This window comes from Lethenteron reissneri, chromosome 2, assembly GCF_015708825.2.
Source record: "Lethenteron reissneri isolate LAM-NWPU_2019-01 chromosome 2, ASM1570882v1, whole genome shotgun sequence".
Taxonomy (NCBI): domain Eukaryota; kingdom Metazoa; phylum Chordata; class Hyperoartia; order Petromyzontiformes; family Petromyzontidae; genus Lethenteron; species Lethenteron reissneri.
In genome coordinates, this window is record NC_083780.1 from 7,936,542 (window position 1) to 8,004,154 (window position 67,613).

The window sequence follows — 67,613 nt, forward strand, 5'->3', positions numbered from 1 at the left end:
CTCCCCTCTCTCCCCCATCACCCCTCCCCCCTCTCCCCCATCACCCCTCCCCTCTATCCCAACACCCCTCCCCTCTATCCCCCATCACCCCTCCCCTCTCTCCCCCAACACCCCTCCCCTCTCTCCCAACACCCCTCCCCTCTATCCCCCATCACCCCTCCCCTCTCTCCCCCAACACCCCTCCCCTCTCTCCCCCATCACCCCTCCCCTCTATCCCCCATCACCCCTCCCCTCTCTCCCCCATCACCCCTCCCCTCTATCCCAACACCCCTCCCCTCTCTCCCCCATCACCCCTCCCCTCTCTCCCCCAACACCCCTCCCCTCTATCCCCCATCACCCCTCCCCCCTCTCCCCCATCACCCCTCCCCTCTATCCCCCATCACCCCTCCCCCCTCTCCCCCATCACCCCTCCCCTCTCTCCCCCAACACCCCTCCCCTCTCTCCCCTCTCCCCCATCACCCCTCCCATCTCTCCCCCAACACCCCTCCCCTCTCTCTCCCATCACCCCTCCCCTCTATCCCCCAACACCCCTCCCATCTATCCCCCATCACCCCTCCCCCCTCTCCCCCATCACCCCTCCCCTCTCTCCCCCAACACCCCTCCCCTCTATCCCCCAACACCCCTCCCCTCTCTCCCCCATCACCCCCCCCTCTCCCCCATCACCCCTCCCCTCTATCCCCCATCACCCCTCCCCTCTATCCCCCAACACCCCTCCCATCTATCCCCCATCACCCCTCCCCCCTCTCCCCCATCACCCCTCCCCTCTATCCCCCATCACCCCTCCCCTCTCTCCCCCAACACCCCCCCCCCCTCTCCCCCATCACCCTTCCCCTCTCTCCCCCATCACCCCTCCCCTCTATCCCCCATCACCCCCACCCCCTTCAACTCAGACTCATTTGAATAATTTCTGGAACTATTTCCGGGTCATCGCAGCATTGGGGGGGGGGGGGCAGCGGCAGCGGCGGTTGTGGGAGGAGTCAGCTCCGAACCGGAAGTGGCTGCTGGGTTCACTTCCGGTGTAAATAGACTGCAAGAGAAGGCGGCGCCGCGGTGATTTCGCGCCCGCTTCGCGCGCCTCAGTTAACAACAACACGCACTTAATAAAACAACAACATCAACAACATCGTTATCGATTAGCAGCAGCAGCGAAGACAACAATGCAAGCTTCGGAGCTTGATGCGGTGGTGGAGGTGGTTAAAGGCGGCGATCAGAACGCGGTGCTCAAGGCGCTGCAGGGATTCAATTGCGTGGTGAGGCAGCAGCAGCAGCAGCAGCGACTTTCCCTCTCCACACTCATTCATCCCTCCCTCACTGAGCGTCCACCGTTGTCTCTATCTATCCCAGTGGTTCTTCTCATCCTGGGGGGGGGGTGTGTGTGCACGCTTACTCCCTGTGCGTGCGAGACGTGGCCGGGTTTTTGTTGTTGCTTGCTGCTAGAAGGTAAATGATCGAAACGCACAAATTTGGCAAGGGCGAGGTAAGTTACAACTTCGTTTCGTCAAACCCCCCCTGTGTGTTTCGTTGGAACCTCATTTGCCAGTAAAAAAAATACGATGATTGTTTTTTTACCCTTCTATCTGGCAACAAAACTGACACCTTTTTAATGTTTACATAGACTACAGTCATAATGCATTATGACTGCAGGTATTGTGGTCTATGTAAACATGACTCCTTGTAAAAAAAGGTGTCAGTTTTGTTGCCAGATAGAAGAGTAAAAACCAATTATTATATTTTTACTGGCTAAATGAGGTTCCAATGGTGTAAATGCTTACCCCGAGCTCTCATACTCTGATGGTGCATTGTCTTTGAGTTGTGCGCCTTTTGGCGTCATCTGGTCCAACACCATGTGAGACTAGGCTCTAAGGAAAGCTGTCTCGGGTGTGGACCAATCAACTTCAAGGACAGTGCATACATTATCAGAGTTATGTTTTTTGTTTGCATTATGACTGCAGGTATTGTGGTCTATGTAAACATGACTCCTTGTAGAAAAGGTGTCAGTTTTGTTGCCAGATAGAAGGGTAAAAAAACAATTATCCCCTATGTGTTAGTTAACAGTACGAGGCTGCAGTAAAGGTTAATGAGCTGGATTGAAGGCTACCCACGCCCTCTGCGCCCACCCCGACGTTCGCCGTTGCGTGATGTGTGGCGATTGTGCTCGGTCGGGTGGCGGAGAGTCTTACGACACACGTGGTTCGGTGCTCTGTCCTCTGAGCCACCGACAACATAGACAAATATAACTTGTAAATGCACATTATAAATAACAGCACGCTATATACAAACGCATACAAATGCTAGATGCAAAATACAATACCCACCTATATTATTGTGCAGCAATACGAATACTATGCAAGTAACATGCATACAAAAGTTCTAAAAATGATATAAGAACTATGTTACGTAACCGGGTTATCGTAACATACTTTGATTAAACCCTTCCTATGAAGCCAGATACAATGATTGGCAAATCAATCTTAAAATAACTGGTTTTGCCACGTGGGAGATAGTAACCTGAGCACCAGAGAAACCACACGGAAGACCATTTGGGTCCATGTGCACTTTCTTTACTGCCACTACTGGCCACTAAGTGACCCAGCCTGTGTGTAGGCGTTTTGCATATGTCCTTAGTGATTAATCAACCGATTGCCTCCTAAGAGCTGTGTTACAGGTGTGTGCCTCGGCAAACCAAATAGTTGCAATTGTATTTGAAACGTGGTCTTGATAACATTATTCACTACTTGGTGCTTTAATAGCGCAATTATGGTGATACAGTAATGATTGGGGCAGTTAAACTATGTATAATGCAAATGCAGATTGTGATAGTTTGAGATTAATTCTGTTGAATGTCTTGTGTCTAGCATGCCTCAATAGTAAGATGTTAAAATGAATGTATTGTGCATTGTTATAATATTGCAATACATTTCGATGTAAAGCTTTCGTGACTGCAGGGATTCATATGGTTTTCACACCTGATGATGATTGCTTGTGTTGCAGTCGAAAAGTCGTTAAAAAGTAATTGTTTTATTTTTATTATTGTATTATTTCCCTTCTACGTGTCTTTACCGAAAGAACCAAGGATATTGCAATACATGTTCAGGATTCATTTCTGTGTTGGATAGCCAAATATAATAGCTCGGCAATAAAAAATACCACAAGCATGATTAATAAAAAATGGTATGAAATAAACTGAAAAGTGCACAATGAACTACATCGAGAGACCAAAAAGAGGAGGACTTGGTTTTGAGATCATTGGGCAGTAAGGGTGTTAGAAGGAATGATTGAAGGCATGAGTATAGGGGGGAGAGGACTATCACCCAAGAGGAGATGGAACGATGAAATCTCCTGTGCAGGTATGAGGTTGATAAGGGTTTTATTGTGAGAGAAATTGGTGACGGCTTGGGGAGGCCTTCATCCAGCGGTGGAGTGATTGTCTTATGATGAATGAATAACTAGCTGTTACTATTGTATAATGGTTAACATCTTCTGCATGCATTGTTCCAGGCTGTGCTGTGGGCATAATATTGCAGTTAAATTCAGGGATATATTTAGATGGCCACACTGCAAGCCGCATGGGGCGGCTTATTAATGCTTGTGTTTAACTGCTAAGGGGATTGTACAGTGCCACCTGTGTAATGTCAAGTACTCTAGAGAAAGACAATCCCCATGTTCCTTCACTCAGTGACCTCGATGCTAGAGCTGCAGAGAAAATTCTGCTCTGGGCATTACTGCTGCTGCTTCTGCCGCCAATCACAGTAGGTTTTGGAGCCCATAGGGCCTGGTATTGTGTGCATTAATGGGCGCGCCATAGCTATGCATGGGCAACAAAGGGTTCATGGTAGGGTTTGGGCTACCAATTGATTGTAACGATGTTTTTCGGCGCAGCTTTGTTTTGCACTTAATGTGCCTCGGCACAACGACTCAAAATTTGCTGGTGTCTTAAACGGTAGGGCCTTGCCGCTTGCAAGACAATTATTTTAACAGCTGCCAACAGCCGTGTGCTGCCATGTTTTGTGCAGTCTTGTGGCTTGCGTAAGGGCTTTCTGGGTGGCAGCACAGGCTCTGGGTGTGGCTTGGGTCATGCAGCTGGGTGCCATGCTGTTGCAGGGAGCATCCCTTCCTGGAGTGGATCTGCAAATAGTGTGCAGGGCACATGGATTGCACCATGTTCACAGCCGGTGATTAAAAATATATATTTAATGAGACAAAGTTGCATGCAATAAAATTGTACCGTTTGTCTTGTGCTTCATGCTACAGGAGCACGAGAATGTCACGTGGTACATTTAAATGCCACGTTTGTCTGAGAAAGCTGTGGTTAATAATGATGTTTTTTTTTATGAATGTTAAACAACTCTGCACAAATCAAAGTTATTCACCATGTTCATCTTTAACATCACCTTACAATATAACAAAATGTCAAGAATAATGAAATATATGGAAACCATTTTTTTTCTTTCTAAAATGGAACTGCTACACTGGGATTTTATGAAGAATGTAATGAATATACATTTTTTAAAGGGAATTGGACAAAGACACCGAGGGGTTATTGACAGTGACATGGTATGATATTTTCTGAATATTGTCATAGGTAAATGTGTGTGTATATATAAATGGAGAAAAAATTTACATCTTTGATTTGTTGATGTATGTATTATAGCATGCAATGCGAATGTTCTAAACTAGATGATTGAACAACTTAATTCAGAAGGTTGCATAGTGGGGGCTCAAGATAAATAGGTACAAAATAAAAAATATTGTACAACAAGTTAGCTAACCAATTGATGTTTTTTGGAGGGACAGAACTGGAATACACCTATAACCTGGAATTCATAGGGCAGTCATTGAAGCAGGACTGGGATCAAACTGATGAAATGAATAGGTTGAAGAGAGCAGTGGTGTGTTCAAAGAAGAGCATTTGAAATCGATGTATATTACCTGCTGCGATATATGCGTCACGTTCATGGCCGTTAACACAAAATGGACTAAAATCTGACAAGTGCGCAAAGAAGTTCGGGCGAGTGCAATTGTTGGAATAACACCGAGAGACTGAGAGGAACACATGGATTGGAGCACAAACGTGAGTTAGAGACCCTCGCCTTGAATTTCAAGGAAAGCAAGTGGGCTTGGGCACAGGAAAATTTGCACGAGAGTATCATGGTCAGCGGTCAAGACAGAATCAGAATATGTATTTATACTTATACTGGAGGAATATAATAAGCTATAAAGCTCTTTTTCACAGATGTCCAGTAGAGACCGATGGCACAGTGGCAGTAAATTGAGGGAACGCCCAAGAACACATCCACCGTGGCGGTGGAGCAAGGGAAATCAACTTTACTCATGAACGTCACAACAGCTCATTTATTGACTTTGGTTTTTTTCTCTCCTTCCAGCATTCACAGACGTTCATGTTTTCTGAAAGTGACAAAGATTTGCGGGAGGTGAGGATACACTAAAACAATGTACACGTTTACATAATGCCAATAATTTGTTGCAGTTGTGAGTGCTTTGCATACTTACAATTTACATTTCACACTTAAAGGTGATATTCTTTTAAATTCCAAATTTGAAAAAAAGCCAAAAAAATATTATTTGACACAGGTCTCGAACAACAAGTAATGAATGTTAATATATTCCAGCCTAGTTAAATATGGTGCTGTAATTTTTTACATTAATGTTTTTGTAGTACAGTATAGCATTACTATCACTACAAAAGGTGACTGCTCGTGGTTTTTTGCCACATGACCCCGTGCGCCTTGCTGGCCTTAATACGTCCTCTCTCGCAGACCTTGCCCCAAGAGTCTGTATGGCTATAACAGGTGGGGGATTCTTTGTTGTGTGCGTGAGTAGACGTTGTGTGAGGCGGTGCTCTGCTTCCTACGCCGAGACGTTCAGCCGGCTTGCCAAGCAAGCGCCCTCGAGAGCCTGCGCGTGCTGTCGCGCGACAAGACGGCGCTGGGGTCGCTCGCCACCGAGCAAGGCCTTGGTGTGCTGGCGCGCCACGCGGGCCTCACGTACTCTCCCACCGCGTCCGTGTGCGAGGTGGTGACTCCCTCCGCCTCGCACGACACTCCCTAAAAATGTAACGAAGAAAAGAACGGTTTCACACGTAGGCTTTCGCGACCAATATTATTCATTGTAAAGGTTTTTGGCCTAGATCGCGTAAGTTTAAATGTGTCGTAACCCTCCACCACCCGACAGCCAAACAGTAAGGGATTTGTCACGTAAGCAAAACGCCAATTAGTTACTGCTTCAGCCCACCCGTGTGTTGGAGAATAAATCCACAACATTTACAATTTGAGTACGACGTTTCGCTGGTTATTACATCCAGCATCATCGGGCGATGCCCAAATTTGAAAAAAAAGCCAAAAAAATATGATTAGACACAGGTCTCAAACAATGCCCGATGATGGTGACTGATGATGTCTTATCGCAGTGATGACGACGATGATGATGACGACGATGGTTACTTTCGGATCCGGGCAACTTCTGTCTCCCATCCTTGGTTTCAGCTACCAGACACAGAGACCATGACGGAGGCGCTGAAGTGCCTGTGTAACGTGGTGTTCAACAGCCCCGCTGCACAGCGCTACTCAGAGGAGCTGCGTCTCGAGTCCGGAATTGTCAGCCGGCTGAAGATGTCTGCTGCGCTCACGCATGACGTCCGGTAAGAACGCACGCACGCACTGGAGCTTGCACTCTGAACATCTGTGAAAAAATGTACCCGTAAAAACTAAGTTTTTCACTATAAATCCTTTATATGGGTGGCATCGGTTTTATTTTATTATTCATTTCTGTTTTTCTTGAGTAAGAGTTTCATTTTTATCACATTGGTATTTTAAATAAAATATGAATTTTTTTTTCATAAAAATGGAAAATTTAGGAAAAAAATTTTCACGAAAATAAATTGTCACACACAACAAGTCTGTGTGCAAAATGTCAGCTCGATTGGATCACGGGAAGTGGGTTAAAAAACGACCGAAAGATTTGCACGGTCGTAAGCGCGCAAGCAAGCAAGCAAGTGAACTTAATATAAAAGATTTAAAAAGAGCTTCATGGCTCATCGGATTCTGATTCTGAACATATCTTGCTGCTCTACAGTAAGCTAGTAAGTGAGGAAGTTACAGGCTGACGTTGACAATAGGCAGGTAACGGTTTCCCGGTTAACGACTACTGTTATAATAACCAAATATTGCCTGTATGAGATGACGTGCTACATGAAAGTTATTGATAACAATAAATGAAAGTTATATTTTTTTAATCCTAAAATTACATCGACGGCAATAGAGTGAACGAGACCAAACGTAAGACGGAGAAAAAAAAAACTAAAAGATAATCGATTACTTGACCGAATCTTGACAGTTTGTTGTATCATCGGTTCATGCCTTCTTGTTACATCCCAGTTTGCTATCTGACTGGATACAGGGGTGAAGCAAGATGCATGGGTAACATGACACCATATCCCGAAATATGACGCCACAAAAACAACTTCCACTCTCTCGTCAAATGTTTCTCATAATCAGCCTTCATGTGGTCCTTTATGCACACTAAATGTTTACTTCACGTAATATATGCAAGCTTTGTTTATTCGCACAAATGCTGAGGACCTCTCTGTCAATAGTTCGGCCCTCTGCGTTTGTGGGGGTTGGTGGTGGGGGGAGATAGAAGAAAACGATAGAATGACAAGAAGTAGCGAATAAAAATATTGTCAACTGGTGTTACAGAAGTATCTCTGCTTGCCAGTGCAATCTACAGATGAGTTCAAGGCAGAGTTGCCATTGCATTATTGAAACTCAACTCCCTCTACATTTGTATTTTATTTTACCAGGTAACGTCCACTACTGAGGTATATAGTAGCTCTTTTTTTCAGAAGCTACCTGGCCATCACTAATGAACGTTCAATGAAGCGGCTTATCACGTGGAAATGTAGAGCAGTCATACATTCTAAAATGCATGATAACAAATGTGGAGGGAAAAAACCACGTGACCAAGGGGGGAGAGAGAGATGCAAAACTCCAAATTTTCAGCAGGCGTCGTCAGTCGGGATCGAACCCACGACCTCCTGTATACCATGCGAGGTAGTTAACATCTCCGAGGCACCGTGGTGCCCCATAGAAGGACAGTCGAGGTGGGGTGGCTTTATAGAGAAGGTGTCTCTGTACGGCCTCGTGAGAACGTATGGCGATTATAAGTACTGCCAAGCCATACATTTTTTTTTAGTATATGGTGCCTTTTTTTTTCAGCTAACATTGCACAACACATTGGCACGCGTGCAGGGATATGGTCACGTCAAGGCTGCAACTGATAAAAGTTCCACAATGCTAACAATGACGACGTCGGTGTATTTTTTTTTAACCAAACACAGTAAAAAAATTGCAAATATGTGCATGTACGTGACTCCCTGGTTTTATGATTTGTCATTTGTTTTATATTACCACAGAACATAAACTACTGTACAATAAATTTTGAATTTCACCAAATTTATTAATATTGAGGACTCCCTTTACCAGGCGGTGGTGGCACTCATCCGTAATTCAGCACTAGACGCAGCAAGGGTTGGTGGTTTACACACATGCATTCATCTACGTCTATTCCATCATAGAGATTTTTTTTGGGATAGATCGCATAAATATAAATGTGTCGTTAAACCCCCCGCCACCACCCGACAGCCAATTAGTAAGGTTTGTCACGTAAACAGAACATGCTAATGCGTTACTAGTAGAGCACACCGGTGTGTCGGAGAGTAAATCCACAACATTTACAGTCTTGAGTACGACATTTCGCCAGTAATTACAACGAGTTTCATCAGGCGACAGCCAGATTTGTGAAGGCCTCCGTGTTAAACTACATCTGTTCCACCTGTATGTTTTCCCCGGGTGCTCTGGTTTCCTCTCACATGTACTAATGCATTGGTTGAAAACACATTTTGTTGAGAGATTTGGCCTGGAATGGGTATATGAAACACCTCAGCCTCATTAATGCTCAAGTGCATAGAAGCATGCTGCTTTAGCACTAATGCAGTTCACAAGAGCTTATCAACCCTATTCTTGGATCTTTCGGTAAAGTCACGTAGAAGGGAAGTAATAAAATAATACAAATAAACTATTCTCACGACGTTTCGGCCGCAACACAAGCAGCCATCTTCAGGTGAAGAACAGAGCTGTCGGAAAGACGTGACTTTACCGAAAGATCCAAGAATAGGAATCCCTGCAGTCACGAAAGCTTTAAATCTTATCAACTCTGTGTTACTGTTAGACCTTGCTTTTTCAAGCTTACAAGTCTCGCCTTGTGGAAAGTGTCACAGGTGTATTTGCTTATGAGTGGTGTCGACAGATCTTCGGTTGAAAATATTTGGCTCTGAAAAAGAGGGAGTACAATGTTTTAGACAGCGAGGACATCGTCACAGCTGCTAATTTACCTACGCTGAGAATAAAATGAAAACAAAACATTGACACAAATTTGTAACGGAAAAGTGGGAATGCAGTTAGAAATGGTGCGAACGTTTGCCCAAGCACTGGGGCCCCCGTGTTGGGATGTCGTTTGGCCAGTTCCCTTAACGAGTGTGTATACATATGAGAGAAAACCAGAGTACCCAGAGATGGGGGGTAACACTCCATACCCGTACCGGGGGGTAGCATTGCGGATGGAAATTATTAATCCACTTGCTCTAGGGCAGTGATTCCTAACCTTTACTGCAACCTAGCACCCCTTTGGTTTTCAATCGTAAAACAAGTTACAATGTTAATAAATACATTGGGTTTGCTGATACAAAGTAGTTTTTGTACTTGTGTGCCCGTGCTTAATTTGTGTTTCGATGATTTGCGTGACTCTCGCCGTCGGGGGGCTCGCAGGTTCTTCGACCTGCGCCTCCTCTTCCTGATCACGGCGCTGCGGCTGGGCGTGCGAGCGCGCGTCTCTCGCGAGCTGCGCGGCCTCGCCCTCCTCACCGAGGCCCTCGAGTCCATGCTGGCGCCGCCCTCGCTCGACCCGCCCGAGCCCTGCACCCTGTCGCCCCCGCTGAGCAACTCCTGCCCTTCCTCCGCCTCGTCGTCGTCGTCGTCGTCGTCATCGGCGACGGCCGTGGGCAACGGCACCGGGATGAGCCTGCGCGATATCCACGAGACGGCGGCGCTGCTCCCGCAAACGCCGCCGCCCTGCTCTGCGTCGGCGAGCTCTCCGGCCGCAGCTTGCAGCGATGACAGAGAAGGAAGCGACGAGGTTGGGCTCGGGGATGAAGAGGGCGCGCCGTTGTACGGGACTAACTGCCACCTGTCCCGGCAAGACGTGGAGAGGGCCATGGAGATTCTCAAGATTCTCTTCAACGTCACCTACGACTGCAGCCGCAGAAAGGTAGATGAGGTGAGTGGGTGCCACCTTTGTCCGTACGTGGTCAGGTTCAGACCTCTTATGTGTGTCACTTGGTCGGGCACTTGACCCCGCCTATATCGGTGGGTTATGAATTCTACCCTGAAATTATTGTAGATTATACGTTTGGTCCTGTCACCCTGCCTCTTGTTACTGCCATCTTTCGGTTATCTATGGAACGTTACGTCCATTATCTTAATGACTAATCCATTTCGGTAGAGCTGCTGTTATCCTATTATCCCGAAATCTTACTCTCTGGGAAAGCCACCCAACTTTGGAGGATATACAAGTTTAGTTGAATTACGGATACAATTCGTTTTGACTGATAGTAGCTTGAGTGAAGATTTTGCTTTGGCATTGAGCCAGCCGTGCTTTCTGATGTGAAGTCCAGACTCAACGTATCAATTTATTCCGAGCGAAAACATCTGCGCTATGCCGATCTAGCTGCCGAAGCACGGCATCATGGCTGGAACACAGAAGTCCGACCAGTGGAGGTGGGCTGCAGAGGTTTTGTGGCAACATCTACAACCAGACTGCTTAGAGACCTGGGAATTAAGGGCCAGAGCCAGCGTTCGGCAATCAGAGCTGTATCGGAGGCGGCAGAAGGCAGCAGTCAGTGGCTCTGGATGAAGAGGAAAGACCCCAGCTGGGCCCCAAAGTGAGAGGGCCAGGAGGTATGCAGTCAACAATGCTTGACTCAGGGAGGAGGACGCCCCTGCCATGCATAGTCCCATGGGATGTTGGCTATCAACAACAAGGCAACTCCTATGACTAATTGGGAATGGGACGCAAGCGTAGGATTGATCACCCTGTCGCTGGCCGTCTTTGGGGAGGGTGTATAGTATGAAAGGCCGAAACACCCTAGGACCCAAAGGTTCACTACTGACGATGCGCTCCCCAAATTTCACCAGGCTCACTGTTCATGAACTCTTGGAAGTGCTTGCACAAAGGATAGTAACATCTCATCCTGTGTTCTTTGGAATCAAACGTGGTTCATATCATAACCTTTCAAATGACACCGCATTTGTTGAGAGTGGCGGAGTGATCTATGAGGAGATCTCCCAGAAAAAAATGCTTATTATTTAGATTGCTTTGCAGATTTGGCTATTTTGTCATCCCTGGTTTATAACACTGTGTAACAATATTTTTTCTTGTTTCTGGGTAGTAAGTTTTATTTCCTAATTGCTCATGCCTCAAAAGTACAGAAAATGGCTATTATTCCCCTCAAATGTTTGCTTTTGTGACCAGGACTGATATTTTGAAATGTACCTATTTTCCAGAACATTCCAGATAGATTCAGTGCTGAGTAAACTTGGAGTAACTTCTCGAACATTATAGAACTTTCCAGTAAAAGAAATAGTAGTATAAATACAGAGGCCTTAAGCCCACCAGTACAGTTTAGTTCCAGCTGCCTAAGTGGATACATATCTACATTTTTCTGAGATGGCATCAAGAGGCTGCAAGCATCCGGTAGACGCATTTTGCTATGTCTGCGGCCAATTTATCAAGACAATAGCGAAAAAGTACTCTGTTTAAGCATCTGCTCAGATGTGTGAGGCCTACAAGGCATATTTCGGCATGCCTATCGGGGATCAAGACAAACCCTGGGCACCTCATTTCACCTGTGAGCAATACAAAAAACTCTGGAAGGTAAGATGGACAATTGTTGCTCGGAATTTTATGTTATAAAATTTAGAAAATTGTAAAAAAAAAATTTTTTTTGATGTTTTACAATTTTCAATGTTATTTTAAAAATATTTCTGAAAAATGTTGCGAGAATCTCTTACAGATTAGTCATGGGGGAAATAAATGTATTTTTGTAGTGGAAAAGAGAGCCATGAAGTTTGCTATCCCAGGAATTTGGCGTGAACCCACTGACCACTCAAGCCAACTGCTACTTCTGCATGGTGGACCCTTCCAAACGTTGGACTTGCAAGAATGCACCTGCTATCACGTATCCGGACCTTCATCCATCGCCCTGGTTCCACACTGCCATGAGCTCTCCGTACCCACTCCTCCGAAGAGAGAGCAGCCGTCTTTAGAAGTGAGCAGAAAGTCAGAGAGCGAGGAAGACGTAGATCCAGATGACCATTTTAGAGGTGGAGCTGAGGAGAGAAACCCATACTACCCCAACCAAAAAGACATCAACGACTTGATCAGAGATCTTGGTCTCACCAAGTCCAGTGCTGAGCTTTTGACATCTAGGCTCAATCAGTGGAACTTGTTGGATAAAAGTGTACAAGTCGCATATCAGAGGAACCGTCACCAACCTTTTTTCAGCTTCTTCACCCATCAAGATGGACTCTGCTTCTGCCACAATGTGACCAGTCTGTTCGAGGCAATCGGAATCGCCTGTAACCAGAATGAGTGGCGCCTCTTCATTGACAGCTCATCCAGGAGCCTCAAAGCCGTGCTGCTCCATAATGGTAACAAGTACCCACCTCTTCCCCTGTCTCACTCAGTGCCCCTCATAGAGTATTACAACAGCATCAAGACCTTGCTGGACTCCTTGAACTATGATGATTGTGGCTGGGAGTTCATCGGAGACTTCAAAATGGTGGCATTCCTGATGTGACTGGCCACAGCGGACCGAGTTCTCTGTGGGGAGGAACAACGTCAAGTGGGAGTCACTGGTCGTCCCCCGGAAGGTGCTGATGCCACCACTGCACATCAAATTGGGCCTCATAAAAAAATTTGTCAGAGCTGTAGATAAGGATTCGGCAGCCTTCAAGACTTCTTCCCTAAGCTCTCTGAGGCAAAGGTCAAAGCCGGTGGCTTCGTTGGACCACAGATAAAGAAGATCCTGGAGTGCAATGAATTCCCCAAGAAGCTCACTCGTAAGGAGAAAGCGGCTTGCAACAGCTTTGTCGCAGTGGTTCGTGGCTTCCTGGGCGATCACAAGGTCGAAAACTATGTGGAGCTGGTTGAGACTGGTGAATAACTATGGCACAATGGGCTGTAGGATGTCCCTCAAAGTCCAAATCCTTGATGCTCATCTTGATAAATTCAAGGATTACATGGGAGCGTACTCGGAGGAGCAAGGCGAGCGCTTCCACCAGGATATACTGGACTTTGAATGCTGCTACCAGGGACAGTATAACGAGAACATGATGGGAGACTACATTTGGGGTCTGATTCGTGAAAGTGATTTACGGTATAATTGTAAATCTCGAAAAACTACTCACTTCTAAATCTTTTGTAGTAATTTTTGTATTACTTTGGTATAAAATACATTTGAATTTTTATTCATATGTTTTTTTATGACTTGATGTGAACGAAAAGACATTCACCCGTTTTCTCATTGAAAATAGGTCAATTTCAAAATATCACTGTCCTTTTCACAAAAGCAAAGTTTGTGGGGAATAATAGCCATTTTCTATACTTTTTAGGCATAAGCAATTAGGAAATAACACTTACTACGCAGGAACAAAAATTGTGTTAGATAGTGTATCTTCCACGAAGCTCATGGTCCACCCTAAACCACATCCGTACAAACCATGGCTGATGCGACTACCTGATGCACAAATGGACAATTAAAAACCCTCCAATGTGCGACTCTGGTCATCCAATGCCCAATCCACAAATAGGAATGAGACATCGCAGCGATACACTCCGCTGCTCCGGATGTGGTTATCCTGCTTGACTACCAGGATGTGAAATTGTAGTTATTTCTCTGCGTATACATCAGCCAATCCAAAAGAAGAAGACTGTTTTGTCCAGCAGAGGGCAGACAGTGACTTGTGTGTACCCTGTGTTTGAGTTGTTTCTGAGAGCGCTTCACGATTGCCACTTCACTTGCAGATTTTGTATACAAGGTTCAGTATTTGAACTAAATTCAAACCAGCCGTCAACATGTACGCAACAAACGATATCACCAAACCTGGCACGCACAACAGCTTGAAACTCCCAAAACAGATGGGTTCAGATGTATAAAAAAAAACTGATGAAAACATAACTGTTTAGCGGGGTATTCTACGTCTGAATGGGAAATCTAAAAACATATCCAACAGGCTCCTGTTTTAAATTGATGACATTCACACGAACAAACATTTTCTTAGACGGTAGTTATTTGAGAAATCGCATGAACGGTAGAAGACAAAAACGAAGCTGTGTTCTGATGTGCAGGAATGGTGGCTTTGAGGTGAATGATTGGCCAACAGTCTCTGCGCTCCCCAATGAGTGAATGTGGATGGGGTGAACGATCCCACAGCTGCCCGGCCGCCTACCTCTCGCATGTAACAAAAAGTGCAACGCATTGGTCAATAACACTGCCGCGCGTTTGTTCGTCCGTTTCTCAATCCGCTTGTCCTGGTGAGGGTCGCGGCGGCAGCAGCATGTTGAGTAGTGGCGGTCCAGACCTCGCTTTCCCTGGCGACAGAGTCCAGCACAACTACACTATACACTACTACGCTATACACTACACTATACACTACACTATACACTACATTATACACTATTATACACTATACACTACTACACTACTATACACTTCGCTATACACTACTGTACATTACTCTACACTACTACACTACACACTACTACATTATACTACACTATACACTACTACACTACACTATGCACTACTATACACACTCTAGCTCTTCTTGGGGAATTCCCAGGCGTTCCAGGCCAGCCGAGCGACGTCATCCCCCCAGCGTGTCCTGGGCCGGCCCTGGGGTCTTCGCCCAGTGGGTACGTGCTGCCCAGTAGAGTTCCAGGGGGAGTCTACCGGGGGGCCGTCCTTGCCAGGTGCCCGAACCACCTCAACTGGCTCCTCTCGATCCGGAAGAGCAGCGGCTCGACTCTGAGGCTCTTCCGGATTACTGAGCTCCTCACCCGATCAAGGAGAGTGAGACCGGCAACTCTGCAGAGAAAACCTCATTTCGGCCCCTTGTACCTGCGATCTCATCCTTTCGGTCATTACCCAAAGCTCATGATCATAGCTGACGGTGCGAATTTAGATCGACCTGTAAACTGTGAGCTTTGTTTGAGAACTTAGCTCTCGCTTTACTACCACGGAACGGTACGGTGCACTCAAGACTGCGTACGCCACACCGATCCGCCAGCCGATCTCCCGTTCCCACTTACCATCACTCGCGAAAGAGACTCCTCCACTAAGGGCAGCTGTTCCCCCCTCACCCTGAGAAAACAATCCACCATCTCACGGAAATGAACCTTGACCTCAGATTTGAAGGTGCTGATCCTCATCCCAGCCGCTTAACACTCGGCATCAAACCGTTCAAGTGCACGCAAATTGACGAGGCAAAAGAGTACAACGTCATCTGCAAAAAGCAGCGAAGCCACTTCCATGCCCTCGTACTGAATAGTCTTCATACCTCGGCTGCACCTTGATATCCTGCCCTTGAAAATTACAAACACTGTCATCAAAGGAAATATACAGTTGATCATCGATTATCCGGCGCGCGATTATCTGGCGGTCCCGATCATATCCGGCAGAACCGCTCCAAAGGCTGTACACCAGTCCAGCGTTCGGCACCATGTGCGTGACAAAAAAAGTAGCTATGCTTGATTCTAGATTTGAAGCTTTCGTGACTGCAAGGATTCATATTCTTAGGTTTTTTTTTCTGGAAAAGTCACGTAGGTAAAAAATTAAAATTAATGAAAGTTAAATAAAATTTAAATAAAAATCACGACGTTTCGGAGGCAACACAAGTTTCCGTCTTCAGGTGGAACCGTCACAGCACGCTTGCTGTATCAAGTAAATGAGAGATTCCAAGAGATACTACACCGTATATATACTGGTTGAGGGGGGGGGATGGGCTGGGACAGGCCCCCTTTTTTATATTATTATGGTAAGGTGCGGCTTGACACGGCTAGTCTACATAATCAAGCTATGCTTGATTTCGGTGTCAAATATATACAGCACATTATACACGACATACAACTTGAACAGTGAAATACTGCACGCGCATACATTTTTCATGACTTAACAACTACAGGGATGAAAACAGAAAATATACACCGTGCGATCCGGCGAAAAGTGCGTTGTGTAATTCGGCGTTCGCATAAGTTCGGCGATCGTCAAACACGTGGTCGTTGAAACAAAAGCAAAGTGCTGCGCGCATCACCCCATGCAGAGTTTTCTATTGGAGTAGTAAGTACGGTCCAGTAAATACGGTTAACTTTTTACTTTAGGAATTTATTTTTGTCTTTGTTTATGCCAATTTCATTTAGTAAACAAAGTTAAAACACAAAAAACGTGCACAACACCGACAAAAATAAGCTTTAAATAATGATGCGATTTTCCGACGTTTAAAAAAAAATACGGCACCCCTCCCCCCCTGAAACCACCGGATAATCTATGATCTAGTTGACGTCCTTTGAAGGTAGTGTTACAGATGAATGCGTTGAGCTTGTTTTGTTAATTGTGCTTTGTGCGCCATTACCAACGCAGCATCGTCACATTTTTTGTAAATCTATGACCTTGTTGGGACCATGACCACCACCACCCTTCGTCATTCCCTTGCAAAACAAGTGGCGCATCTTATAAAGGCGACTGAACAGAGTGAGATGCGTGGAGTGCGACGCATATCTTACAGATATCAAGTCCTGGCGGCTCTCCTAAATGAGCCATGTAGTTGGGTCAGTGGCAGATTGCAGAGCACAAGTCTAAGCACGCAAGACGATAAGAACTCTAGCAACTTAAACACGAACACGCCATTCACCCCGTGTGGCTTCGCAAGCCCGACTATTTATTTATTAATTCATTTAAAATATTTCTGGATGTCAGCTTTTACTGGCTGCTGTGGGGGTTTTTTTTTGCGTCATTTTATGCAGAACTGTCTGTGTTCAATTATTAAATAATACAGGGCCATGCAGTTTTAGTCATGCTGATGTGAACTTCCAGCTAAGGAATGCATGAAATTGTGGATTTTGACCTCTATCTGGTTTCGCATTTGAACTGAACTGGAAAGAGTAAACCGCAATGCCCCATTGTAGGTGTTTGCATGCGTACTGGTTGTGTGTGTATTTGTGAATATGCCAGTGGGGAGCGGTGGTGTAGTGGCTAGCACGCTGTGCTATGAACCCGGTGACCGGAGTTAGATTCCTGCTCATGGCCTCAAATGAGTAGGGCCTCCCCTAGGTCGACTCAGCCTGCGCTACGAATCCGGTGACCTGAGTTCGATTCCCGCTCACAGCCTCAAATGAGTAGGGCTTCCCCTCAATCGACTCGGCCTCAAATGAGTTACTGATGCGGTGTGTGGTAAACATTGCCACTAGGGAGACAAAGGCGGCCGAGCGTGGTGCTGGCCACCCACCCCCTCGTGTGCCGTGCCGGCCTTAATAGAGGCTCGCAAACAGCACTGGCCCCACAATAGTCTGTTGAAAGGCTATACGGAGGATCTTTGTCTTTGTGCATATGCCATCTGTGTACCAACGATCTGTTTGTTATCTGTGCCCGATCTTCTTCCATTGTGGGAGTCGGCAACCATGCAGCTACCCAATTGAAGCCCACAGTAGCCTGCTCTTGCCTCGCTGTTCAATGCTGAAAATAAGAACTTTATCATTTCAAGCTGGAACTGAAAGTTCTTTGAACTGCCACCTCTGTGGCTGCTTCAGTCGTGTATACCAGGTCCAAGTGCACCGCAGGCCCTTGCAAATAGAGGATGTGTGTTGCAGCTTTCTCAGGAAAGAAAAGATTTCCATGCTTCCATACCACGTGAGATAGACCTACCATACATCAGCGGTCAGATAAGCCGTTCAGTACGTCAGGGGTCGTTTGGTATTAATGGGTGTTACGACGGAGACAAAGAACATCGGCAGCCTTTGACTGCGAGTTTCAGAAACCCTTAAACACACGTGTCTTTTCCATCAACTTTTGGAAGCTAGCCTTGAATGGCCCTCAAGTGGCCTCAAAGTGCCCCTACCATGGAGAAAGTGCTGCAGTCACGTCACTGCCACTTAGTGGCAAATTATGGTTGTGTGCGTCCAGTGGCTTGGTGGACGTTGAGTGTATTGCTCTAGAACCCTCGCAGCTCATGTTTTGATTCTTGACCTTGTGCTTATCATTGGTAATTCTGCCATTTGCATGCGTTGCCCAAAAATGTGTGTGTGTGTGTGCGCACGCATGCCCAAACTAGTGCACGCGCGTCTCTGTGTGTGTATGCCCTAACAGCCCGACGTGGATTATCCCGGTGTGTGTGTGTGTAGTGTCGCGGTTAGCGCACAGCGCTGCGAACCCAGTGAGCCCAGTTCGATTGCCGCTCATGGCCAACACCAGTGACGATTGTCTGAACCGGTCCTGGGCCTCCACTAGGTTGACTCGGCCTCAAATGAGGACCTGGGGAGACAAAGGTGGACCGGCCGTGGTGCTAGCCACCCACCCCTCCGTGTGCCATGCCGGCCTTAATAGGCGCTCGCTAATAGCACTTGCCCCAACAGTCCGTCAAGGCTATATGGGCGACCTTTGTCTTTGTGTGTGTGTATGGATCTGTCCCCTGGTGTGCCTGATTTTGCAGGAGGACGCCGCACAGTATTGCGGCCTCGTCTCGATTCTTCGTCGCTGCCTCATGGCCACTGCAGATGGGGAGGACCGGACGGAGGAATTTCATGGGTTCGTCATCTTGCCTTCATCGTCTCTATGATTATGCGTGGCTGCTTGTGCATGCACGGATTGCGTTTGCCATACGACCTGATTATCGGTAACAAATTAAATAACGTATCCGTTAAGGTTTACTGTTACGTTCGTGTTACAAGAATCTTACCTTTCCTCGGAGATTTTTTTACAGTTTTGCACATTTTATACAAACGAATGTTACGTGCAACAACAAGTTTGCTGAACAATTCAAGATATGTATATATATCAGGGGTGGAAGGAAGCGGAGTGAATAAGGAGAAAGGCATCACGAACCTTGGGCAGAAAGGGAGCTCATTCTCACACTGGTGTCGTGCAGCAACGGTTACAGCTTGGGAATTCATCTCCTTGTATTTATGTGCATTGGACTTCTTTCGCGCACCGTACGTAGCCAACAGTGCGAATCGTAGGTGCGGGGGAAGGACAACAAACTAAAAACAAAAGTTGTTCTAAAGAAGTTACTCATAATCAACGTTTTTGGGTTTAGATCGCGTTATTTATAAATGTGTCGTAACCCTCCACCACCCGACATGGCCAATCAGTAAAAAAGTGTCACGTTGACAAAAGACAAATAGTTCACTGCTTTAGCAATTGCCCGATGATGCTGGATGCAATTACCAGCGAAACGTCGTACTTAAAAATTGCAAATGTTGTGGTTTCACGCTTCAACACACCGGTGAGCTAAAGCAGTGAACTATTTGTCTTTTGTCAACGTGACACTTTTTTACTGATTGGCCGTGTCGGGTGGTGGAGGGTTACGACACATTTATAAATAACGCGATCTAAACCCAAAAACGTTGATTAGGAATAATATTGGTCGCGAAAGCCTACGTGTTAAAGAAAGTACTTTTGAAACAAAATTATTATTATGACCGCAGGCATACAGTGAACCTCCTGACGAACCTGCCACCCTCTTCGCTGGAGGAGCTGCTGTCACCCCCCGTGCGGCCCGGCTCGGCAGAGTACAATGGGCGCAACATGGACGTGCCGGTGGCCCTGCTGGGCTTCATGGAGAAACGCCTCGACCGGGTGAGCGTAGCTAATAGTGTTAACAAGTCTCGGTTTTTGTTTTTCATTTTAAAACTGGAGAGTGCTGAAAAAAAACGAGGATACGTCTCATTTGCAAGAGTGAACCTGGGTCACTAAAATGACGAGAGCAATTTATTGAAAATATTTTTTTAAGTACAACCATTGGTGCAATTAGCAAAAAAAACTAATAAAAGTTAGAACGAAAACAATCACGTTACATAAGAAATCGAAAACGGTGCATGTACGTAATATTAAATTGTATTTAAGTTTCCAGTAACAAAAGTTATCTGTGCTGCAACAAAAATACGTAAACTTAAATTCAATTAATACCGTAACGGTTACATGTAATAGGTTGTGTACCAGCACCATTCCGGTTTTTTTTTGCTGTTGTGCTGCCATTCCAGAAATGTGTAGGATTCCTGTCTGGCTGTGTGAAGCCACTTCCGGGTGGGATTTTTCAAATATTTGGTTTCGTGTCCCTCACTGCTAAACAAAATTGATGTGAGATAAAGGCCCTTACTGAGCGCAGAAGACACAGTTCAGGCAAGGACAGTCTGTAGTTGAGTTAATTATTCAGCGCGTGCAATGAACACAACACTTAAGGGGGTACGCACTGATAATTCCTCAGCCCTGATGGCGTGGATCGGAGCAATTACTGCTCAACCTCGTTTCTCACACCGGGGAGTGGTGAGGGTAAAGAGACATTTTGAGCCCCTTTAAATAATAAAAGTGATCAGTGTCCAGATTTTACCACAATTATTTTTTTTACTTACTACGGGAAGCTCTCTGTAGCAGTAATGTAAAACGACGTGAATTGCTGCGTCTTTCTCACGGTTGTACTCGTAATTAAAATGTCTCAATCACAGTGATGATAAATTGCGTTTGTGTTCATCGCTGTTAACGTGCAGGTTGTCGTGTGATGTGCGAAGTGCACCTTGATTTCTGTTGCATTTTAAGCGTCGTATGAGAAAGTTGCCACTCTTAATCTGACTTTCCACCACTGATTGTGTGAGTTTCCTTCACGTATAAACAATACAGGATGACTTCATTCGAGAGACCCCTCAAAAAAATCAGGTGGAAATTATTGAGAACAATTTAATTTCAAAGCCTCTGCTTCCAAGTGTGCCACTTATCTCAACACGCATTAAACCTTTCAACGCTCGCCTCTGTGAGATGTACGAAGTCATCGCTTACAAGGTATTCATTCGCATGTTGAGAAGATTTAAGTAAGAGGGTGTATTTTAAATCGGGTGAGTGGTGTTTATAATTGGACCACCCCGTTCGTTGGTGAGAATGGTGGTCTGACTTGTGGCGACAGGTGGTGTTTGTGGGATATTTTGCTTACACTTGTGTATGCTGATGAATGGCTACAAATGTTCTGGCTGCCTTCGTGTCCCTTTTATTTCCGTCTGCCAGGGCCATCGTTTGAAAGAGAACCTCACCCCAGTTGTCAATCTGCTCACTGAGTGTTCCCGGCAGCACAGTGACATGCGCAAGTTTCTCCGCAACCGGGTGAGGATCTTGTGTGTGTGCGTGTGGTTTTTTTCCCCGGTTAACAATCGGATTGATTATAGTTGAGTGTTCTTCTTGGTTCTTTCGGTAAAGTCACGTAGAAGGGAAGTTACTTCCCTTCTACGTGACTTTACCGAAAGAACCAAGAAGATGAATCCCTGCAGTCACGAAAGCTTTAAATCGAAATATAGTTGAGTGCATTTGATATTCGCGGCATTCTAATAGCGCAGGGTGCTCGCTAAGGCGCTTTGTTCCACAGACGGTGGTCTGCAATGGTTTCACAGCAGGGACGGTGTTACAAGTGACGGCATCACATTTATCCCTCTAAAACCGAAACAGGAGGATTTCTCCACAACTCTGGCTGTCACCTGATGAGGCTGGTTGTAAATACCGGCGGAACAGTCATGGTACTCGAGTTATAAATGTTGTGGGTTTACTCTCCAACACACCAGGTGTGTGCTGAACTAGTAACAAATTGGCATGCTTTTATTTACCGTGACAAACCTTACTAATTGACTGTGTCGGTGGTGGTGGGTTTGACGACACATTTAGATTTACACGATCCAGCCCATAAAACCTATTATGGATTACCACGTGTAATTGCACTCAAGTAATTTACGGGTAGTTTGTGCAAACAATGGCCTTCATAATGATGTCAAGGGATCTTAAACGTCCACTGAGAAGCGCTAACAAATAACCAGGGCGGTTTGCTGGATTCAAATTGTGAACCTCATCTAAGCACTACCACCGCATGGCCTTGTGGAAGCCCTCGGTACGTCTTCCGACCTGAAGACATACCGATAAAGTTCCGTTCCGATGGCGTACACGTACGAGGCTCCCACAAAGCATTGCGGGAGGGCATGTGGCACAGTTTGGCGCCAGCTATCATAGAGTGTGGTCGTGTCACTACAGTTCTTTCCGGTGAGTACAGTGTCTTTAAAAACAACGGCGCTAAGTGGCTCTACATAAAATGAACACTTAGCCGCGTGTGCGTTCCAGGATTTGGCGGTTAACGGGACACGCACCCTGCAACTTGCAGACTTCTCAGAATGGGAAAGGGTTGATCTCTGATACTTTGGCACGCACCGAGATTGCCTCTTGTTTACAGCGATGTCAAGCGACGGTGTGCTGTGGGTAACAAGTTTCACATGTGGGTTTCTTATCTGCAATGACGAGCGTGCTCTGTTCAGCCCGGACACTGCATCTGTGTAGGCCATATGTGAGTAGGCCATATGTGCAAGTGTCATGGTGCGCATTTGATACGTTTGAAAGGTTACCCGCAATATGACTCGGTTGGGGGAACATGTAACAATCATCTCCCCCTACTGCAAAACTACTGCAGGCCGTGTTTATGGAACATCTCGCATTAGCGATAGGCTTGCACTCTTAAAATAGCGCATATACCGCATATACTAATGATATGATTGGTCCTCGTGCGTGGGGTGACAAATGATAATTTCACTTATTCTTTGGGTCTTTCGGTAAAGTCACGTAGATAAGTAAAAAAAAATAGCAAAAAACTACGACGCTTCGATCGCAACACAAGTGGTCGTCTTCAGGAAAAGGGGGGTTGGCTTCCAAAGGTAAACTATTTTCAGGGTTTGAAATGGGCGTCGCCCAAATGTCAGCAGCCAATGATGATGTAAGTGGTGGGCAGCCAACCCGCCGGTGGTTGGTTTTCCACCAACCAAAGGACTGCCAGGTGAAAATTATCATGTTAATGAGAGATTAGCATGTTAATGGGAAATCTCAGAGCCGCAACCGAGGGGTCGGCGCCACGCGAAGTGACTGTCTTGGTGTGAAGCTTGTGAAATGGGCGTGAAGCACAACTAACATCGGAGGATGGGAACATCATAGCCAGTTATGACTTAAACTGGTTGATAACGTCTTTCCAATGATTGCTCAGTTTGTACCCATCTTCTCGGTTGAAATTGTGTCTGTGTCTATATATATATGGATGGCTTCATGAACGAATCTTTGTTGATATCCAGTGGGCTTGCAAAGTACCTTCGCAAGCCCACTGGTACTTTGCAAGCCCACTGGCTATCAACAAAGATTCGTTCTTATTTTTATGATACCTTTCTCAGAGGAAACATATATCCTTCATCATATGCCTAAGATAACATGATATCACCAGGGGCAGCGATGCTGTCGTGTTCCTGCCTTTCAATACTCGCGATTGGCCTGTGGGCATTAGCATAGAGAGGTCGGCAAACCCATGTGCTCCGTGGTAAACCTGCCAGTGCAGAAGAGATGTTCATCGGCCTCTCGGCACACTTCCCCATGCCAGGGGAGGATTTGACACAATACTCGTAGGGTGCCGGCTTGTGGCACACGGTGGGCTGCCTTCCAAAAGCCACCAGGAAGAACGATAGAAGAAAACTTGCAGCACCTTTTGTGCGGTTGAGGCTATGGAGTTTCTCCAAAGCAAACTGTTGAGTGGTCTGATCACCCAATCGTGTTCTGTGATCACTAACTCAACAAGTTAGTGATGTCCATAGGTACAGAAGGCAAAGGTCGCATTCTGGAGTAGCTGTCACGTAAAAAACTCTTTAAGTTAGGGCTTGCACATTGGGTTTCATAGAATCATCGCGGTCGTTAGAAGCGATGATAAAAGACCAGTGGCCTTGGTCATGCAATTTCTCCCTCGTGGGTTGGGGTTGGGTGAGCGGACTTCTGATTTGTAGAGGAATTCTGGTGGGAAGCTGTTAAAAAACACACCGCTAACAGTAGATTCACCCTCCATACCCTTCAGTTCCGGTTCAGGAAGAAAGACACTCATAAGCTGCGACATCACCACCCATAGCCATTATAAATTGGCAGGAGGCCGCACAAATTTTTTTTGTACAATGTGCAATAGCCAAAGAATTAGCTCTTATGTCTTGATGACACATTGCAGATTCTGACGGAAGGCTGGCTGTACAGGCACACTGCAACATCTTAAATGGAGACTCGGCCCTAAATGTGCTGATACAATATCTACCAGTTTGCTTTGCGCATTTAAATATCTGTCTCACACCGTATTTGCTCAGATGCCAGTGCTTTTCATTATGCATGTACTTCATTGTACAGACATTGTCAACGCTGCTTAATGCAGGAGATCCTACTTCAAACGAAGCCAATTACGAGTGACCAATTCTGTTTTCAGTGGAGCTTCCGAGTGGTAAATGTGGTGGTTCGTTCCACCTTGGCTTGAAGCATTTTTATGAAGGGCGCAATTACGAAGTGTCACGGTGGCTAGGAGATGTTCACTCCCTCGCCTGGCGTGCAGGAGGTCGTGGGTTGCATGCCGACCCTGACGATGCCTGCTGCTGTATATTTGGAGTTTGCGTGTCCCTCTCATCATCATCACGGTGGCTAGGAGATGTTCACTCCCTCGCCTGGTGTGCAGGAGGTCGTGGGTTCCATGCCGACCCTGACGATGCCTGCTGCTGTATATTTGGAGTTTGCGTGTCCCTCTCTTTCATCATCATCACGGTGGCTAGGAGATGTTCACTCCCTCGCCTGGTTTGCAGGAGGTCGTGGGTTCCATGCCGACCCTGACGATGCCTGCTGCTGTATATTTGGAGTTTGCGTGTGCCTCTCTCTCATCATCATCACGGTGGCTAGGAGATGTTCACTCCCTCGCCTGGTTTGCAGGAGGTCGTGGGTTCCATGCCGACCCTGACGATGCCTGCTGCTGTATATTTGGAGTTTGCTTGTTCTCGTGGCCGCGTGGATATTTCTCCGGGTCCTCTCTTTTTTTTTCCCTCCACATTTAGAAACACGCGTTTAGAGTGTTTGTCTGCTATAAATCTCCACGCGAGAAGTCACTTCGTACGCCTATCATTTGCAGCCAAGGCACTTCTGAAAAAGAGCTAATAGTTCAGTGGGCCTTACCTGGTAACATTAAAAAATACAGTATTTTATTTTAACTCCCCGATAGTCAAATTAAGAGATTGTGGAGGGTTGCGGGGGATGGGGGGGGGGGCAGTTAGCTACCAGAAATATTTTTGTTAGTTTTAATTTATAAATTCCTTTGTATTGCACTATCAACAAGTAATCCGAGCATTTGAACTTTTGTTTCCCCGTTAAATTGCGTGTGCATGTGCTCGTGTGATATTATATGTGTGTGTAGATGTGCCTGGGTGCACTCTGTTACAATCGCAGCAACGCAGATCCGATTCCTAACCATAAACATCCGTGTTGTTTGGTATCGATACCTGATAGCTTCTATGTCCACTCTGTAAAAAAAAATTATAATTGACTGGGTGGCCCAGAGGTGACAGAGCAATGAGCTGGACTGTACAACAAAATGACCACCATCTGAGAGTTAAGCATTTCAATTTGACTGCCACACGACGAACATCTATGGCGAAACATTTGACAGAGCGCAGCATACACAGTGTGGCTAAGTGGTCCCTTAATAAGGATCTGGGAAGTAGTCCGATGATGTCACCTTCCAGAGTCGATTTCCCGACATGGCGTGGTGCACTGCTGTCTGTGAGAGTTCCACATGGGCATGGTTTATCTCGCTGGTGAACATACTTCATCGCGATCGAAATACAATTGCGAAAAAGGAAAGTAGCACCTGGTGTGCATGTCTACGACGCATTGCCGTGGAGGTGATGGTGACTGGGGCCAGCATGCTTGTGACTACACCTTCCCCTTGTTGCTTGTCAATATTACTATGCATTCTTCAGCAACAGCACAGAGGGCGCCACGGTGGCAAGATGTTAACTACCTCGCCTGGTATGCAGGAGGTCGTGGGTTCCATTCTGATCTCGACCCCGACGCCTGCATATTTGGAGTTTGCATGTTCTCCCTGTGCTCGTGTGGATTTTTCGCCGGGTCCTCCTTTTTGTCCCTCGAGATTTGTAAATGTGCGTTCAGAGTATTTCCTCGTGATAAGCCACTTTGTTGAGCTATCATTTGTGGCCAGATCGGTTCTGAAAAAGAGCTGCACTGTAGGCCTTACCTGGTAAAATAACAAATAGTTATAGTTTAGTTTTTCCGCACAGTTTGTCCCCAGCGTAGAATGCCAATCTACTAAGGTGGCGATGTTTGTTGACGTTTCGTTCGTGCCAATCTAGGTGCTGCCCCCATTGAAAGATGTCACAAATCGTCCGGAGGTGGGCAACACGCTGAGGAACAAGCTGGTGCGTCTCATGACTCACATCGACACCGACGTCAAGCACTGCGCTGCAGAGTTCCTCTTCGTGCTGTGCAAAGAGAGCGGTAGGATGCTTGCACCCTGCAAGGAGCACCACGCCACACCTCCACTCCGCGTCGCGGCAACACGACGTGAAGCCTGCAGCCTGGCAGAACGATTGTGACAAATGTGGGAACTAATAATGCATCTTCTTGGTTCTTTCGGTAAAGTCACGTAGAATGGAAACAATAAAAATAATAAAATAAAACATAATAAAATAATTCTCACGACGTTTCGGCCACAACGCAAGTAGCCGTCATCAGGTGAAGACCAGGTCTGTCGGGGAGACAGCGTCTGAATGAAATAATGCATATTGCTGATAATTCACAATTGATTTTTTGGTTTGGGTCACATCGTGATCCTAGCAAGTTTGCGCCGTTAAGAACCTTCCACCACCTGAAACAGGCGAACAAATTCACCGTCAGGTGCTCAAGCATATAACGCGCCGATGATTATTGTTTCGGCTCGCCAGTAGGTTTGAAGAACAATCGTCAACAGCCAAATTTAGCAACTGGACGCGATGCTTCATTTGAGACCACGTCGAACATCAAAATCCAAGAAGTCCTTTCGCTCGAGGGAGAGACTGCTGTCGCATTGTGGACACGTCGCCCCGTCTATGACGCGCAAACTCCTGCAGCAATCTTGATTTGAAGCTTGCGTGACTGCAGGAATCCATAGTCTTGGTTCTTTCGGTATATGCAGCAAGTTGCGCGCTTCGGTTCGCGGTCGACGTTCAAAGCGGACCGCGACCCTCAAAGAAATGGCGCCGCCCCCTTGGTCGCCCCCCCTCCCGCCATGATCCGTGGATCAAACAAATAACTCGACTCCGGTGTAGGATAGCAAGGCCACTTTTTGCGATTGCTGTCGCAAGCGGTCACCCGTTTTGACGCAAACGGGTCCTTCGCTGACGACGCGCTATGGATGATCGATCGAAGTGACGTTTTCCTAACGCGATGCGATGTTTGATCATTACGTCACCTAACTCACGAGCCAGGTGCGAATCGTAAATGTTGGCTGTGAAAACCTTACTGCGTGTTCAGTTTGGTGTTCACGGTGAGGCCGTGCAACGTTGCCAGGTTGCCAAGTTGTTGCGGTATGTGTGACGCAGCAGCACAGAGACACCTGGGGGGGTTAAGCGGTTTAAGTAACGTGACCCGTGGATTATTTCAGCGGACGATGCACGGGAAACTCCTCTTTGCTACGAAATATTTTATCCACCCTGTTTGCAAACATCGTCACGGATAACAGGATTGAGCATTTATCGGTGATGTTGAAAAGATTGCTGGAGGTAATGTTCTTCGATGCGTCTGTTGACGGTGATGTTGATAATGCTTCTCTTGAATGTATCACCGCGGTTTAATGTAACTTTATACAATACAGTGTGAATGAATTTCGCATGTAAATGTAGCTTTGTATCAAGACAACTTTTGATGTTACTGCTGTTGGTAGGTTTGATGTTGCCATTGGTGATGAAAGCAATGCCTCTGTTAGAATCATGGGTTCAGTTGACACTTTTAATGTGTTAATGATAAGTATGCTATTGATTTTTTCTTATAATGTTGATGTAGGGATGTTGGAGAGAGGGCCGTTATGCATGGCAGCCTATGGGAAAGAAACACAGTGGGCGGGGCTACGTGTGTGCACAGGGAGATGCCCTCTGCGACGTCCGAGCCAGACACCCTGGGGGGGGGCTGGTTCGGCGTTACGATCCCCCGGGGCCCCACCCCTCAAGGAGGGTTGGGTATAAAAAGGGGTCGTTATATGGGCTTAGTCAGTTATGTTATAGTTAAGCTAAGAAGTCGGAAGACGTCGTAGCTAGAGCCCTGGACTCCCCCTGATCGCCGCCCTTATCAGGGCCCCACGGGATCAGGCTCGAGCCAGTGGTGTGGTCCCGTGAACCAGAGCCAGTGCTCTGGGACTCCGGGTACCGAGCCCGATTACCAGTGTCGGGCCAGACAGCCTCCCCTAGCTCTTAGTGGAGGACTCAGGGGATAGGCTATGGATAGCTAGGGGTATTCCCTGAGTTATACGGGTGAGGGGGCCGCTACCCCCTCTAGGGCTGTCCTGTACTGGCAACTTGTTAAATAAATATACGTGTGCCTCAACTCCGTTGTCAAGCGTCCTCGACGGGTACTTCATCTGGCGTCAGAAGTGGTAAAAATGGAAACGCGCCATACAGCTCGGACCAGGGTACCACAAGAGGAGGACGCCGCGGAGATCGCCGAGCCCGAGACAGAGCAACAAGATGGGGTGCAGCCGGAGCCTGGCGCCTTCTCACCGGGACGTCAGCATGGAGAGGGGCCGCAGCCAGATGCACTACGACTGGCTCACGAACGGCTGGCGGAGCTACTTTATGCCGCTGCCGCCACACTGGAAGGCATTACGCGGTTGGGGGCTGGTGGTCCACCGCAGGGCGAGGAGAACCGGCGGCCGGAGCACTTTCCCGCCATTTCAGCGACTTCACAATTTGAATTTCCCGCCATGGACGCCGCGGCTGTTCGGGGCGTGGCCAGCTTAGACATCGGCTCCGACATCGCCGTCGCCGGGGCTGCAGCGTCATCGCAGCCGAAGGATGCGTCATCGCTGCCGCGACAGGCGATGCCATCGGCCAGTCGCGCCGAGGCACCGCCAAAGGGAGGTGAAAGCAACCTGCGGGAGTCCACATCGACCGCTGCGCTTCACCAAAGGCTGCCCCCGCTGAAGGAATTCATCGGTGCGGAGGGTGACTGGGGCGGCTTCCGGCGACGCTTCCTCGCCCATCAGGAGATGGCGCGGTGGTCCGACGAGGAGGCCCTTTGCGCGCTGCCGGCGCTCCTCGATGGGGACGCGCTCGCCGCACTCACGTCGGCGCCAAAAGAGAAGCGGGCTACACTACCAATGGCGCTACAGCTGCTGGCCGGGGTCTATGGACCTTCAGCCGAATGCCGTCAGCAGTTCTACGATCGCAGGCGGGGTGAAAAAGAGTCGCCTCTGGCTTTCCGGACAAGTCTTCTGGCGCTGGCAAAAACAGCCTTTCCCCGCATGGACGACGACGGCGTGGACGCAATGGTCGCGGAGAAGATCCTCCTCTTGGCGGACGACCTCGACATCGTCGTCATCGCACAAGGGGATGCAGAAATGACCTCCCTCCAGGCTGCGCGACTCCTCCACGCCAACCTTCTGCAGCAGCGGCGAAAGGCAAACAGGGCATCGGCTGGGCGTGCGGTGGCTGCAGCCACCCTTCCGTCAGAAGAACTTTATGCCGTCGACCATCGACGGCAACAGACGACGGGGGCGCGGCCGGGTCGGGACGGGCCGAGGCGTTTCGACCGTCCATCGTCTCCATCGGCGCTCCCGCGGTGCTTCAACTGCGGCATCCGGGGCCATGTCGCCTCGGGGTGCCGTTCTCCTCGACAGCGGGGGACGACGCCTCGACAGGACGCCGGCCCTCCTCTTCCTCCTCCCAAGCTCCAGCACCATGATCCGGCGAGTCGCGGCACCTCACATGTTTGGCCAACGCACCCACCTGTCGCACACTCTCGCACCGTAACGAACGGGGGGCCGGTGGGGCGCTGCGATGGACCGGCGCGGACCACTGCGGGGACTCAAATCGAGCCCGAGCGGTGGTCCGTGTTGGCCCATCGCGTGGTGGCCGCGGCGTCGGGATCGTCGGCCGTGGTCGGTTACATTGATGGGGTGGAGGTACGCATCATAGTCGATACAGGGGCATCGGCGACAATTATTTCGGAACTAATTTACAATATTCTACCGGTGCAGAGCCGTCCTTTGCTACCGGTTAATGTCCCTTTCTATGCCGCTAACGGGGGCTCTCTCGGCATCGTGGGACAGATTCGAGCGCAAATTTCTATCGGGGACATCAAATTGTCGGGGCCGATTTTTGTCTCCTCCTCACTGGCAGTTCCGTGCCTGCTGGGGACGGACTTCTTGGGCAGGATGCCAATTCGTATTTTGATCGACCAAGGATGCATTGAACTTCCGTCGGGGCGACGTATGGCGTTCCTGCCTTCCCCTGTAGCGACTCGGACGGCGTTCGCGACGGTACCGGCGTTCGTCGTAAAAACAGTGCGTGTGCCGCCGGGGGCACAAATGCTGGTACCTCTTAAACTTCGTAGGCCCTTCGCTAAGGGTGTTGGGGATCAGGGTGTTGTGCTGGGGCCGTCTAGGGCCGGGGTTAATGGGCCTCATTTAATTCCGGCCCAGACCATCGTAAGGGGGGACGAGGATCCCTTCATCGCGGTCCTCAATGTCGGGTCGCAGACAGTAGTGGTTCCCCAAGGGACTGTGCTCGCTCACGCGACGCCGGTGCCCTGCGAGGAACCTGCCGTGAACCACATTGACACTGCTGCTCGGACGCACCCGCATTCGGACGGCGATGAAGGGTGGCTCGACGCGCTTTGTGCGGGATCGACGAACCTGTCCAATTTAGAGCGCCAACGGCTTAGATCGCTGCTAAAGGAATTTTCCGACGTTTTCAGTCGGAATAAATACGATTTGGGTTGTACTCACCTGCTGCGTCACCATATTGACACGGGTGACAGCGCGCCTATTCGCCAAAATCCTTTTCGGTTGAGTCCCGCCGAAAAGGACCATGTCAAATCGGCTGTCGATGACATGTTAGCCGCCGACATTATCTCTCCCTCTACCAGCCCTTGGGGAGCACCGATTGTCCTGGTTAAGAAACAGGATGGCTCGTTGCGGTTTTGCGTAGATTTCCGTCGCCTTAATAAGGTTTCGGTTGCCGACGCATACCCGCTCCCACGGATGGACGAATCGCTGGACGCCTTGGCGGGAGCGCGATTCTTCTCCACACTAGATTTACTTTCGGGATTCTGGCAGCTTCCTCTGGACGATGATTCGAAGCCTAAAACCGCTTTCCGTACACCGCACGGCCTGTTCCAATTCAACCGGTTGCCGATGGGCTTACACTCAGCGCCGGCAACCTTCCAGCGGTTGATGGAATTGGTTTTGGCTGGATTGCAATGGGAATCGTGCCTGATTTATTTGGATGACGTAATTGTTTTTGGAAGAACCTTTGACGAACATCTCCAGAGGCTGCGGGCGGTTTTCCAAAGGATGCGGGCTGCTAATTTGAAATTTAAGCCCCAAAAATGCTATTTGTTTCGCGAGTCAGTGCGTTATTTGGGGCACATCGTGGGGCGCTCGGGTATTGCTACCGATCCCGCCAAAACGCAGTGTGTCAGCTCCTGGCCAATTCCGACCTCGGTGGGGGAGGTGAGGAGTTTTATTGGCTTCGCTTCATATTACCGACGGTTCGTCGCTAATTTTGCTACAATTGCCAAACCCCTACATGCTTTGACATCAAAAGGGGTTCGGTTCCACTGGGGTCGGGATGAGGAAGTAGCTTTCTGCTCCCTTCGGGATGCATTGGTGAAGGCTCCTCCTTTGACTTACCCCGATTTTTCGAGGCCGTTTTTGCTCGACACCGACGCGAGCAACACAGGTATCGGAGGCGTGCTTTCCCAGGTGGTTGATGGCGTGGAACGGGTGGTTGCGTACGGCAGTCGGGTGTTGTCTCCAGCGGAGCAAAAATATTGTGTCACCCGTAGAGAACTGTTGGCAATTGTTTTCTTCATCCAACAGTACCGCCCATATCTGTACGGTCAGCATTTCACTGTCCGTACGGATCATGCGGCACTGCAGTACGCCCTGAAGGTTCAACAGCCATCGGGACAATTGTCCCGATGGCTGGAGGTCCTCCAGGATTTCGATTTTGACACCACCTATCGTAAGGGCATTCGCCACACAAATGCGGACGCTCTGTCGCGCATGCCAACCACCTCCGAATGCGCATGCCTCCTGGGGTCGGGGCGTTGCAAGCCAGCTGGGGACATGACGGTTCCAGTCCTGGCGGCCGCCGCCGATGTTGACACATCGCTCCCCGATGAGATCGGGAAACAGGGAAGGGATTCCCTGCTTGGGTTGCCTGTGATTGAGTGGGGACGCCTCCAGATGGAGGACGCCTCCCTCCTCGCGCTGCGTCGTCGCGCCAGGGAGAGAGGGTGTGGGACGGGTGATGCCGACAATTGGGAAATACACGCGGGCTTGCTCATGCATTGGGACGGTAAATCCCACCGTCACCGGCTGGTAGTTCCTGCGGGGTTACGGGGTAAGGTGGTGTGGGCTGCTCATGAGCGCCTCCTCCACCTGGGTACCCAAAAGACCCTCGCCTCGCTCCAGCTGGATTTTTTTTGGCCGGGCATGACACGGGATGTCACGGATCTGCTGGCAGCATGCCCCCGGTGTGCGCAACGCAAACCACCAGCTCGGGAGTCGAACCCGCCGTTGCAGTCCATCACAGTCTCCAGGGTGAACGAACTCGTAGCGTTGGATATCCTGGGGCCGTTTCCCGCCACCCCTAGGGGCAATAGATATTTGCTAACAGGGGTCGAATACTTCACACGCTGGCCTATGGCCTGGCCCCTGGCAAATCAGTCGGCAGCAGCCATCGTGGACGCCTTTGTCCAAGGCTACGTCATGGACAAAGGTGCTCCGGAGCGGCTGCTGACCGACCAGGGTAAAAATTTTTCCGGGAACCTCCTCAAACAAGTCTGTGATCTCCTAGGTACAAAGAAGATTCGTACCTCTCCCTATCACCCACAAACTGACGGGATGGTCGAGCGTCTGCATCGTACCATCACGTCTATGTTGTCGCACCTGGTTTCGGAGTCACAGACCAATTGGGACTTGCAAATTCAAGGGGTCCTGGCAGCATATCGATTGGCCCCCCATGCTGCCACGGGATTTTCACCCTTCTTTCTCATGTATGGTCGCGAACATGACCCACCTGTTCGGGCACAGCTGCAGATCCCCGCGCCTCTAGGTAAAATTAAATTGGACGAGCACGTTAAATTTAACCTTCAAAAGCTAACTGAGGCGCGGGATGCTGCCATGCTCAATTCCCGCATGCGCCAAAAGGCGAATGAGCGCCTCAGACTCGCGCGCGCGCACGTGCTGCAGTGGAAGCCAGGGGACAGGGCATGGCTGCACTGTCCCCAGGTACCGCTTGCGACCTCCTCGAAACTGGTACGGCCATGGCGGGGCCCCGTCGAGGTGGTCGAGGTTTTGCGACCGCAGTGCGTTCGTATCAAGTGGGGGAGGCGCCGGTGGTTCGTTCACCCCTCTAGACTAAAACCCTTCGTTGCGGTGCGGGACTCTGCTCCACACGCGCAGGGCCAAGCATGTGAGGGGTCGACCGACCCGGAGGGTCCGCCTCTGTTGATCTCACCTGACGTCTTGCCGGTTGCCCCGCCCCCAGGTTCTCCCGGAATGACGGGCTCGCGCACATCCCTCACGGGGGATGCCGAGGGTCCCGCCACTCCAATTGCGGACTCGCCTCGGATGGGACAGCGGCCACCGAATGGTCCGCCATCTGAGGTTGGCCCTTGTGACGGGCCTGCGGCAAGGACGCGCGCTAAAATGCGCAGACTCTTATAAAAACACTGGAACGCGAACAAGAAGTGAAAACGAAACGAAAATAAGAAGAAAATTTTTTTTATTTTTTTTTGCGTTTTCTGGTACACTTTCGTGTGCTATTGTTACTGGACGCTGCGTTCGTGTGGCGCTCTTGGCGCGTTGTTGTATTATGGCTGTGTGTGTGTGTGCGTCTTGTGTGCGTGTTGTGCGTGCGCTGAGGGTTCCGGGAAATGTACATATCTTGCCTCTACGGATTTCGTATTTATTCGGGGGGGGGGGCGCGTCGGTTTGTTCTCCCTTTAGGGGCATTGTTAGTGTTGTTGTTCAATTCTCGTTCTGTTAAATGAAAAAATGGGGCACACACGGGGGGAGTCAAGGGGTTAAGATTCATTTGTTGAAATTGTTGCAGCCGGGACGGCTGCGAGCTATGCGGGGGGGAGTGATGTAGGGATGTTGGAGAGAGGGCCGTTATGCATGGCAGCCTATGGGAAAGAAACACAGTGGGCGGGGCTACGTGTGTGCACAGGGAGATGCCCTCTGCGACGTCCGAGCCAGACACCCTGGGGGGGGGCTGGTTCGGCGTTACGATCCCCCGGGGCCCCACCCCTCAAGGAGGGTTGGGTATAAAAAGGGGTCGTTATATGGGCTTAGTCAGTTATGTTATAGTTAAGCTAAGAAGTCGGAAGACGTCGTAGCTAGAGCCCTGGACTCCCCCTGATCGCCGCCCTTATCAGGGCCCCACGGGATCAGGCTCGAGCCAGTGGTGTGGTCCCGTGAACCAGAGCCAGTGCTCTGGGACTCCGGGTACCGAGCCCGATTACCAGTGTCGGGCCAGACAGCCTCCCCTAGCTCTTAGTGGAGGACTCAGGGGATAGGCTATGGATAGCTAGGGGTATTCCCTGAGTTATACGGGTGAGGGGGCCGCTACCCCCTCTAGGGCTGTCCTGTACTGGCAACTTGTTAAATAAATATACGTGTGCCTCAACTCCGTTGTCAAGCGTCCTCGACGGGTACTTCATTGGTATTGTTTTGATAGTGAGGTTGGTGTTGATGTTGTTGTTATCTGTCCTGTTGTTGATGGGGATACTGTGGCTGCTTATGTTCATGTTGGCGTTGTTTCTGGCACTTCTCTTGTTGGTATTGGCTGTCGACGACAATGCCAACCGAAATATGAAACGTGACATGATACAGCTCGGACTGGAGGCTACTTTATAAAATTCCATTCCATTTTATTTACATTTCCCAACGACAATACACGTTTAATGTTTCTGTCTTTGCTGCTTCTGTTGAAGATCCTGTAAATGTTAATAGTCTTGCTGCTGCTATGGAGTGGCGAGATGTTAATCACCTCGCCTTGTATACAGGAGGGCATGGGTTTAATCCCGACCCTGACGCCTGCTGTATATTTGGAGTTTGCATGATCTCCCCGTGGTCGTGTGGATTTTTCTCCGGTCCTCTAGTTTTTCCCTCGACATGTAAAATCGACGTACGTTTCGAGTACTTCTATGCTATAAATTTCCACATAAGCCACTTGGTTGAGTTTTCGTTTGTGGCCGGGTCGCTTCTGAAAAAGATCTATACAGATCAAGTGGGTCTTACCAACACCAATGGAGACTAGGCTCTAAAGAAAGCTGTCTCGGGTGTGGACCAATCAACTTCAAGGACAGTGCATATCATTATCATCATCAGAGTTGTTTCTTTTTGTTTGCATTTTGACTTCTTGTGTTGAGGTTATTGCAAACATGATGCCAAGTTTTAGTTTAGTTTTGATACCTGTGCTGTGAAGGTAAAAGCGGTGGTGGCGGCGGCGGTGTTGTTGTTGCTCTTCAGTGGCACGCTTCGTCAAGTACACTGGCTATGGGAACGCAGCGGGCCTGCTGGCGGCGCGGGGGCTCATGGCCGGCGGGCGTGGCGAGGGCCACTACTCGGACGACTCCGATTCAGAGACAGAGGAGTACCGGCAAGCGAAGCCCAAGTACAGCAGCGCATGATACACAGAGACAAATATCTCCCCTCCCCCCCCCGTGTAGCCTACACAGTCGATGGGGGCTGGTGCTGTTAGCGAGCACATCTACGGAGGCCGGCACGCCACACGAGGGTGGGGTGGTGGTCAGGGCCTTTTCCATGCCCCCCCTCCCCCCCTCATTACCTTTGCCCTCCCCATTGCTGATGTTTATACATCGCACCAGGAACTCGTTGAAGGTTGAGTCAACCGAGGTGAGGCCCAGGACTGGCTCAGATATTCGCCACTGGCGTTCGCTGTTGTCGAGGAGCCTTAACCCGCTGTGGTTCGTAGCACATTGCGATAACCCCCTACGTTGGTGCTGTGATAGTGTGGTTCTGGCCACTTCACTCTCTTGTGCGCCATGCTAGCCTGCATAGGTGCTCACTAACAGCGCCTTCCCTAACAGCCAGAAAAGGCTAAATGGGGGGTGGTGGGGGGGGGGATCTTTGTCTTTGCACTCATACAACTTGCACACACATACCCAGAGTGATTGTATTTTTTAAAGTGGTAATTGTACATAATTCCGGCAGAAAATTCATTTGATATTCCATACTTGCACTTGGAATACCACAATTGTATGTTTGCGTGTAAGTGTTGCGAGCGGGAGGGTGGGGAGCGGGAGTGCAATGGTTAGCACGCTGCGCTACGAACCCCCGGCGATTCGAATTTGATTGCCGCTCGCGGCCAACACCAACACCGGTAATGGTTTTCTGAACCGGTCCTGGGCCTCCCCTAGGTCGACTTAGCCTTAAAAATCAGTACCTGGTCCGGTGTGTAAACATTACCACTGGGGGAGACAAAGGCCGGGCGAGGTATGGTGCTGACCACACAGTATGTTTGTGCATCGCGCCAGCCTCGATAGGTGCTCACAGCGCTTGACCCCAACAGTCTGTAAAAAGCTACATGGTGGTTCTTTCTGATTTCTCTTCGACACGTGTGGCAGCATCAACCCCATAACTGGACGTGTGGAAGAAAAACTCCCCAACCCCATGGAGGGGATGACTGATGAGCAAAAGGAACATGAAGCTATGAAACTTGTCAGCATGTTTGACAAACTCTCACGGTAAGGGCTTTCTTGTGCACACAAGGCTTTAAAACGGCACGCACATAAGCCATGTAACTGCACGCATTTCCTGCCACCAGCCCCCGTGATACAAACAATTGTCATGATTTGGTCCGTCTTGACTGAGTTATCTTTCATGGCCAGCATAGCATGGTTTGGTTCTGGCTTTTGCATGGCAAATAGCCAGTGGAAAACCGCTCGTGCAATGAGGGCCCCACGTTGGCACGGCTCGGATTTCTCAGTGGAAAAAGGGTACACGGACCAGTGTTTGGTGTCGTAGTGGTAATGTCGGTTAGTGTTGATGTGATGATGTACATCTTTGTGTGGCCTTGCAGGGAGCAGATCATCCAGCCCATGGGTGTGGGTATGGATGGGAAGTTGGCACCCCTGGAGGAAACCATGCAAAACTCAAGTCCTCCACATTCCAACAATTCAGACTCAGACTCGGACTGATCACGTCACATGCGAACGTTCGATTACCCGAAACTCAAACCAAATCTGACTCCTTTAGGGCACAATGCATTACTCGGTTTTCTCACACCGTTGATCACTACCACTTTAACTAAATATACCCATGCCGCTCCACCGCGCAGCCCCTCGCACAGGACTTTTGTCTGAAGCGTTCGGTGAAAATATGGGCCCAGCACGTGAAAGATCTCCTACTTCCTGATTGTGAGCAATGGCTATCGCTAACTTTAACATCAGCCGAAAAACACAGATGTGCATCGTAAATGGCAGTGAAGACTGTCTATACACAATGCTCACCCTATTTTGCCAACCTTAACCCCCAAAATTGCTTAATTCTTAACCCTGGCCATTAACACGATCTATTTATTTAACCATAACTCTGACCATATGCTCTAGTTTTGACTTAACAGTAGCTTTAGTTCCAGCACAACCCATGGCTCCTCGTGCTGTCTGTAAACCATTACCTAGTTCTAACTCGGTTCCTGACGTTGTCCCTAATCAAGGCAAAACAACTAGTCTGCACATAGCTAACCACCAAGCACAGGTTTCTCAATGTCTAGCTAAGGTGTAATCAGGAGATGCACATCAAAATTAAATTCCAGGCGGTGGTTTCTGTCATGATGTACCCGATGTATGTTGACCCATCCGATTATCCCTCTGGGGTCAATAAATTGGTTACCAATTTGTTGAAAGTCAATAGTAATTGTCCAAAGGATAGACTTGCGCCCACCATAGGACTATGCATTTCTTTTTTGTGTACCACTGGCTCAGCATCCACCATTGAAGCACTGCACAATGCTCGCATGAGGACGGAGACATGGGCTTTTATTGCTGAATTCTACCCTGATGGTAAAACGTTTACATTCAGTTCTCGTTGCTACCAATATTGCTCGGTTCCAAAGTAAAATGTACGGTTACAATACGATCACAAATCCATCGGTGAATTCGGAATACACAACCGTAAGATCCCTACTGCAGCCAATTCCATTTAACTTATATCGTACAATTACAGTTTTTTTCTTACTTTGCAGCGTATGACATTCCAGTCTACTTTACCCTGTGATGTTTGAAACTAAACTAAACCAAACCATCAAGATTTTTTTTATTTTACGAGTGAAGGCCCACAGAGCTATTTAGCTCTTTTTCAGAAGCAACCTGACTAGCTACAAACGATAGCTCAAAGAAGTGGCTCGTCACGTGGAAATGTATAGCAGTCAGACTCTAAAACGCATAATGATAAATGTAGAGGGAAAAACGGGAGGACCCGGAGAAAAATCCACGCGATGAAAGGGGGGACATGCAAACTCCAAATATACAGGTGTCAGGGTCTGGATGGAACCCAGACCTGTATACCAGGCGAGGTCGTTAACAGCTCTCCACCACCATGGCACCCATGTTTGTCTCCTGCCTCCCCCTCAATAGTGATCGCTTCCCCGAGTGATAATAAACTCAGTTTTACAAAGCGCTTTTCATATTAGTGCAGTAATCCCTTGCCAACTGCGAATTTACCAACCGCGAGATGTTTTGAGCATACGCGGATTTGCTTCTGTGTACCCCCGTCGTTTAGCAGCCGTGGTCTGGACATTTGAGTATCCACGGGTGAGCACGGTGTTGAGGAATTAACGTGACGTGTGTGTGTCACTGCGTCACAGCCTGACATCGTTATTACGTGACGCGATTCAAGACGTCGTGTACCGATAAAGTTGTATTTATTTTTTCCCGATTTCTGGAAAGGGTTTAATTTGCTCTTACACGTGTAGGTGGTGAGAGTGCTGTGTCAGTGGCCCCGAGGAAGAGGGGGGTGGGTTGAGCCCCCCCTCCTCCTCCTAACCAGCCCTCCCCCCTCATCTCATTGTCACCATCATCGTGAATATTAAAGATGTGTAAACGTAATATTTATTTATGATTTTGTGTAATGTACTGTCTTTTATTTGGTGTTTAGTTCATTAACAGGCAACGTAGGTAAGCTATGACTAGTCTGACCACAGTAGTGGTTTCCTCTAACCCCCTACTACTTTCCATAGGCCCTGGACATCACCAACCGCGGATTTACCTACCGCGGCATTTTCCAGGAACCTAACCCCCGCTGTTGTCGAGGGATTGCTATAATCTCAAAAGCGCCGTACATCAGAGGTAAAAAAAAAGTTAAATGAAAATAATGTTAAAATCAAACATTGACCAGTAAAAACCAATCTGAATACAATAAAACAAAAGATCAAACCAAAATCGGAACTTTTGACATAATTATTGGTGGAACCCAGAAAAACTATGATAAAAATCTGGTTGAACGTATAAGTCACAATCTCCATGAAATACAATCAACCGGCAAGAAAATCCATCGAGAAAAAATTGTTTTTTTAGGCTCGATTTAAAAGAACCGACAGTTCCTGATGTGGATAGAAATAATGTTCCACAGACTTGGTGCATGCCCTTGTATGTATGTTGAACTTCTTTCGTGCCGTATGTAGCCGACCGTCCTAATCGGAGGTGCGGGGGAAGGACAACAAACTCGACACACAAAGCAGTTCTAGAGAAAACCTTGATTCCCAAGGTCAACAAATGTTCCCAAACAAGGTTTCTGCTTAATACCTGGAAATGGCACGGTGTGTGTGTGGCATATTATGCCTCGCCTAATACATTCTGACTGCTGGTGTTGTAACTTTAGAGAAATGCCGCAGTGGGCGAAACGAGACCTGTGTCAGCTCCGTTTGTTAAAAACCTAGTTGGCGGTTGTTAGACGATGTCTGTTTTTTTGCAAGAGCAAGCCCCAAACCATTTGGGGCTCTTAGGGTGCATTCCTCTTGATGTGGCTTTACGTAGTTGTAGACACCCATTCTTGTGTAGGGAGGGATACAAGCGTGGCTTTCTTGTTTTGTGTCCTCCCGAGCCTCCGATTGGCATGGCTGGCTGCGTGCAGTGTGAAAGAAGTTCTACCGAAACACATGCAAACGAGACACGTTTGCATACAGTGCATGGATTTTCTTCATTATCTCGACGCTTTGTTATTGCCGTAAATTTGCTAATTGGTGATGGCAAAAAAACCCACCCGCCATGACACGCAAAGCTTGTGGATATATAATGTTTTATCTATTACAGCTCTGTTCAGAGACCCAAAGCGAGTCCACTCAAAACAGTTCAATATAACAGCCCCAAAACCCGTGACTGTGCAGTCCTTTGCCTAGATCACTCGCCTGGTCTGCAGTCAACACGTGACCTCAAAATTCTTGCCGTTGCAATATCCCAACTATCTGGCTCCAGCCCTTCCCCTTGGGTGGGTGATCAACCCTCTCTAGTGCCAACACCACTAATGGTTGTTTTGGTAACCTGCCCTTTCCCATCCTCTTCCTGTTTACATCCACATTAACCTCCTCTTCCTGATTACGTTAAGGCGTGTCTGCCCCCCCCCCCCCTTTTTACTGTCATACAAATTTGTCCTTCACATTCGTCGGGACCAGAAGCTGCTTTTTTTTTCGTTGACCCGTAAATTCACGGGCATTGCTGGCGTCTCAAAACACCTGTCTGATAACCGTACAGTTCCCCCGCGTACACGTTCCTTGGATTATGGAGTTCATAAGAAACTTCTCGATTTGAAGTTTTCGTGACTGCAAGGATCCGTACTCTTGGTTCTTTCGGTAAAGTCACGTAGGTAAGGAAAATAAAAAAATACAATTAAAAGATAAAAAAATTAATTAATTAAATCACGACGTTTCGATTGCAACACAAGCAATCTCCGGCTTCTCTCCTACTTCAGTAAAATTACTTGCTGTGGTTGTCACACGTGATGATGATTGCTTGTGTTGCAATCGAAACGTCGTGATTTAATTTTTTTTATCTTTAACCTTTTTTTACCGACGTGACTTTACCGAAAGAACCAAGAGTATTCATAAGAAACTCTCCACGTGATTTTCCTTGGCCACCTGCAGTTTCTTTTTTTTAGAATGACATCTGCGATCAAGGTGCACGAACCCAACCCTCGCCACTGGCAACAACTTGTTTTTTTTTTGCAAAATATATACGCGGACAATGACTCCTTCATATCTATATCTCGAAACGAATGAGGCATCATTGCTCCTGTATTTTGTTGCGTATAGTCCACAACAAAGATGCTCATTATTTCGTGTTTTTTGTTGTTGTTGCAAAGCTCAGCCTAAGGTCCGAGTACTTAAAAAGGCCAATGACGTTCAATGTTCCAGGCAAAAGGCCGTAGCGAAGGAACCTGCATCATCCACAAACCTCCAACCTCAGGTGCAGGAGACTCATTGTGATTTCTGGATATTCTGCTGCCTATCCATTGGCCAATGAGCACATGGTTGAGCACAACACTGAACACGGGAACAACATTTGCCCCCCCCCCCTGTCCCCCTGTCGAATATATAATCAGTTCTTTCGCACAAACCATTTAGATATGTTATACAATACGAGCTTGTTGCTATTGTGAAAGTTAAAAAGTCGTAATTTCTATCCTCTGGTTCTTTCGGTAAAGTCACGTAGGTATAAAAGAAATCACGACGTTTCGGGCGCAACACAAGCGTCCGTCATCACGGTCACTTGTGTTGCGCCCGAAACGTCGTGATTTATTCTATTGTTTCTACCCACGTGACTTTACCGAAAGAACCAAAGAGTGGATTCCTGCAGTCACGAAAGCTTCAAATCAAGACCGTCATTTCTAGTTTACGGTTCATAAAGCGTTAACGACAACCGCGCAGTTATCTCAACGTAAAGTTACATTTAAATTGGTGATATGCTTGAATAATAAAATGAGGCAATTAGCGCAAGTAATATGAATGTTCACGGCACACAGGTAGTGTGACAGCTGATACAAAGGAAGATGTAACAAATTAAAATTAGCGGTAACAACTTTAATCTAGGATTGAAGCTTTCGTGACTGTAGGAATTACTCTACTCATTGGTTCTTTCGGTAAAGTCACGTATGGAGAAATTTACGAGAATTATTTTATTTCTCCATATGTGACTTCACGTATGTAGAAATAAAAAAAAATTCTTTTACATTTCATTTTATTTCTACATACGTGACTTTACCGTTAAGAACCAATGAGTATGGTAACAATTTTATCAGCATTCAAGCTCATTGTGCTGAGGCAATGTTCTTCACTCATTTTCAGAGAGTGGGGCGGGGGGGGGGGCGTTCGCCCATAAGACATCATCAGTTGTGTGAGGGCCGTCACATTTAAACCATTGGGGTTCTGACAGCAGCACGATGATGGGGCGGGGGGCGGCGGGGGAGGGTGTTGTTACGTGTGTGTATTGTCAGGAGCTGCACTAAGGGGCCATCCATTGAGTAGGTACGCAAAAATCTGTCAACTTGACCTCCTCCCCCTCCCTGTACGAATTCTATAACACGGCCGATATTTAATCCACACAGAAACGATCAAAGATTAATAATATTAACGTGTTAAAAAAAAAAAAACGATAATCCTCCGCCGGACTATCTAACTCATTTAAGGCCAGTGTAGACAAATTATTATCGAGGCTTCACCCGCCCCCGTTTCCAATGCGTACGCACATTGTCAGTAGACCCCTCATACGCAAGCGTACACATTTGGGTTAACCCCCCTCCCTCCATGCGTACATACTGAATGGATGGCCCCTAATGTCCACCAGGGGCCCCCAGTGTCCCGCGGGGCCTTGCAGTGAAGAACACTGAGGCTAAGGGCATCACCTGTGAAGCGCGTACGTTGAACTTCTTTCGCACCGTACGTAGCCAACCGTGCTAACCGGAGGTGCGCTATTTTCAAGCGCGGCCGAGAAAGAAAAAAAAAACTTTGTTTGCTTTTTAAAGTTGCGGTAAATATTGTAGTGATACTCGCCGTACATTTTGTTTCTCCATAAAAAAAGATCGATTTAAATGTTTGCAGCAGCAATGGGAAAGGGACGTTTTGGAGCTTGGTATCATTCGTAGCAACTTCCCGACGAGAACACGTGTACACGGAGAGTTGCCGGGGTCCTCACCTCCCAACGCTGCCCGATAAACTCGCCGCAGCTCCTCCCGGCTCCAAACCATCAAACCCCAAACGCGCCGCTTTTGACATAGTCACATTTCCGTCCGCTTGTTTGTTCAATCGAGTAAGGTTGTGGTGAAAAGGCTTTGCCTGCGTTAACCGCTCAGCTACCGCAAACATTATCCTTCATGTAGTGGTATAAAAAAATATATCCGATTTCCAGTCGCGTAGCAAATGTTGTCTTCTCCACTTAGATTTGGTTCCTATTCATTTCTTTTAAGTATCGATAACCTCTCTGTCTCAGCATCGATGCTGCACTCCTGCTTTCTTGCAAGGATGCAGTTGTATTTTATTTCAACCTCTTCTAGATTTAACCTACTGTTCAGCATGATCCACCTTTTGCAAGTTACCTTCCCCCCCCCCCCCCTCCTGCAACCTGATGTTTATCAACGATTCTGCCCAGTTACAGTTTTGTGATTTCCCCCCGTTGAAAATTGGCTTCGCCAACTCGGCCAAACTTTGTGTCGCTGCGATCCTTCGATTCGGCCACGTTCCAGCTCTTGAGAATTCTTTAAGCGGAATATCGGATCAACAGTCGCGTAGTAATCCCATCGCGGGGCTTTCTGTGCGATGGACGGAAAAGGCCACTCGAAGGATCGTCCGGATGTCCTGGGAAAAAGAAAATTCACTTCCGCGGGTTGTTGGCCTCCAAACAGGATGGCGGACTGGAAGATTTCCCGAATGTATTTCATCTCGTGATATGCCCTTTGGCACAAATGGAATACATTTATTAATGTGTCGTTAAACCCGCCACCACCCGACAGCCAATTTAGTAAGGTTTGTCATGTCAACAGAACATGCCAATTCGTTACTAGTACAGGACACCAGTGTGTTGGAGAGCAAAGCGATCTAACCCAAAAAAAACTTGCATTATGGATGATATTGGTCGCGAAAGCCTACGTGTAAAACTGGAATAAATTTGTATGGAGGAAAAAAATCGATGAACTTGACACTTGGGCATGCGTTGTTAGCAGCAATGGATGAACACATTGCTGCAATCCGGACGTCCATACTCAATTTAAAAACTACATTTTAAAGTCTAGCTTTATTTTTCACATTGATTTTTTTATATATTGGAGGAATCGTGTATCTCTATTTAGTAACGTAAATAATTCGGCTGTCAGAAGTGGTGCAGGATGGTGGTGCACAACAGACATAGCATGGAAAGACACCACATCCAGGTCTCTCGTCATTCTGCATCGCCCAGTAAATCCAAAGAGCATTTCGTTTCAGAACTGGAATTTGCCAAGCATCTGGTGGCATAACGCAATTAGTAGAACACGGCATGGAAGCACAGCACAGGCCCCATTTGATTTGTGATGAGTGGAAGCCACTGGAGATGATACAAGCGTGAATATGGGTCTTGTTTTGCTTTTGCAGAATCGATAACCGCTTATCTATACAAACTCCAGTCCGCTTAATTGTGGATAATCCCGTGGCTTGTGACTTGTGTTCATCTTCTTGGTTTTTTCGGTAAAGTCACGTAGAAAGGAAATAATAAAAATTAAACATAATAAAATAATTCTCACGACGTTTCGGCCACAACGCAAGCAGCCGTCCTCAGGTGACAGACCTGGTCTTCACCTGAGGACGGCTGCTTGCGTTGTGGCCGAAACGTGAGAATTATTTGATTGTATTATTTTTATTATTTTATTATTTCCCTTCTACGTGACTTTACCGAAAGAACCAATAAGATGAATCCCTGCAGTCACGAAAGCTTTAAATCGAAAAATAAAAATGTGACTTGTGCTTTACATACGGCTGTTCCGTTATCATACACACAATGCGACACTGGAATACAACTACTCGAAGATTTTGATGTCGTTTTACCTGTTATATAGTCGTGTAATTCAAATGTACTTGAGTATTAGCATTAATTGATTCCTGTTTTCAGTACGACGAGCCCTCTTCGTACATTGTTTAGTGCTATTAACGGGTAAAAAAAAATACAGCCTCGGAATGATTTAGTGCACAGTTTTAGTAGCGCCATAACTTTTTCACTGCTCCCGAATTGCGGTTGGACTATTAAAGGTTTATATCTTTCCCCCTTTTCAGTGAACAAACTGTCGTGTATGCCTTTTACTTTCCTGCTTGCTTCATTTCGTGAAACAGCGCAACCGACGTGCACGGTAATGTTGAGAAATTAAAAACTAAAATGCCCGTGTTCGTAAAAGCAAAATCTTCCAAAGACATCCAGTCAACACTAACACTCGTGTCCAGGTGGGGCTTCCTAATGAATACCTCAAAGCGTTTGAATGATCTTGCATTGCGCCTTTACCAATCAACCGGCAATCGGTGCTTTATTCTCTACAACCGCATTTAACGCAGTTTAATCATTAATCGTTGCATCTCGGTTGCTAATTTGGGCGGATTGAATACGCAAGGATCACAGTTCGAATTTGTTCATGAGACGGGTACGGTTGTGGATGCTTGATTCTAACTGTGCGGACCTTTGGCCGCATGACCCCATGTTCTCTATGTGTGGCCTTTCACCAGGCACTCCAGTTTCCCAATGCGGGGGACCCTCCTGACAAAGGAACTCTGCACCAAGCGCTCACTCTCTCTCTCCTCTCTGACTTAATTTTGCTTCCCCACTTAATTGCACGGCCTTGCGTGTAAGCTTCAATCGACCTTGCGCATTTGCAAGTGTCGTGCGCTCTGCTGAGACGATGTCTGAGAGCCGCATGTGTTCAACTTTTGCACAAATTCATTGCCATTCTGGACCTACCCTCTATCTTCCCCTCGACTTATCCACCTCCATTCGCTTAAAGGCGTTATTGTTGTTGGCTTTGGGCCTCTGCCCTCCAGGATATATACAGGGTGCTTCAAAAAAACGTTGACACTTATTATGGGACTTTCGTTTTTAATGGAAAAAGAACTGATAATAATACATTAACATGATAACAAATTAAATGTTAATAGCTTCCAAAAAGTCAAAGAGTCTCCATTTGCTCGCCATCGTCGTCAACGCGTGCCCGGAATCTTCTCCAGGTGGTCTCCAGAGCCCGGAGGGGGCATTTCTCGTGGCGTTGTTACCGATTCTCAGAAGTGCTCACATTGTTTTGAAGCAACCCTGTACATTGTGCAACCGATCCGCTTGCTAGACGCCACTGCCGCTTTTGCTAATTCCACGGAAACATCGCGAGGTCTATCGTCTCCACGAGAAACAATGCGAGGTACCTGAGACGATGCCTGCAAAGGGGGGAGGGGAGTGGGATTTGCTTCCCAAGCAGAAAACTAAAAGCAATCCTTCGGGCTTCCATTCAACTTCGCCAAACTGTGCGGACAGAGAGTCGCGTCGTTTGCGCTATCCTACGGGCAGAGTATTGACAATCCTCCTTCCTCTACCTTTGCTTTATGAGCACCAAATTGTGTGTGTGTGTGGGGGGAGGTAGGAGGCTTTTTTGTTGTTGTTCGTAAACCCCCGGCATTCGGCTGAAAGCTCTTCACTTGCGCGACTCTTTACCTGTTGATTCTCGCCACTGAGCCTGGTTATGTACGCCCAACAACAACAACGAAAACGACGTGTCCCCTCCAATAAAAGCTCCCGGTGTTTGACTTTGGCCTCGGCGTTTCTCATTGGCCAGCCGGCGTGATGGCGAGTGCGCGCATTCTTCAAAAACAAAGAAAACATTCGAGGAATGAAGTCGGGTCTCCCTTTGACCCCGTCGGATGACGGACGCTTTTGCGAACTCGCTTTTTAACAATGTCCAGTCTGCTTGCTCGCCGGGATTGACCAACGCCAATTGCAGCCTCTTTAGAGCCTTCTCGAATTCAATTATTTTCACATTTATTTTCAACTCGCCTTTCAGCCCGTCCAAGGACGCGCGGGTGTATTGCAGTAAATCTGAAACTTTCAAGTGAAATCAACGCATCCATTCGTGTGCGATGTGTAAGGGCGCGGTGACACAGACCTATTTCATTTATAAAGGTTGCAATCCCTTGTTCATCACGACGTCCTTTTTACTTCGATGTCTCAACAGCGTTACGGAGATCGCGTGACGTGAGGGTTCTGCCTTTGTCGTGAGGGTTGTGAGTGGACGTTGAGGAGGGGGGAGGAGGCGCCTCGGCCCCCCATGTGGAGTGACGTCACCCGCTAATTATTAATGGGGGGGTGGTGTCCATTTGGAGGACGTCACCTGCTCATGATTATTAATGAGGGGGCCTGTTCGATGTGGCAGTGACGTCACACGCTCATTATTAATGAGGGGTGGGTCCATGTGGAGGACGTCACCTGTTCATGATTATTATTGAGGGGGCCTGTTCGATGTGGAGTGACGTCACCTGTTCATGATTATTAATGAGGGGTGGGTCCATGTGGAGGACGTCACCTGCTCATGATTATTAATGAGGGGGGCCTGTTCGATGTGGAGTGACGTCACCCGCTCATGATTATTAATGAGGGGGGCTGGTCGACGTGGAGTGACGTCACGAGCGTTAAGGACATTCCTGGGTGATTCACGTCGCTATTTAGTTCTTCGCATTCTGCCTCCCACCCCCCTCTTTCTTTTTTCTTCTTCCCCTTCTCGCTCTTCTTGATTTTTTTGTTAGGCAAGCTACCACGATTCGGCACCCTCCAATCCCAGTGGCTTGCCGGGCTCGCATTACCTCCTTTGTGTTTCATGTTGGTGCAAACCACAACACTCCGACGCTGATCGCGTTAAGGAGCATAAACCATCATCATGCAAATTACGGTCGTCCGCACAGCAACGGCGTTTGGCTGCTAAGCCTTCGCACAAAGAGGGTCACCGCGTCGCGCGCTTTCAGATGCGCTCCTGCGGCCGTCTGGAACGCTCTTCCTTCCGATATTAGCAAGCCACTGGGAGCTATGTACTTTGAAATCGTCTAGGTTGAACACGAATTCCTTTAGAACTGATTTTTGTGCGTGTGTTAGTTTTCTTGGTTCTTTCGGTAGTCACGTAGAAGGGAAGTAATAAAATAATACAAATAAAACATAATAAACATAATAAAATAATATAATAAAATAGTATATTATTTTTATAATATATTATTTTATTATGTTTTATTTTTATTATTTTATTATTTCCCTTCTACGTGACTTTACCGAAAGAACCAAGAAGATGAATCGCTGCAGTCACGAAAGCTTTAAATCGAAATGTGTTAGTTTTGTTGTCTTTCTTCCACATCCTCCGATTGGCACGGTTGGCTACGTACGGTGCGAAAGAAGTTCAACATACAGCACGTACTCTATCCACTCCGAGCAATGCCGTTAACCGAGCGCGTGCACGCGAGCGAAGTCGTAAACTGGTTTGACACGAGTGGAGGGGAATCGTCGTTTTCGTTATTTGTGACAGAGAGAGAGAAAAAAATGCCAATAATTGACAACAGCCTGTGTTTTCGCACGGCTCCATTTAATGAGTGACATTTGAAAGGGAAGAGAAAACCTCGTCCTCCCGATGGCTCAATGAATAACGCGCGTGTGTGGGAGGGGGGGTATAGGGATACAACAACGAGCGGAGCGCAGGGCGGATAAAACGCAGTAAGTTGACATGGAGTACAGCTGGTGGTGCATCCAACAGAGTCCATCTCAGTCAACCAACCCACGGCACCTTCAGGGTCTGTCTCGAGACATGTCAGCGAGCGTTCGACACTTCACGTTGCCTCAAAGTGCACCTGGCCTGGCACGGGCGCCGTGGTGACGTCACCGTCACTTAGTGGCAAATGGGGAGAGCGGTGGTGGAGCGGTTAGCGCTCTGCGCTACGAACCCGGCCCCCCGAGTACGATTCCCGCTCACGGCCAACACCGATGACGATAATATTATCGGAACCGATACTGGGCCTCCCCTAGGTCGACTCGGCCTCAAATGAGTACCTGAGTACGGTGTGTAAACATCACCGCTGGGGGAGACAAAGGCGGCCGTGCGTGGTGCTGGCCACCCACCCCCTCGTGTGCCGTGCCGGCCTTCATAGGTGCTCGCTAACTGCATTTGCCCCAACAGTCTGTTTCAGGCTTTTCGGGGAATTTTTGTCTTTGGGTGTTTATGTGGTTGTTTGTGGTGAAATTGTCCTGTTTCGTGTGAACGCCGAGGAGGCTGGCGGGCGGGGGGGTCGGCTAGTATTTCCACATTCGGTGGGGGGGGGGGGGGTAGTGGCCAGTGGATGTTCGTTACTGTTCCACTCATGTTTGGTGATGATGTTTTGCTCAGCGCGCCGCGTTCCCTGGGTTCGATTTTGCAGTGGGCCGCCCTGCCACTGATGCCGATTGGTGCGTCGACTCAGAAGAGGGAGAGAGCGAGCAGAGAGGGCACGTGGCACTTTCCCTCTGCGTCACAGTGTGTCACGTGCCATCTGCGTCACAGTGTGCCACGTGACTTCTGCGTCACAATGTGACACGTGCCCTCTGCGTCACAATGTGCCACGTGACTTCTGCGTCACAGTGGCACGTTCAAGATCCCGTGACGTCACTCGTAGGGAGTGGGCCATTGTGCGCCGGACGTCAAATTGACCGAGAGTTTGGAGAGAGAGAGAGAGAGAGAGTGGATGACGAAGAAGAATACAACATTTTAAGCCGCAAATCGTCCAATTGAAATGAAACGGCAAATGTTTTCGGACACTTTTGACGGTGGACCCCTCCTGAGAAAGAAAACAAAACCGTGAGATTCGATTATGCTTTCCTGGGATAGCAAAATATATATATATATATACATAATGAAACAAGCGTAATTCAATCTGTGATCTTATATAAGCCCTGCAGAGTGTCCGGATCGCTGGGCTGTTTATACGCAGCAGAGCGGCGGAGGAGTTTGTGGGTGAGTGGGGGGGTGAGCGTGCTCTGCAACATCACTCACCAAATGCTACTGCCGGCCTGCAGGCTCGTCCGCGCCCTAGTGAAATACAATCCCTTTTTTTAGGTTTTTTCGGTAAAGTCACGTAGGTAAAAAAATTAAAATTAATAAAAGTTAAATAAAAATAAAATAAAAATCACGACGTTTCGGAGGCAACACCATCTTCCGTCTTCAGGTGGAACAGTCACATCACGCTTGCTGTATCAAGTTCCACATGAAGATGCTTCCGAAACGTCGTGATTTTTATTTTATTTTACTTTTATCAATTTAAATTGTTTTACCTACGTTACTTTACCGTAAAAACCTAAGAATATGAATCCTTGCAGTCACGAAAGCTTCAAATCTAGAAACAATCCCTTTTCTCCGATTGTCGAAGAGCCCCCATGTTAACGGTAACATACTCTTTGGTTCTTTCGATAAAGTCACGTAGGTAGAAAAAATAAGAGATCACGACGTTTCGATCGCCACAGACGATTGCTTGTGTGGCGATCGAAACGTCGTGATCTCTTCTTTTTAAATCCTTTATATTAGGTTCGCTTGCTTGCTTGCGTGCTTGCTTGCTTACGACCTTGCAAACCTTTCGGTCGTTTTTTAACCCACTTCCCGTGATCCAATCGAGCTGACATTTTGCACACAGACTCGTTGTGCGAGACAATTAATGTTCGTGAAAAATGTTTTCCTAAATTTTACACTGTTTAGGGAAAACAAATTAAATATTTAATTACCAATTGCTTAATACTGGCAGACAATCATCTGACCCATAGGTGGCAGCCATCTCAAGCCAGAGGACGAGAGGACTCTAGCCGCCACGCATATAAACATTTATAGTGAAAAACTTTGCTTTTACTGGTTATACTTATTTCTACCCACGTGACTTTACCGAAAGAACCAAAGAGTATGGATTCCTGCAGTCACGAAAGCTTCAAATCAAGATTAACTGTAACAGTTAACTGGTGGTATATATTTATTGCTGATATGTACAGAAGTCACGATTGGAATTACACTTAAGAACTCTTAAATCGCATTTCGTATGGCGACGTTTTACGCCGCGATGGCGAGATGTTAACTACCTCGCCTGGTCCAGAGGAGGTCGTGAGTTCAATCCTGACCCTTACGCCTGCTGCTGTATATGTGGAGTTAGCGTCTCTCTCTCTCTCTCCCATTGGTCACGTGGATTTTTCGCCGGATCCTCGGGTTTATCCCTCCACATTCAGAATCGGCATCATGCATTTTAGAGTATTTGGCTACTATACCTTTCCACGTGGTGATGATGATGATGATAAGGCGTCAACTTCGTTGAACTATCATTTGTGATGTCCACGTCGCTTCTGAACAAAAAGAGCTCTGGCATTGCTCAGCGGTGGGCCTTACCTGATGCAATAAAACAACGTTTAGATAAAGTTGCGTTTCTATGATGCAATGGCAGCTCTGCCTTGAACTCTTCCGTAGATTGCGCTGGCAAGCAGAGATACTGCTGTAACGCCAGTTACAATGTTTTATTTTCTACTTGTCATTCGAAAGTTTTCTTCTCTCTTCCCCCACCACCCATCCCCACCAACAAAAAGGGCCGAACTATTCACAGAGAGAGAGTCCCTCAGTATTTGTTGCGAATCAACCCGAATTAAATTTTACTTACATAGCAAAATTCCTGCTATAAAATTCAATACAAAAGTGCTTTACAAGACTAATTTAAAAGCGACTGACACAATTTAAATAACAATAAGATTAATACGTAAAAAAAGACGTGATACTATGATGAACTAAAAGTTTAATAAAAAGAATAATACGCACAGAATCGTGTTTTCAAAAAGTTTTTTTAAAAATATTACTTATTTGTAAAAAAAATTGTTATTTTCTTTGAACCTATCTACGTGACCTACTGGACTTTTCAATCCTATTCTTAGGTTTTTCGGTAAAGTCACGTAGGTAAAACATTAACATTTATAAAAGTAAAATAAAATAAATATCACGACAGCTGTCGTGGCTGTGACGGATCCACCTGAAGACGGAAGCTTGTGTTGCCTCCGAAACGTCGTGATTTTTTATTTTATTTTACTTTTATTAATTTTAATGTTTTACCTACGTGACTTTACCGAAAAAACCTAAGAATATGAATCTTTTCAATCCTCTTCCTCTCCGACCGTGACCTGACGTCGCCTCGCTCGGGGCAAAGTCACCGATTTGTCGTCGACAAAAAAACAATTTTTTCTCACACAACGGCTGGTGACGTCGATGTCTCCAGTCGAGGGCGCTCTTATTTAGGCATCGCCGAGCGCTCGCCACGAACGAAGCTTCGCCTCGCACCACAACGCGTGGCCGATCTCGTCCAGTGTGCAATGAGCCATCGCGCGAACCGCGGTCATCCACGCAGCAGCAGCGGCAGCAGCAGCAGCGGCGGCGGCGGTCACCGCATCGCGCTGCGCTTTCAGATGCGCTTCTGCGGCCGTCTGGAACGCTCTTCCTTCCGATATTGTCAAGGAGCGATGCACTCTGAACTCTGAGTTGAAAACTCTCGCCTGTTGAACTGATTTTTTTGTTTTAGTTTGTTGTGTGTTCCCCCCCCCCACCCCCCGATTAGCGCGGTTGGCTACGTACGGTGCGAAAGAAGTTCAACATCCGTACACACAAAGCAATTGTCCGCACATTCCAGTGCAGGCTCCTCTGCTGCAACACTCACGGGCTCGTATCGACTTTCCCTTGGCTGGCACGACGTCAATGGGACCCCCCCCCGCCTTGTCCCCCCCCCCCCGCCTTGCCCCCCCCCCCCCGCCTTGCCCTTCCTGCCCCCCCCCCCCGCCTTGCCCCCCCCCCCGCCTGCCCCCCCCCCCCCGCCTTGCCCCCCCTGCCCCTCCCCGTCCCCCGCCTTGCCCTCCCCGCCATGCCCCCCTCCGCCTGCCCCCCCCCGCCTGCCCCCCCCCCCCGCTTTGCCCCCCCCCCCCGCTTTGTCCCCCCCGCCTTGACCTCCCCTGCCCCCTATGCCCCTCCTCGCCCCGGCTACCTCCCCCCCCGCCTTGCTCCCTCCCCCCGCCTGCCCCCCCCCCTGCCCACTGCCCCTCCCCCGCCTTGCCCCCCCCCCCCGCCTTGCCCCCCCCCCGCCTTGACCCCCCTGCCCCCTATGCCCCTCCTCGCCCCCGCTACTCCCCCCCGCCTTGCTCCCTCCCCCCGCCTGCCCCCCCTGCCCCTCCTGCCCCTCCCCGCCCCCCCCGCCTTGCTCCCCCCCACTTTGCCCCCCCACCTTTCCCCCCCCCCCCGCCTTTCCCCCCCCCGCCTTGCTCCCCCCTCCCTCCCCATATTTTAGTGATACAATCGCCCCGCCCCCCCCCGCTTGTTGGTGGCGGGCGGCTTCCTCGAGCGGACGCCAGCTCCGGCTGACTCCGGCCGAGTTTGATGTCGCGATGCGAGGAGCCGCCTCGTTGGTTCCAGCCGGCCCCACATACCGGCGGCTCTCTCGCCCTCTCTCTCTCGATCTCTCTGTGTGTGTGTCGGGAAGCGTTTAAAGAGAACCGGATGCGCCTCCAAAGCTCCCCCTTATCTCTTGGCTGCGAGCTGGCACGCACAGACGAAGACAAAGATAGATCCACCCCCACCACCACCACCTCCGTATAGCTTCAACAGAGTATTGGGGCAAGTGCTGTTGTTAGCCAGTCGCGAGCACCTGAGTAAGACCGGCTCCTCCACATAGATAGCAGAAGATAAAAGACAAAGATCCCCCGTATAGCTTCAACAGAGTGTTGGGGCAAGTGCTGTTAGCGAGCACCTATGAAGGCCGGCACGGCACACGAGGGGGTGGGTGGCCAGCACCACGCACGACCGCCTTTGTCTCCCCCAGCGGTGATGTTTTTTCCGCACCACTGCACCAGCTACTCATTTGAGGCTGAGTAGATCTAGGAGAGGCCCCGTGACCGGTTCAGATAACAGTCACTGGTGGCGGCCGTGAGCGGGAATCGAACTCGGGTAGAGCGCGGGTCGTAGCGCAGCTCGCTAACTACTGCACTACCGCTCCCCACGAGACAAAGATCCCCCGTGTAGTCTTAACAGACTGTTGGGGCAAGTGCTGTTGGCGAGCACCTATGAAGGCCGGCACGGCACGCGAGGCGGGTGGGTGGTCAACACCACGCCTGGCCGCCTTTGTCTCTCCAGTGGCGATGATTTTTACACACTGCACCACGTATCGATTTGAGGCTGAGTAGACCTAGGGAAGGCACAGGACCGGTTCAGTGGTGTTAGCCGTGAGCGGGAATCGAACTCGGGTTGCCGGGTTCGTAGCGCTAACCACTCCACCACCGCTCCCCTCACGCACACACGCAGGCAACGCTCCACCCAATTCTCGCTCACGGCCAGCATCGGTGACGATGATCTGAACCGATCCAGTGGCCTCCCCCTAGGTCGACTCGGCCTCAAATTAGTACCCGGTGCGATGTGTAGTAAACAATGCCACGAGGGAGACAAAGGCGGCCGGGCGTGGTGGTGGCCACGCAACTCCCCCGTGTGTCCCGGCGGTCTTCTTGGGTGCTGCTGCTCCTCGCTGACAGAACTTGCACCAAAAGTCTGTTAAAAGGCTACACGGGGGGCCTTCATAGCTGTCAACCCCTTATCAGTGCCTTGCCTTATTACAGACAAATTCAGACCTCGTTGGTCAGCCCGTGCCCCGTATAGATCTCAACTTTCATCCTTACAAAGTCCCATCACAAGGGAGAAACACAAACAAGTAGACAATCACCGCTACTACACTCACCACTAGTACACTCACCACTACACTCACCACTAGTACACTCACCACTACACTCACCGCCAGTATACTCACCACTAGTACACTCACCACTAGTACACTCACCACTACACTCACCACGAGTATACTCACTTGTACACTCACAACTACTACACTCACAACTACTACACTCACCACTAGTACACTCACCACTACACTCACAACTACTACACTCACTACTAGTACACTCACCACTAGTACACTCACCACTACACTCACAACTACTACACTCACTACCAGTACACTCACCACTACAATCACCACTAGTACACTCACCACTATTACACTCACCACTACACTCACCACTACTACACTCACTACCAGTACACTCACCACTACAATCACCACTAGTACACTCACCACTATTACACTCACCACTACACTCACAACTACTACACTCACTACTAGTACACTCACCACTACACTCACCACTAGTACACTCACCACTAGTACACTCACAACTACACTCACCACTACACTCACTACTAGTACACTCACTACTACACTCACCACTAGTACACTCACCACTAGTACACTCACTACTACACTCACCACTAGTACACTCACCACTAGTACGCTCACAACTACACTCACCACTACACTCACTACTAGTACACTCACCACTACACTCACCACTAGTACACTCACCACTAGTACACTCACCACTACACTCACCACTAGTACACTCACCACTACACTCACCACTAGTACACTCACCACTACACTCACCACTACACTCACCACCACTACACTCACCACTAGTACACTCACCACTACACTCACCACTACACTCACCACGAGTACACTCATACACTCACCACTCCACTCACCACTACACTCACTTGTACACTCACCACTACACTCACCACTACACTCACCGCTACACTCATCACCAGTACACTCACTACTACACTCACCACTAGTACACTCACCACTAGTACACTCACCACTAGTACACTCACTACTACACTCACCACTAGTACACTCACCACTAGTACACTCACCACTAGTACACTCACTACTACACTCACCACTAGTACACTCACCACTAGTACACTCACCACTACACTCACCACTACACTCACTACTAGTACACTCACCACTACACTCACCACTAGTACACTCACCACTACACTCACCACTAGTACACTCACCACTACACTCACCACTACACTCACCACCACACTCACCACCACTACACTCACCACTAGTACACTCACCACTACATTCACCACTACACTCACCACGAGTACACTCATACACTCACCACTCCACTCACCACTACACTCACTTGTACACTCACCACTACACTCACCACTACACTCACCGCTACACTCATCACCAGTACACTCACCACTAGTACACCCACTCCTATACTCACCACGAGTACACTCACCACTACACACCTATCAACCCCTTATCATTGCCCTACCTTATTACAAACCAATTCAGACATTATTGGTCACCCCGTGCCTCTTATAAATCTCAACGTTCATCCTACAAACTCCCATCATCACAAGGGAGAAACACAAACAAATAGACAAAACAACATTTTACTGCCCGTATTGAAACGGCTGCACGCCGCATGGACCTGAAAACTCAGTTTCCCTGCACAGGAATTACGGAATTCAACCGCACGGGGTTGACAGCCTTGGGCCCTTTATCTTAGAGATCTTCGAAAAGTAAAGCCTCGTCGCCGTTCCAGCTGCGTGGCGGTGCCGTTTGACATCGCGGCTTGCCATCACTGCGAGCCCGCGCACGTGCGTGAGCCATTGAGCGTCGCGCATTCGCCGAAGAGGATCCCCCAAGCTGTCAACCTTGCACCAGAGGTCGCAAACGGGTTTTGATTCCTTACCAGTACCCGTACCCGGCCGCACCAGGGTCGCAAACGGGTACACGTACCCGTACCCGGCAGTAGCCGTACCCTACCCGTACCCGGCCGGGTAAGGGTAGAGTACGGGTATCGGGTACCTGATTGCGACCTCTGGGATGAAGCCATGTTGCAGGCGCGGGTGGGTTGATTCTAGGAACTTGAATTGTGAGAAGAGACAAGACATACTAATAGGGTTTTCCCCTTTTTTTCTGGCAACAAAACTGACACCTTTTGCAAGGAATCATGTCTACATTAACCGCAATACTTGCAGTCAAATGCAAACAAAACAATACTCTGGTAATTTACCAGTACCCGGCCGGGTACGGGTAGCCGGGTATCGGGTAGGGTACGGGTATCGGGTACCCGGTTGCGACCTCTGCCTTGCATAGACCAGTAGCGTGACGAGCGTTGGGGTGGGGGGGGCAGGCAGGGGATGCCTGCCCCCCCCCCTTCCCCCCCTATTTGTTAAAGCTACGAGTTGTTGGGGGGGCGGGGGGGCACCTTGACAAGCACCACCACGAGATGTGTTTTTGACAAAAGTGTAAAATAACAACAACATCATCTGAGAATCGGGGTTTCCCCTTTTTTCTGGCAACAAAACAGGTTCATATTCTTGGTTCTTTCGGTAAAGTCACGTAGAAGGGAAATAATTAAATAATATTGATATAAAACAAATCAAAACAAAACAGTTGTGTTTAGTTGTCGAAACACCAAACTGAAACCTTTTTACAAGGATTCGTGTCTGCATCAGCCGCAATACTTGTGGTCAAAATGCAAACAAAAAACACGCTCTGATAATATATGCATTGTCCTTGAAACTGATTGGTCCACACCAGAGACAGCTTTCTTTTGAGCCTCGTCTCAAACGGTGTTAGACCAGAGGACGCCTTTTGTTTGCATTCTGACCACGAGCATTGCGACTAATGCAGACGTGATTCCTTGTAAAAGGTTTCAGTTTGTGTGTTTCAACAACTTAACACAACTGTTTTGTTGCCAGATAAAAGTGGAAAAACTTATTCTCACATGTTGGTCCTGGCAAAGGAGGTCCCATGATGTAAACAACAACAACACTTGCTGTCCACGTGTTTCTATCGTGTAATTAGAGCGGTGGCGTTAACATCGCGAAGAGGTAACTACCAATGCGGTGCCCTAGTGGGGCTGCATTTTGCTCAGCCGGAGCGCCCCACTACAGCGTCAGATGTTCCAGACCGTGAGCGCCACGGCTCGATCTGATTGGGGCAAGGGGAGCCGCGATAGAGAAACATCCTCTACGTGCGACCGCGCGAGACAAATCAAATTTTGCCCCCCCAACCCCAATCCCACAACACGTGACGTGCGGTGAGGTCAATGGCTGGGGAGGCACTGGCTAGTGTCAGAGCCAGATTCACACACTGAGGGGGGCGTGTCCTCACTGAGGAGGGGGCGTGGCCTCACTGAGGGGGCGTGGCCTCACTGAGGGGGCGTGTTCTCACTGAGGGGGGCGTGGCCTCACGGAGGGGGCGTGGCCTCACTGAGGGGGGCGTGTTAGACACGTCCTCCTCAGTGAGGCAGATGTGATAGCTGCCTCCCCTGGTGCTTTTTTTTTTATTGCAGTTTCATGACGAGACCAGCGAGCCTAAATATTTTTATACGCATACGTGAAATAAGTTACCTGGAGTATGGAAGGCGAGGACATGAAATGAAGGGGTCTACAAACATTACATTGGTGACATACTGAGATGGTAACAGGCACGCGCTTATTGCCCGCGCTCCATCCAGTTACTGCGGGGTTGCGCAATCAGAGGGGAGGCTGAGCTCGTCGCTGCCTCACCTCTCGTCTCTTTGTGTATTTGCAGCGGAGCTCCGCAAATTTGGCGATGTTGACTATAAAATTAACCCATAAAAACAAAGTTTTTCACTATAAATCTTTTATATGCGTGGCGGCTAGAGTCCTCTCGTCCTCTGGCTTGAGATGGCTGCCACCTATGGGTCAGATGATTGCCTGCCACCATTAAGCAATTGGTAATTAAATATAAAAAAAAAAATTCTAAAAAGTGTAAAGTTATGGAAAAAATTTTCACGAAAATAAATTGTCACGCACTGGTCAACACGCTTTTCTGGCATAAGGTATTCCAACGGTTTTAATGTAATTTTGGGGTGCTGATTCCAAATCTGGCATCAGTTTTTGTCTATCACATCAGGTTTTTGAGATATCAAATATGCATTTTCAATAAAAACTGCAGAAGAAAAATATTAAATAAATGTGGATATCTACATAAAATGATATTATAAACACACTATCCTAAAAATACAGCACCATATTTTAACATTAAAGCAGTCACTGACTCGCAACAACTTGCAATCATAAGTGACAGAGTTAATTTCGGGTAAAATCAATGAAAATGGGGGTATGCTGATAGCATAAAAATGAGATGTGATAGAGCAAATCTGAGATCAGATTTGGAATCAGCACCCTGAAATTAGTCTAGAACAGCTGCAAAAGTCCAGGCCAGATTTTTTTTTTGACCAGTGTAATATTTTTTTGTTGTTGACCAGTGTAATATATTTTGTTGTTGTTGACCAGTGTAATATATTTTTGTTGTTGACCAGTGTAATATATTTTTTGTTGTTGACCAGTGTTATATATTTTTTGTTGTTGACCAGTGTAATATATATTTTTTGTTGTTGACCAGTGTAATATGTTTTGTTGTTGTTGACCAGTGTAATACATTTTTGTTGTTGACCAGTGTAATAGTTTTGTTGTTGTTGACCAGTGTAATATATTCTTAGTTGTTGACCAGTGTAATATATTTTTGTTGTTGACCAGTGTAATATATTTTTGTTGTTGACCAGTGTAATATATATATTTTTGTTGTTGACCAGTGTTATGTATTTTTTGTTGTTGTCCAGTGTTATATACTTTTTGTTATTGACCAGTGTTATATACTTTTTGTTGTTGACCAGTGTTATTCACTGCGCCGCTGGGACTCGGCGTGCCTCGTTACATTTGCTTCCAGCGCCACTTCGCTCTGTCCCAGCCGCCTTTGTCTCTCTCTTTCTCTCGCCGGTGCTGACGACCGCCCCATGCTCTCACTATTTCAGGCGGACGCGACGCGCCGCGCTGATGCCACGACGGGACACGGTGGTGGCAAGGCGACCGATTCCACGCGGCCAAAATTACTCAACGCATTCGTCAATAGACTCAGCGGCCTTAAGAGGACGCTTGCCCGAAACGTCACCCTTTAGATATTTTTTTTTCTCTTGAGGCCACAGCGTTATTGACAAATGCGTTGAGTTTTTGTTGCTGTCGTTGTTGTTATTTTTTGTGATCACTGCAGCGGTATCACTGAACAATTCCAAACAAAGGCAAATGTCCCCCGTATAGCCTTGGCAGACTGTTGGGGCAAGTGCTGTTAGCGAGTAGCACCTATGAAGGCCGGCACGGCGCACGAGAGGGATCAGTGGCCAGTACCACGCCCGGCCGCCTTTGTCTCTCCCGAGTGGCGAAGTTCACACATCGCACATTTGAGGCCGAGTCGACGTAGGGGAGCCCTATAACCAGGTTCAGATAATCGCCACGGGCGTCAGCGGCCGGGTTCGTAACGCAGCGCGCTGACCGCCAGCGCCACCTCCGCCCCACTGCTTCCAAAAAAAGGCAATTTATATCTCGTGGATTTTCTATTCTTCGAATAATTCTAAATTATTGTATTGCTACTAATAGCGTGCCTCGACTTTGGGGTGAGAGGGGGGAGGGGTGGGGCGGAGAGGTCACGGGCGGATTTAGCCACAAGACGTCGGCGGGGCGAGGGCCCCGTGTGCGTGGGGCAGCAGTGAAGTGTCGCGGGTCACCGGGTTCGTGGTGTCACTGCGTGTTCGTGCTGACCTCATGCGGGCGGGCATGCGTGTTCGTGCTAACTGCATGCGCGAGGCATGCACGTCCGCGTGTCCGTGCGTATGCTGAACGTCGTACGTAGCCAACCATGCTCATCGGAGGTGCGCGGGGGAAGGGCAACGAACGAAACAGACGAAGAGCAGTTCTCAAGAAATTATTCTAGATTTGAAGCTTTCGTGACTGCAAGGATTCATATTCTTAGGTTTTTTCGGTAAAGTCACGTAGGTAAAAATTTTAAATTAATAAAAGTAGTATCTCTTGGAATTTCTCATTTACTTGATACAGCTGTCGTGGCTGTGACGGTTCCACGTGAAGACAGAAGCTTGTGTTGCCTCCGAAACGTCGTGATTTTTATTTTATTTTACTTTTATTAATTTTAATTTTTTACCTACGTGACTGTACCTAAAAAATCTAAGAATATTCTCAAGAAATGAGTTTGTCAATCAAAGATGATTTAACAGTGCGTGGCTCCCAGTGGCTTCCTAATGTTGGAAGGAAGAGCGTTCCAGACGGCCGCAGAAGCACATTTGAACACGTGCGATGCAGTGGCCGACGTCTTTGTTCGATTTACTGAGCCAAAAGCCGCCGCCGCTGCTGCTGCTGCTGATGCTGGTGCTGGTGCGAGGATGCAGGCGCGTGCTCACATCAGGGATACAAAGGCGGCCGGGCGCGGTTCGTGCCACGTCACCCGCTCGTGCGCCGTTCCAACATTCATAGACATTTGTTCGTTTGCTCCAAGATCCTTCTGCGCACGCGGGACCTTTGGCTTTGTCTGCGTGTGTGTGTGTGCGTGTGTCAGTGTGTGTGTCAGTGTGCGTGTGTGTGTGTGCGTGTGTCAGTGTGCGTGTGTCAGTGTGCGTGTGTCAGTGTGTGTGTGTGCGTGTGTCAGTGTGCGTGTGTCAGTGTGTGTGTGTCAGTGTGTGTGTCAGTGTGCGTGTGTGTGTGTGCGTGTGTCAGTGTGCGTGTATCAGTGTGCGTGTGTCAGTGTGTGTGTGTCAGTGTGTGTGTCAGTGTGCGTGTGTCAGTGTGCGTGTGTCAGTGTGCGTGTGTCAGTGTGCGTGTGTCAGTGTGTGTGTGTCAGTGTGTGTGTCAGTGTGCGTGTGTCAGTGTGCGTGTGTCAGTGTGCGTGTGTGTGTGTGCGTGTGTCAGTGTGCGTGTGTCAGTGTGTGTGTGTCAGTGTATCAGTGTGCGTGTGTCAGTGTGCGTGTGTCAGTGTGTGTGTCAGTGTGCGTGTGTCAGTGTGTGTGTCAGTGTGCGTGTGTGTGCGTGTGTCAGTGTGCGTGTGTCAGTGTGCGTGTGTCAGTGTGTGTGTCAGTGTGCGTGTGTCAGTGTGTGTGTCAGTGTGCGTGTGTCAGTGGGCGTGTCAGTGTGCGTGCTGTCTGTGTATGGGGAAGCGGTATAGTAGCGGTTAGCGCGCTGCGCTACGAACCTGGCGACCCGAGTTCTATTCCCGCTCACGGCCAACATCAGTGACGACTATCTGAACCGATCCTGGGCCTCCCCTGGGTCGACTCAGCCTCAAATCAGTACCTGGTGCGGTGTGTAAACATCGCCACTGGGGAGACAAAGGCGGTTGGGTGTGGTGCTGGCCACCCACCCCCTCGTGTGCCGTGCCGGCCTTCATAGATACTCGCTAACAGCACTTGCCCCAACAGTCTGTTAAAGCTACACGGGGGATCTTTGTCTCTGGTCTTCTGCTATCTATGTGGAGCGGTGGCGCAGCGGTTAGGGCACTCGCCTTGTCATCTTTAGCTTTGGGAGTAAAAGCTGCGCGTCTGTGTGCGCATGACACTTGCGTACGGGGAGCAGTGCGCAACTGCGCTGCAAACCCCGCGTGCCACGCCAGTTCGATTCCCGCCCGCGACAAATGACAGTGGCGATGATCTGAACCGGTCCGGTGCCCTCCCCCGACTAGGGCGACTCAGCCTCAAACGAGTTCCCGGGGCACCGCTGTTGGTGGCCGCGAGCGGGAATCCAACCGGGCGAGCCGGGTTTCGCGACGCAGCGCGCCAACCGCTGCGTCACCGCTCCCCGCAGAAGCACACTCATGCACACACATGAACACGCGCGCACGCACGCACGCACACGCAGACACGCAGACACGCACACACGCACACACACGCACACGCACGCGCGCGCACACACGCACACACACACGCAGACACGCACACACACGCGCACACGCACACACACACATGCACACACACACGCATACGCACACGCACGCACACACACGCACACACGCATGCCCCTACACACACAACGGGACAAAGATACAGATCCCATTTTAGACTGCTTACACTGTTGCTAGCAAATGGCTTTTGGCGAGCATCTGTCGTGGACCGTGCAGCGCAAACAACAGCTTTGGAAGCCCGCAGCGCGCACGCGCATGCCCGGCCGCCTTTGTCTCCCCCCGCTAAGTTTTGTTGAGTGCGTAAAGCTTACGCGTGCACGCACATGCACCGTGTAGCTAAAATATTTAAAGGCTGGGTAAACTTAGGAGAGAGGTTATATTCTTTGGGTATAGATAATCGATGGTTTGTAGATTTAAAAAAAATACAGATTTCACCGTGCTGGCTTTATAAGCTGTTGTTGGGGCCAGTCCGATTAGCGAACACGCGAGGTATTGGGGTGGCCAGCACCACGCCCGGCCGCCTTTGTCTCCCCAGTGCTGTTTTACACACAGCACCAGAGACTAATTTAAGGCTGAGTCGACCTAGGGGAGGCCCAAGAACGGGTCAAATATTCGTCGCCGGTGTTGTTCGGGAGTGGGAATCGAACTCGGGTCGCCGGGTTTGACCACACAGTGTGCTCACCACTGCGCCACCGCTCCCCACTTATATCCACACGCGTGTGCATCCCATATAACATCAAGATTATCCCATTCACACAAAGTAGAGTCTTGACATAAATTTGGGGTCAGGTGCGCTTGGCGAGCACTTACGAAGGCCGGCACGGCACGCGGAACGGGTGGGTGGCCAACACCACGCCCGGCCGCCTTTGTCTCCCTAATGGCGATGTTTACGCATCGCACCAGGTGATCGTTTGAGGCTGAGTCGACCTAGGGGAGGCTCAGAATTGGTTCAGATAATCGCCACTGGTGTTTGTCGTGAGCGAGAATCGAACCCGGGTCACGCACGCACACGCACGCACATATCCCACATACACACACACACAAACACATTCCCATGCATACACACGAGCACACACACATTCTACCGTGCACACACCAACGCGCGCACACACACACACACAAGCACACACATTCCCCCAAACACACAAAGACACACACACACACCCTTGCACGCACGCAAACACATTCCCAAATGCACGCACACACACACCCATGCACGAAACACAAGCGCACGCAACACGCCAATGCACGTACAAAGGCACAAACACACTCACACACTAGCACACGCACACACACCCATGCACGCACACACACACGCACACACACGCTCACACGCACAAGCGAGCACACATCCCCGCTTGCACCACACACATCGCACATACCCAACCCCCTATCACGAAACACACACACATATCCCACATACCCAACCCCCTACGACGAAGCACACACACATATCCCACATACCCAAACCCTTAACGCGACACACATCGCACACACCCAACCCCCTACCACGACACACACACACACACACCGAATCGAATCCCTCCGTGATCTTTGCAAAATCTCCTCCTGAATTAGCGATCAGCGCCTTGTTTGTGCGTGGGGCACTTCTATTTATTTATTTAAAAACAAACAACTCCAGCCTGATAGAAAGTTAGCAGGCGCAGGCTTTTACCGCCCCCCCATCCACCCCCCCCCCCTACTCCCCCCCCCCTCTTCGCCCTTTCCCACCACGGTAGAGAGAAGGTCCCGAGGTGGACTTGTGGGGGGCGGGGGTGGTTAGCACTACGCCGCGCTATGAACCGGTCCCGAGCATCCCCTAGGTCGACTCAGCCTCAAATAAGTGCCCGATGCGGTGTGCCGTAAACGTCGCCACTGCGGAGACAAAGGCGGTCGGGCGTGGGTTGCAGGCCACCCACCCCCTCGTGTGCCGTTCCGGCCTTCATAGGTGCCCGCTAACAACAGTCTGCCAAGGCGAGACGGGGGAGCGTTGTCTCGGGGGCTCTGATGATTTGGTGGGGTACAGGTTGGGTTTGAGGGAGAAATGCGGTTTGGTTCGAAATGCTCGGAAGGTCCCCGACTCGCTGTGGCCGCGTTCAAATGTTCCCGTGCGCGGCCAAGTGGCCGGGTCATTGGCGCGGCTCCAAAACAATCCGTGTGAGAACTTTCGCCCGATGTCCGCGGAATCTGACCGCGACGAGCTGATTTGCAGCAAGTGTCCTCGTGGGTGCAGCGCGAACGTCGCCCTCGGTGATGGTGACCGTCAGAGTGCGACCTCGTGCATCCCCGCTCGGTGCCATCGCATGTGTACGGTGGACAAGAAGTCCAAAGATGCCCCCAGTCAAGAGCGCCGGTGACCAAACAGAATTCATTTCGCAAGGAATCCTGTCTGCATTAACCACACACTGTACGTATGGTGAACATGCAAAACACATGCTCTGGTAATATATGATGCGTTGCTTTTGAAGCTGACGAGTGCACACCACAGACAGCTTTCTTTTGAGCCCAGTCTCAAAGTGTTAGACCAGAGGACGCCAAAAGGTGAACAGCACAAAGACAATGCCACTAATAATACAAGTTTTGTGGGGTAGATCGCGTTATTTATAAATGTGTCAAAACCCTCCACCACCCGACACGGCCAATCAGTAAAAAAAAGTGTCACGTTGACAAAAGACAAAATAGTTGACTACTTTAGCCCACCCGTGTGTTGAAGAGTGAATCCACAGCATTTGCAGTCGTTGAGTAGTACGACGTTTCGCTGGTAATTACATCCAGCATCATCGGCCACTATCAGGCCATTTACATCTCGGGATGAGCAGCTACAACATGGGACCTTTCTTGCCAGCATCAACACTTTTTTACTTATCGTGTATCGTGTATTGATGTGGATTCCTCGCCCAAGCGAACCGATGCTAAACAAAAAAATAACGTGAACCCTTTGGGCGCGACCAGCCTGGTCTCCCCGGCCGTGTCGCAGTCAAACGTCGCGTTTTCCGAAATAAACAAGTAATATTTAAAAAAAAAAACATTTTAAACACGCTTTAATGAAATGTACCGTACGCGTAATGGAGGAACTCCACGACTCCAGGAAGTGGCCCCGAAGCTTGCCATAACGTAAGGGACCGTGGTCATTGACAGCCAACGTCAGTTGAGCGTGGACAATTAGAGCCAAGCCGAAACATAACCTTTAAAAAAATGTTTTTTATTTTTTATGATAGAATATAGTATTGTAATCAGTATGACGTAAGTATACCAAGTTTGCAGTCGATACCACATTGGGAAGTGGGTAAAAATTGAGTTAGGAGATTTGAGGATACAACAACGACAACAGACAGAGTGAGTTAAAAGAAAGCGTGTAAAAACTACGACTTTCGATCACAACTCATTTGAACCTATCTACGTGACTTTACCGAAAGACCCAAAGAATATGAATTCTTGCAGTCACGAAAGCTTTAAGTCAATATTTTACTGTCCAGTAGAGGATTGCGTGAATGGGGATAGTCGGAAAGCGGGGAGGGGGGGGTTAATTGCGAAATTAATTTTCATTGAGTTAGGAGATTTGAGGATACAACAACAACAGACAGAGTGAGTTTATAGAAAGCGTGTAAAATAAAAAAAACACACACACCCACCCCACCCCTCCCATCATAACAGCTCAGCAAACTCTGTGCCTCGACATTGACCAATTTAGTGAGCTTCACCACCACCCCCCACACCGCGAGCAAACTCCATCGCGGCTGTACCGACAAGAGCGACCCACCCGCGTGGACTTTTTTAAACGTACGCGCGGTCAAGAGAGCAAACGCATCCGTGACAGGCAACGCATTCCGAGTGGCGTCCGCGTGGCCTCTGCGGCGGTGAGACCGCGCGCGAACGCAGTGGACCTTTTTAAATCCTTTTATTAAATCCTTTATATTAAGTCCACTTGCTTGCGTGCTTGCGCGCTTGCTTGCTTGCTTGCGCGCTTACGACCGTGCAAATCTTTCGGTCGTTTTTTAACCCACTTCCTGTGATCCAATCGAGCTGACATTTTGCACACAGACTCGTTGTGCGTGACGATTAATGTTCGTGAAAAAATTGTTCTTAACTTTTTAGGAAATTTGTTTTTATATTTAATTACCAATTGCTTAATGGTGGCAGGCAATCATCTGACCCATAGGTGGCAGCCATCTCAAGCCAGAGGACGAGAGGACTCTAGCCGCCACGCATATAAAGGATTTATAGTGAAAAACTTTGTTTTTACGGATTAATTTTTTTGGTCTTTTGTTTTAATCGAACGATAAATGGAGAAACGGGGTGAGCCGACTCCTCTGCGTGCGCTCGGGACTCGCCTCGCCTTTGCCAGACAGCAGTAGTGCGGTCTCCCCACTCCACTCAGAATCTCTGCCCCATCAAGACGATCCCGTTCGTCCCGAGTGCGCGTGTTGAACTTCTTTCGCACCGTACGTAGCCAACCGCGCTGAATTTTGGCCCACGCGCCCACGCGC

General features: G+C 48.6%; 1 protein-coding gene across 2 annotated transcripts; it reads left to right on the forward strand.

Moving 5' to 3' along the window:
* Positions 1-1,023: 1,023 nt before the first annotated feature.
* On the forward strand, positions 1,024-39,553 carry RIC8A (RIC8 guanine nucleotide exchange factor A). Of its 2 annotated transcripts, none has more exons than XM_061551173.1 (12): positions 1,024-1,250; positions 5,385-5,432; positions 5,842-6,033; positions 6,504-6,658; positions 9,843-10,350; positions 18,837-18,931; positions 19,831-19,981; positions 21,398-21,493; positions 26,566-26,710; positions 35,949-36,093; positions 37,067-37,186; positions 37,522-39,553. In XM_061551173.1, exons 1-12 carry the CDS (start codon positions 1,158-1,160, stop codon positions 37,637-37,639), a joined length of 1,866 nt encoding a protein of 621 aa, XP_061407157.1. In that variant the 5' UTR covers positions 1,024-1,157; the 3' UTR covers positions 37,640-39,553. The 2 variants fall into 2 exon arrangements, with proteins under 2 accessions (XP_061407157.1, XP_061407166.1); XM_061551182.1 differs by having other exon boundaries at positions 9,843-10,341.
* Positions 39,554-67,613: the final 28,060 nt, after the last annotated feature.

Excerpts from the sequence above, each read along its gene's own strand:
- RIC8A (XM_061551173.1), top strand. The coding sequence starts at position 1,158 with ATGCAAGCTTCGGAGCTTGATGCGGTGGTGGAGGTGGTTAAAGGCGGC. Across the intron at positions 1,251-5,384 it reads TGCAGGGATTCAATTGCGTG|CATTCACAGACGTTCATGTT; the intron begins GTGAGGCAGCAG and ends CTCTCCTTCCAG. Across the intron at positions 6,034-6,503 it reads CCACCGCGTCCGTGTGCGAG|CTACCAGACACAGAGACCAT; the intron begins GTGGTGACTCCC and ends CCTTGGTTTCAG.